Source organism: Mustelus asterias, chromosome 8 (genome assembly GCF_964213995.1).
Source record: "Mustelus asterias chromosome 8, sMusAst1.hap1.1, whole genome shotgun sequence".
NCBI classification, from domain to species: Eukaryota; Metazoa; Chordata; class Chondrichthyes; order Carcharhiniformes; family Triakidae; genus Mustelus; species Mustelus asterias.
Window position 1 is genome coordinate 107,222,554 of NC_135808.1, and position 72,089 is coordinate 107,294,642.

Genomic DNA, 72,089 nt, shown 5'->3' on the forward strand with positions numbered 1-72,089 from the left:
CGTCCTTCAGTCACTGCTCCGTCACATGCTGACTGATGATGTGGATTTGAATAATAAGGGAAGAAAGATAAATTAAGGTACTGTTTTAGAGAACGATCACTTTTGCAGCAGTAATTGAAGCAATAAACTAATTGTTTTCAATGGAGACTGGCTATGCATAAGGGCCGAGGGAAAGGAAAATTATGATACAATTATGAAAAAAGTAACGTTTATCTGCTTGTCCTTTACTAGTGGCGTGGAATTATTCTTGTTATTTTGCTGTATTGCAGGAAATAGCATTACTTGCTAGTATATCAAGAGGACAAGAAAACTAGTTGAACTTGGAGATAAAGAACAATTTGTTTCTATTTTTTTGCGCCATTCCTGACTAAAGCATTCAATAAAGCAGGTTTTCAATCTTCAATAAAGCACATAGTCACCACGATTGCGGCAGTGATACTGTGCCTATTGTCTCTAAACAAAAGAACCTTCAAAACTGACAGTAAAATCCTCGCTCAAGTTTTAGCACTGCCCTGACTAAAGAATACACAATGCAAGACTGCTTCCTGAGATGAGGGGATTGTCAGTTGTGGAAAAACTGAGTGATCCAGGCTAGGTTTATCCACTCTTTTCACTCGGGAGGCTGTATTTGCATTTTTTCCTCACAAAGGGGGCCAATGAGCAAATTTCAGAAAAACAACATTTGGCACAATAATAAACTGAATTTCAATAAAAAAAGTTGAGGTATTCAGAAAATTGCTGAACAAAAATAAAGCAATCTCATAGCATTAATTTGATAAGTTAAAATATTAATTCATAAAAATGACCAGGTGAAAGGGTTCATTGTGGCTGGGTGCGTATGTGTGTGTTGGTGTGGGGTAGCCAGAGTGAGTGAGAATTCTAAGACTGGAGTAAGGCACACTTACGCTCTCCCACACTGCCTCACTGCCACACAGTCCCTCACTGCCACACATGCACACACTCCTTCACTCAAACTCTCACTAACACACATATTCTCTATGGTTTAGATGGGTCACGCTCTCAGAATAAGAGGTCGTAGGACTAAAATGAAGAGAAATTTCTTCCCTTAAATAGTTGTGACTCTGATTTCCTTCTGGATTTTTATGAAAATTGGACAACTTCATAGTTGCATTTACTGATAGCTTCTTTTTCCAGACTTTTAAAACTAAATATACATTTTCAAAGTACCATACTGAGACTTGAACTCACCTTTTCTGGATTATTAATCCATGCTCGCTCCTTGTTTAATCCTGTAACACCAATGCCTTCTTCTTAGGCAGTCCCTTGGGGTCAAGACTGATTTGCTTTCACTCCATTTCGAGGGTTCGGAGATAGTTGATAGATTCAATGCACGATCTGCAGTTGCTGGGTTCAATTCACAATCTGAAGACTCTGCCACGTGTGCCAGGGTGAATTTGTAAGATCGAGTAGTTGAATTGTTGGGAAGTTTGTGCATCCTCTCTGATGCCTTGACTTTGCCACTGTGTGGTCTGGACAAAATCTCTCAGTGCGTTACCAAGAACCTTCCTGAATGAACCTCAGTTGCAAGCAAGGGACTCCCATGAGTCAATGCAGATGTTTGATCTCTTCAGGGATGCTTTGAGGATATCCCTAAAGCATTTCTATTGTCTTCCCGGGAGTCTCCTGCCATGACCGAGTTCCGAATAGAGCATTTGCTTTAATCTGGTGTCAGGCATATAAACAACACGTCCTGTCCACCGGAGCTGTTCAGAGTGATTAGTGCCTTGAAATCTGGGCACGCTGGCTTGGGAAAAGATGCTGCTGTTGCATTAGGTTTGGAAGATCTTGTGAAGACACCGCAGGTGGTATGGCTCCGAGTCTTTGAGATGCCTGCTGTCGGTTGTCCAAGTCTCTGAAGCATATGCAGGGTTGACTGCTGCTGGTAAATTACGACTTTAGTCTCATGTTTGGAGTCTTGGTCCTCAAATATTCAAAGCCAATTCTAGCATCATGATCACAACCCTGCCTGAGAAGAGTTAGCTCAATACAGAACCGGGATAAAATGTATACAGCTCTGTACAACATCACAAAATGTATTTTTTCACAGAGCTATTTTCAAAGTTTAGACACATGACTAGTTGTTGAATTATCACCAAGAAGTTAATTAATGTAATAAATGTCCCAAGGCACATTACAGTAGCATTATAAAACAAAATATGGATTATGTTGTCAAATTAAGCATTCAATTCGCATGTATATAGTGCCTTTGACATAGTAAACTGTCCCAAGGCACTTCAGCAAGATAGATTATCAAACAAAATTTGACATCCAAGTACAGAAGATGGCTAAAAATATGGCCAAAGAGGTAGATTTTAAGGAACATCTTAAAGGAGGAGAGATAGTTCGATGTTTAAGGGGGTATATCAAAGCTTAGGGCCTCAGCATCTGAAAGAACAGCCGATAGAACACAACTGATGGAGTGGAGGCACTTGGTTAATTGTATTCGGATGATGATTATTAAATGGGGACTCATCTGTTCTCATGGGGTTGATTTTACAGGGAGCAGGTTACCTGTGCCCTCAAACTAAAAGTTGGTCAGCACCTTGCTGATGTGAAATCTGACTTCCCTGCAGTGATAAAATGCTGGGGACAGCCTTAATTAGTGCAAAGTGGGACCTCTGCCCCTCACAGACATTAAGTCTTGCCCTAGAGATCTGTCAGCGAGTTTGATTGGTTAGCAGCTCTGTCGTGCCAGAAGCACCAGAAGATGGAAGTAGCCACTGCTGGGACTACAACCAATCCCCACAAAGAACTGAAGATGTTTTCCAATACGTCTGTGGATTTTGGGCTTCAAGGCTTGGACACTCCAATGAAATGGTTGAGGGGTAGGGGTAGTGGAGTGGTGTGAAGGGTTAGAGAATTAGGGGAAGGTCAAAGGGAGCTACTATTTTGGGGCGGTGCCTTTGATGGACCCAAAGGAGGTACTTCCTTGCTGACCAACAGCTGCTGGTGTTGTAGAAACTGGTGTACTGACTGTCTTGTTTGCACCTTCCCCTACACACCGAAAAATTGTGGTGGAGGAGGAATGAGGCCTCTAAGTGACAGCCTATTTAAAGGCCTCAATAGGTCTTAAGGGTGGGCAGACGATGATGCCTTAGCACTACCCTACCCACCTCCCATAATATGGGAGATGATTCGGGAATGGACAGCAAGGTGGTGGGCTGGCTGGCCATCCCCTGCCTTTAAATACATCATAAGAAGTTTAACAACACCAGGTTAAAGTCCAACAGGTTTTATTTGGTAGCAAAAGCCACAAGCTTTCGGAAAGCTTGTGGCTTTTGCTACCAAATAAACCTGTTGGACTTTAACCTGGTGTTATAGAAGAATCAAACTTCTTACTGTGTTTACCCCAGTCCAATGCCGGCATCTCCACATTTTAAATACATCATCAGGAGCCATAAAATTCACTAGCAGATGTATAGGAGCAGACTGATTATTAGTTGCAGGTGTATAAATGCAATGAGTGTCTCTGCGACTAAAAGATTATAAGTGCAGAAGACTAGGCTCCAATGTTTTATCTTTCATCATCTGTGTTGTAGATAGACAAGACACCAGAATTAGTGAATAGTTATAAGGCTGGCAGAGATTAATGAGCTAAAAAAAGGGCAAGGACAGGGAGAGTTCTTAAAGACCAGGATAATAATTTTTAAATTGAGGTGTTGTCAGATTAGGAACCAATGAGTGAATGGGCTTGATGTGAGTTTGGATAGGGACAAACATAGAACATAGAACATAGAACATTACAGCGCAGAACAGGCCCCTCGGCCCACGATGTTGCACCGACCAGTTAAAAAAAAAAAAAACTGTGACCCTCCAACCTAAACCAATTTCTTTTCGTCCATGAACCTATCTACGGATCTCTTAAACGCCCCCAAACTAGGCGCATTTACTACTGATGCTGGCAGGGCATTCCAATCCCTCACCACCCTCTGGGTAAAGAACCTACCCCTGACATCGGTTCTATAACTACCCCCCCTCAATTTAAAGCCATGCCCCCTCGTGCTGGATTTCTCCATCAGAGGAAAAAGGCTATCACTATCCACCCTATCTAAACCTCTAATCATCTTATATGTTTCAATAAGATCCCCTCTTAGCCGCCGCCTTTCCAGCGAAAACAATCCCAAATCCCTCAGCCTCTCCTCATAGGATCTCCCCTCCATACCAGGCAACATCCTGGTAAACCTCCTCTGCACCCTCTCCAAAGCCTCCACATCCTTCCTGTAATGTGGGGACCAGAACTGCACACAGTACTCCAAGTGCGGCCGCACCAGAGTTGTGTACAGTTGCAACATAACGCTACGACTCCTAAATTCAATCCCCCTACCAATAAACGCCAAGACACCATATGCCTTCTTAACAACCTTATCTACTTGATTCCCAACTTTCAGGGATCTATGCACACATACACCTAGATCCCTCTGCTCCTCCACACTATTCAAAGTCCTCCCGTTAGCCCTATACTCAACACATCTGTTATTCCTACCAAAGTGAATTACCTCACACTTCTCCGCATTAAACTCCATCCGCCACCTCTCGGCCCAACTTTGCAACCTGTCTAAGTCTTCCTGCAAACTACGACACCCTTCCTCACTGTCTACCACACCACCGACTTTGGTGTCATCAGCAAATTTGCTAATCCACCCAACTATACCCTCATCCAGATCATTAATAAATATTACAAACAGCAGTGGCCCCAAAACAGATCCCTGAGGTACACCACTTGTAACCGCACTCCATGATGAATATTTACTATCAACCACCACCCTCTGTTTCCTATCCGCTTTACACAATTAACCTTAAGGGACAATCATTTAAAAGTTACACAGAAATATAGAACATCGAAGCAGGAGTAGGCCATTCGACTCTTTGAGCCTGCTCTGCTGTTAATTTTGATCATGGCTGATCATCAAATTTGATATCCTGATCTCCCCTTCTCCCATATTCCTTGATCCCTTTAGCCCCAAGAGCTATATCTGTAGAATACAGTGCTGCCTGCATTATAACTGTCTGGTCCCACACATTTAGGATGAATGGGCATAAACAATAAAATATGTTGCCTCTTCTGTCGTTGGGACGGCATGGTGGCACAGGGGTTTGCACTGTTGTTTCACAGCACCAGGATTTCTGGCTTGGGTCATTGTCTGTTTGGAGTCTGCACATTCTCCCTGTGTCCACATGGGCTTCCTCCGCGTGCTCCAGTTTCTTCCCACAGTGTGCTGGTTAGGTGCATTGGCTATGCTAAATTCTCCCTTAGTGTACCTGAACAGGCGCTGGAGTGTGGCGACCAGGGGATTTTCAGAGTAACTTCATTGCAGTGTTAATGTAAGCCTACTTGTGACACTAATAAATATATATTTAGTAGGGCTATCGTCACTCCGCCTACATATTCCGTGCCTGCGCAGAACACCTGCCTCCACTTCACCTGACGAAGGAGCAGCAATCTGAAAGCTTTTGATTTCAGATAAACCTGTTGGGGACTATAACCTGGTGTTGAGTGACCTCTCATCTTATATAGTTAGAGCTGACTGGAAAATGGATGTGCAAACATATTTTGACATTTCTGGATTTGGTGTATTACTCTAACTGGGGGAGGGGAATACATTAATTCTCAACCAAAAAAAAAACACAGCAATGGTTCTTGAGCCTGTGTGACAAAAACTAGTTGACAAGAGTGGCTCTTGCATTGGAAGAGGATGTCAGGCATGCGCAGCAGACAGGGGAAGAGGCTGACGCTGTTCTCCGGCTGTGTGTGAGGGGGTCAGGCTGCTGCTGTTTGCTCACTTCCCGGAGCGCCTTTCTCTCTCCTTCGCTGTCTTCACTCCCGCACGCGGGGGCATCACCTGGCGGGACTCGCGGCGGCCAGGTGAGTGTCGGGGGGGCTTGGCGAACCTTCCCGTCCGCACAAAGATGTCCTAGTGTGGCTGGAGAACGCCTTTTGTCCTCTTACCGAGGCGTGGCGTTGCCCGTTATTGATTACATCACTTGTTGAATGTGCACAGGATGCACTTACGAAAAGTAGAATTTTCTTGGGTAATTTAAAAAAAAAGTTTTTCCCTATTGACAAAACCTTATTTTGGAGGGTTTGGAAATATGTGCATCAGGTTGTCTCCCACGCTAGTAAAACTAACTTTTAACCGGGTTACCGATGTTAACTTTATGAAACCGGCCTTTATCCCAAGTTAAGGCTTTTTAAAAAAAAGTTTTTATATTGACAAAACTTTTATCTTTGAGGATTTGGAAATACGTGCTTCAGATTGTCTCCCACGTTAATAAAACTAACTTTTAACCAGGTTGCTAACTTTATGAAATTCCAAGTTAAGTTTATTTTTGTTCGCCCTCCAACCCCCTCTGATAGCGGTCACTGCATTGAGATCGATGCGGGCCTACACTGGGACAGTTTTGGGGTCGTTTCCTGTTGAGTGGAGCACAGGTTCCATTGCAGCAGCCCTGCCCTGCAGTGCCGGGCGTGTTTCAGACCGTTCGGGCGCACGAATTAGCAGTAAAGGAAGAACTAGTCATCCCTCTTGACGCTTTTTTCACGACACCACAACTTCGGAACGCTGTCTAACTTGATGAGAGAGAGAGGGGAAGAGAGAGAGAAAAAAACGTGCACGGTTTGGAGATTACAAACGCACAGGGGAGTGGCAAGAAAGGGTACCCAAAAGCCCAGCAAGTTCACGCCGAGGAGGTCCGTACTATATTCAGCTCTCCGGGACTTTTTTTTAAAAGACGCTTGACTTATCAAAAGAGGAGTTAGAAAGAATGGAGATAATAAGATTGTTGTGAGCTGAAAGGTTTCTATGAAAAGAACATTGATGCCTGTTTTTCATGCTTTCAACCTGAAGACAATGAGTTTGTTTCAGGACAAAAAAAAACAGAAAAGTCGAACAGGGAGGGTCCAAACAGAAAAAAAATAATCAGATAGCTATTCTTCTGCCTCTGCAACCGCAGTTGCAGAGGCAGTTTAGTTTGTCCAATATCTACCTGCCAATTCTGGTTAGATGACAATCTGCTTGGTTCTGTGAGATGGACCAGTCAGGCCAGAGCAATTGTGGTTGTGCCAATGAACACTGGGTGAAGATCACACCAGAGTCCTGTTAATTCTGAATAAAAGTGACAAGCTACCAATTTACAAAGATGTATTCTTGAAGTGTTAGGTGGATTGGCCATGCTAAATTGCCCCTTAGTGTCCCAAGATGTGTAGGTGGACTAGCCATGGTAAATGTGTGGGGTGAACACGGTAAGAAGTCTCACAACACCAGGTTAAAGTCCAACAGGTTTATTTGGTAGCAAATACCATAAGCTTTCGGAGCAGTGCTACCAAATGGGGTTTTATTTGCTACCAAATAAACCTGTTGGACTTTAACCTGGTGTTGTGAGACTTCTTACCGTGTTCACCCCAGTCCAACGTCAGCATCTCCACACAAATGTGTGGGGTTACAGAGATAGGGCAGGGGGAGTGTGCCTGGGTAAGATATTCTGTCAAAGAGTTAGTAAAGACTTGATGGGCCAAATGGCACCTTCTGCACTGTCGGTATTCTATTATTCTAAGTGCAGTGAAAGATGCATTATTTATTTAAAGTAATCCCATTGATTGCCTTCTGTGAGCATAATCATAATCTCATTAGGTTATTGAAACACTGTTACGATCTCAGCTGATACTGGGCAAGTCAGTTTTTTTATTCCGTCAAGGGACATGGGCATCGTTAGCTGGCCAGCATTTATTGCCCATCCCTAGTTGCCCTTGAGAACATGGTGGTGAGCTGCCTTCTTGAAACGTTGCACTCCACGGGCTGTGGGTTGACCCACAATGCCTTTAGGGAGGGAATTCCAGGATTTTGATATGGTGACTGCAAAGGAACGATGATATATTTACAAGTCAGAATGGTGAGTGGCTTGGAGAGGAACTTGCAGGTGGTGATGCTCCCATATATCTGCTGCCCTTAAGGTGTTGTCTAAGGATCTTGGTGAATTTATGCAGTGCATCTTGTAGATAGTACACACTGCTGCTACTGAGGGTGGTGGAGGGAGTGGATATTTGTGGATGTGCCAATCAAGCAGGTTGCTTTGTCCTGGATGGTGTCAAGCTTCTTGAGTGTTGTTGGAGCTGCACCCATCCAGGCAACTGGGGTGTATTCCATCACACTCCTGACTTGTGCCTTGTAGATGGTGAACAGCCTTTGGGGAGTCAGAAGGTGAGTTACTCGCCGCAGTATTCCTAGCCTTTGACCTGCCTTTGTAGCCACTGTGTTTATGTGGCGAGTCCAATTGAGTTTCTTGTCAATGGTAACCCCAAGGATATTGACATGGAGGATTCAGTTTAAAGGGACAGTGGTTAGAGTGTCTCTTTGGTGATGGTCATTGCCTGGCATTTGGGTGGTGTGAATGTTACTTGCCACTTAACCAAGCCTGGATATTGTCCACATCTTGTTGCATTTGAACATGGACAATTTCAGTATCTGAGGAGTCGCAAATCATGCTGAACATTGGATAATCATTGGCGAACATCCCCACTTCTGACAGAGGGAAGGTCATGGATGAAACAGCTGAAGATGGTTGGACCTAGGACACTATCCTGAGGGACTCAAAGAACAATGCAGCACAGGAACAGGCCCTTCGGCCCTCCAAGCCTGTGCCGCTCATGTGCCCACTAGACCATTCTTTTGTATCCCTCTCTTCCCAGTCTGTTCATGTGGTTATCTAGATAAGTCTTAAATGATCCCAGCGTGTCTGCCTCAATCACCTTGCTTGGCAGTGCATTCCAGGCCCCCACCACCCTCTGTGTAAAATACGTCCCCCTGACATCTGTGTTGAACCTTGCCCCCCTCACCTTGAACCCGTGACCCCTTGTGGTCGTCACCTCCGACCTGGGAAAAAGCTTCCCACTGTTCACTCTATCTATGCCCTTCATAATTTTATACGCCTCTATTGGGTCGCCCCTCATCCTCCGTCTTTCCAGGGAGAACAACCCCAGTTTACCCAATCTCTCCTCATAGCTAAGACCCTCCATACCAAGCAACATCCTGGTAAACATTCTCTGTACTCTCTCCAAAGCCTCCATGTCCTTCTGGTAGTGTGGCGACCAGAACTGGATGCAGTATTCCAAATGTGGTGTAACCATCGTTCTATACAGCTGCAACATCATATGTCAACTTTTATATTCTATGTCCCGTCCAATAAAGGCAAGCATGCCATATGCCTTCTTCACCATCCTCTCCACCTGTGCTGCCACCTTTTAAGGATCTGTGGACTTGTACACCCAGGTCCCTCTGTGTGTCTATACTCCTGATGGTTCTGCCATTTATTGTATAGCTCCCCCTTACATTAGATGTACCGAAATGCATCACTTCGCATTTATCTGGATTAAATTCCATCTGCCATTTCTCCACCCAATGTTCCAGCCTATCTATATCCCGCTGTATTCTCTGACAATGTTCATCACTATCCACAACTCCAGCAATCTTCGTGTCGTCTGCAAATTTACTGATCACACCAGTTACATCTTCCTCCAAATCATTTATATATATATATATATCACAAACAGCAGAGGTCCCAGTACAGAGCCCTGCGGAACACCACTAGTCACAGACCTCCAACCGGAAAAAGACCCCTCCACTGCTACCCTCTGTCTTCTATGGCTAAACACAGTAAGAAGTTTAACAACACCAGGTTAAAGTCCAACAGGTTTATTTGGTAGCAAAAGCCACAAGGTTTCGGAGCCTTAAGCCCCTTCTTCAGGAGAGTGGGAATTCTGTTCACAAACAGGGCATATGAAGACACAAACTCAATTTACAGAATAATGGTTGGAATGCAAATACTTACAGCTAATCAAGTTATAAGACTTGATTAGCTGTAAGTATTCGCATTCCAACCATTATTCTGTAAATTGAGTTTGTGTCATCTTATGCCCTGTTTGTGAACAGAATTCCCACTCTCCTGAAGAAGGGGCTTAAGGCTCCGAAACCTTGTGGCTTTTGCTACCAAATAAACCTGTTGGACTTTAACCTGGTGTTGTTAAACTTCTTACTGTGTTTACCCTAGTCCAATGCCGGCATCTCCACATCATGACTTCTATGGCTAAGCCAGTTCTCCACCCATCTAGCTAGCTCACCTTTTATCCCCGTGAGATTTAACCTTTTGCACCAGCCTGCCATGAGGGACCTTGTCAAACGCTTTACTAAAATCCATAGAGACGACATCCACGGCCCTTCCCTTGTCAATCGTTTTTGTCACCTCAAAAAACTCAATCAAATTTGAGAGGCATGACCTCCCTCGTACAAAACCATGCTGTCTATCGCTAACGAGATTATTCAATTCTAAATGCGCATATATCCTATCTCTAAGAATCTTCTCCAACAACTTCCCTACCACGGACGTCAAGCTCACCGGCCTATAATTACCCGGGTTATCCTGGCTACCCTTCTTAAATAATGGGACCACATTTGCTATCCTCCAATCCTCTGGGACCTCTCCTGTGTCCAGTGAAGAGACAAAGATTTCTGTTAGAGGCCCAGCAATTTGATCTCTCGCCTCCCTGAGGAGTCTAGGATAGATGCCATCTGGCCCTGGGGATTTGTCTGTCTTAATGTTTCCTAAAAAACCTAACACACTCCTGCAGAGATGTCCCGGAGCTGAAATGACTGACCCTCCACAACCACAACAATCTTCCTATGTGCCAGGTATGACTCCAACCAGCAGAGAGTTTGCCCCTCTAATACCTATTGATTCCAGTTTCACTAGGGCTCCTTGATGCCACACTCGGTTGAATGCGGCCTTAATCTCAAGGGCTGTCACTCTCACCTCACCTCTCCCTCAACTCTTTTGTCCATGTTTGAACCAAAGCTGTAATGAGGTCAGGAGCTGAGTGACCCTAGTGAAACCCAAACTAGGTGTCACTGAGCAGGTTATTACTGAGCAGGTGCTGCTTGATAGCACTGTTGATGACCCGTCCCATTACTTTATTTATGATCAAGAGTAGACTGATGGGCTAGAATTTGGTTGGGTTGGATTTGTCCTGCTTTTTGTGTACAGGACATATCTGGACAATTTTCCACATTGTCGGGTAGTATTGTAACTGTACTGGAAGAGCTTGGCAAGGGGAGCAGCAAGTTCTGGAGCACAAGTCTTCAGTACTATTGCTGGAATGTTATCGGGACCCATTGCCTTTGCAGTATCCATGCCTCTAACCATTTCTTGATACCATGTGGAGTGAATTGAATTGGCTGGAGACTGGCATCTGAGATGCTGGAGACCACTGGAGGAGGCTGAGATGGATCATCTACTCAGCACTTCTGGCTGAAGATTACTGCGAATGCTTCAGCCTTTTCGTTTGCACTGATGTGCTGGGCTCCTCCATCATTGAGGGTGGGGATACTTGTGGAGCCTCTTCCTCCAGTGAGTTGTTTAATTGTCCAGCACCATTCACGACTAGATGTGGCAGGACTGCACAGCTTGGATCTGATTATGGAATCACTTAGCTCTGTCAATCACTTGCTGTTTATGCTGTTTGGCATGCAAGTAGTCCTGTTTGGTAGCTTCACCAGGTTGACACCTCATTTTTAGGTATGCCTGGTGCTGCTCCTGGCATGCTCTCCTACACCCTCCATTGAACCAGGGTTGATCCCCTGGCTTGATGGTAATGGTTGAGAGGAGGATATGCCAGGCCATGAGGTTGCAGATTGTGCTGGAGTACAGTTTTGCTGCTGTTGATGGCCCACAGCACCTCATAGATGCCCAGTCTTGAGTTGCTAGACCTGTTCGCAGTCTGTCCCATTTAGCACGTTGATAGTGCCACACAACACGATGGAGGTTATTCTCAATGTGAAGGTGGGACTTCATCTCCACAAAGACTGTGCGGCTGTCACTCTTACCGATACTGACGTGGACATCACCACGTGAAACCTGGCATGATAGATCCTCTTTTTTTTTAAACCATGGAGGAAAGTTGTTGAACAAATTCACATGAGTCTGCTGATGGACTTTTAACACATAATAAAACATAAGTAAAAGTGAACTATTATACCAGATACAGTGGCACGATGGCACAGTGCTTAGCACTGCTGCCTCACAGCGCTAGGGACCCGGGTTTAATTCCGGCCTCGGGTCACTATCTGTATGGAGTTTGCATGTTCTCCCCGTTCTGCGTGGGTTTTCTCTGGGTGCTCCCGTTTCCTCCCACAGTCCAAAGATGTGTGGATTAGGTGGATTGGCCATAATCAATTGATTCTTAGTGACAGGGGTACTGGTAGGGTAAATATGTGGGCTTATGGGGATAAGGCCTGAGTGGAATTGCTGTTGGTGCAGGCTTGATATGCCAAATGGCCTCCTTCTGGGCGACATGGCGGCACAGTGGTTAGCACTGCTGCCTCACAGCTCCAAGGACTTGAGTTCGATTCCCGGCTTGTGTCACTGTCTGTGTGGAGTTTGCACATTCTCCCCGTGTCTGCGTGGGTTTCCTCTGGGTGCTCTGTTTTCCTCCCATGGACCAAAGATTTGATTTGATTTATTATTGTCACATGTATTAGCATGCAGTAAAAAGTATTGTCTCTTGAGCGCTATACAGACAAAGCATACCATTCATAGACAAGGAAATGAGAGAGTACAGAATGTAGTGTTATCGTCGTTGTTAGGGTATAGAGAAAGATCAACTTAATGCAAGGTAGGTCCATTCAAAAGTCTGATGGCAGCAGGGAAGAAGCTGTTCTTGAGTCGGTTGGTACGTGACCTCAGACTTTTGTATCTTTTTCCAGAAGGAAGAAGATGAAAGAGAGAGTGTCCGGGGTACGTGGAGTCCTTAATTATGCTGGCTGCTTTGCTGAGGCAGCGGAAAGTGTAGATAGAGTCAATGGATGGGAGGCTGGTTTATGTATAGGTTAGGTTGATGCTAAATTGCCCCTTGGTGTCCCGGGATGCATAGGATTAGTGGGGTAAATATGTGGAGTTCTGGCGATAGGGCCTGGGTAGGATTGTTGTCGGTGTAGACTCGATGGGCCAAATGGCCTCATTCTGCACTGTAGGGTTTCTATGATTCTATGAAAAAGTTTGGAAATACCTCAGTATGAACACAAGGAGATGGTTTAAGATATTCACTATTCCTTCACCCCAGCTATATCTTTAGAGAAACATACAAATTAGAAAAGATAAAACAATTTACCATATTTATCTTGTATGTTGAAGTATGAGGTACATATTACCTAATGAGCAAACTGTGGTCAGGAACACTGTCCAGGATTTCTCAACAACCCATCCAGGCACTTATCATACTTGTTGGCCAACTGGTCTCATCGAAACTCTGTTTTATGAAACCTTTCAACTTCCACGTTTAAAGAAACTGCCTGGGAATTATCTCCAAACAGTGCTCCCATTGGAATGGCTTCATCAAGGATCCATCCCCAGGGTTTCAATCTTGTGTTCTGAGAATCCTTTACCCTAGATCTCTAAGTGTACTCAAGCTTTGCTTTCCAAGCACATTTTCAGAACTTTGGCCATGCCAAGCAGAACACCACTGTTCCAAAAGGGTACCTTTACCCTTCTGGCCTACAGCACAGAGTCACCAACTGTAGGCTGCATCTTTGGATCCTCTGTGCTTCTCTCAAGCCCACTTTGGTTGAAGTCTGCTCCTTGCTGCTCTGTCTTTAATTTGGAGCCTATTTCACTACTACTTAATCCTAATTTTACTTAAGGGACCTCTTTCCAATCCTGCTCGTAGTCCCTTACCTGAAACTTCCTTGGGGAACTCTTTCTAATCCCTGTTGTTGTTCCTGCTTGGGACTTTCTTCTGGGTCCTCTTTCTGTTCCATTCCCTATGCCCCCCCTCTCATGACTTGCTCCCTGGGAGAGACACTGCACAATGGTAGTCTGGTTCAGGTCACCTGATCTGCGGCTTTGTGCCATTTCACTTAATTTTTTTCTGCGCGGGGCCAGTTCCCAGCCTGAAGAATGTAAAAAAAACTTACTGCACATGTGGCTCCTTCTTGGTTGGTGCATGTACAGAATGCCCTAGTTCCTGACTTCGACTGCGAATTTAAATTTAAAGTAAGTATTTGCATTTCTTAATACATTGATACAAAAATATATATGGGAAAGTTGAATAAGTACTTATGGAAAGGTGATATCTTGTTGGAACTACATGTATAGCCAAACATTTGTTTTTGAAAAGCAGTTTGGCACTATTGTCATGAATATTGCTCATTTAGGGCGAGCAAAGAAACCTTGATTGTCCAGGAAGTAGAATGTCAACCTCCATTCGAGGAAGTTAAGTTGATGATTTTATTTATAAAAAGGCAGGTCATAGGTGGTTAGTTGGAAGAGGCCTAATCTCAAAGGTTGAATTGACACGAGATTATTTGGGTGTGTACCAGGGTAACAATTTTATTGGTAAATAATCTGTAACTATGAGGAAAGGCAGAAATGCTAATTGGGTTTCAGTAACCTTTCTGAGATCATTGTGGAGTGCTATGTCAATATAATTATAACATAGCTGTTAAGATGGTCTGCATAGGATTTTGTTGTCTTTTGAATCAGGTTCATCGATTTAACATCCAGATAGATAAATTTCAAAAGGGTATTTGCTATCGAAGAAATGTAGCTGAAGCCACCATTAAAATACAGTGGTAGCATAACACTTACAGAAGACAAATTGCACTCATTTTAGCCTACCGAGCCATAGTATTCCCTTGGTGCAATTTTAACCATGAATCTCGTTTGTTAATGTGAACCTACTCTGATTCCTTTTAGACTCATTATGATTTCTTGTTTAACCACAATTTATATGCAGGAACAAATATTTTCACATGTCAATTAACTGATCCAAATCAGAAATTCCACATTCTCCAGATATAACACTAAAAAGCCTCTATTTCAAACGGTGTTCTGAATACATCTGAGAATTACTATTACTCCAGATTTGAGTGTGGGGCAACCACCGAAATTGATTTATCTTCTATAGTACCTGTAAAGGAGGAAAAGCCTCAAGGTCCTTCAAAGTGAGGAAACAAAAGCGGAGCAATCCTGGAAAAGTTAGGAAATGACCAAAAGCAGGGATGAAGGCAATCTGTGTGAGTAATGTGTGTGAGTAATCTGTTCCATGTGCTATTTTAATTGAAGAAAAAGTTTCTCCAGCATTTCCGATTTAATTCATTGTCTTTCATTTGTAGATATGTTCCTTTGCACTGAAATTCTGCATTTGCCAGAAGTGCTTACTTTGGATACGATTTGTCCGAACAATTCTATCAGCTGTCTTCTCAGCCTTTTCTTTTTAAAACAGGAAATAATAGTCTATCTTTAATTTCTTTCGTGTTATTTCCCTTGCAGTCAAGGATCAAGTGTGCAGTTCTTTTCTGTAGCTTCTCCAATAATTTAATATCCTGTTTGGGACAGCGAGATCAAAATTGCCCTCTGCCTTGTTGCTCCTCCTTGCCTTTAAAAGCCGTCTCAAACCCCATCCACAGCCCTGCTTTTGGTCATTTCCTAACTTTTCCAGGATTGCTCCACTTTGAAGGACCTTGAGACTTTTCCTCCTTTACAGGTACTATAGAAGATAAGTTAATTCCGGTGGTTGCCCCACACTCAAGTCCGGAGTAATAGTAATTCTGAGATGTATTCAGAATACGGTTTGAAATTGAGGCTTTTTTGTGTTATATCTGGAAAATGTGGAATTTCTGATTTGGATCAGTTAATTGACTTGTGAAAATAGTTGCTCCTGCATATTAATTTAACACGATTCAGGAAAGGGTTTCATGAATCAACCCTCTAACAACTCTCACTAACAACGAATGCAAAAGAGGATGATAATTCTTCATGCAGTTAGCAGGGTGATTTTTTATGCGCTTGTGCAATCAAATTGTTTTTAGCAGCGAGGAAGAGAACACAAATCAACTGCTTTTTCCATTGCTGCTGTTTGATTTAACAGATATTGTAATATTGTCCGGTAATAATTTGGTTCAATAATTTCTCATCAGAGACAAATTCCTGGTTGGTTGTGTGGCATTATTAGTACAGTGTTTAGGGAATGATGATCTACTTATGATATGAAGTAGAGGACGTGGCTTTAAAAGTAAGGATTTGCCTAAAGTTTACAGTCAGACCTTATTTCTGTTGGTCTTTCAGATGCAGTGTTAAACCGAGACCATGCATGCCCTATCAAGTGGGCGTAAAAGATCCCATGACACTATTTTGAAGGAGAACAAGGGAGTCATCTGCGTTGTCATGGCCATTGTTTGTCCCTTAGTCAACATCTCAAAAAGATTATCTGGTTATTATTACATTGCTATTTGTGGGACCCCGCTGTATGGAAATTAGCTGCCATATTTCCATTTTTCTGTATTATTTATGCTTCATTCAAACTACTTCAGAATTCCTTTTTTATTAGCTGCTTGAATGAGTACTTCTTGTACCTTGAGCACTTGCCACTAGATTGATGTGGCTTAACAACTGCTAAACTTATTTCCGAGCAAAATGGAGTTTTCTTGATTCTTGATTTCTCCAAGCAAACTTTCTGCTTCGTCCTTGTCTGAAACCAACTGTGCCTTATGAGAACTACTTTGCTTCCATCCCACGATCAAGAAAGTTGTATAACTTGACCTGTCCATTGCTTCTGTGTTCTGTGTGTTTCCTCCTCTTCCCACTTATTGAAACTTAGTGCCAGTAGAAAAGGTTGTGGACAATTTAAGGTCTTTTCGTGGGGCTGTCTCCTTTTGTTAATAGTTGTGAGAGGGAAAACTTTGCTTTATTGTCAAAAAAGGTTTCATCAGGAATTGTACCATTTTGGGTTTATCAATTATAAAAACAAATGTGTGCAATTATAAAAACAAATGTGTGCGTATATTTGTGCCTTCAAAATAGAAAAATGTTCCACGGCACTTCACAGAAGGAGATTTGGACAACAATTGATACTGAGCCAAAGGTGGAGATGTTAGGTTAAGTGACTAAAAGCTCAGTATCGTTTTCTCTATCTTTTATTGAAGATTAAAAGTTAGTGCTTCATGTAATTTTATTGTTTTAGTGGCATTCTTGTTGGCTGTTTTTGAAGCGTTCGACTGTCTTAATAGCTTCCCTGAGTTATGCATACTGCATTGCTGTCTAACAGTAAGTGAGACGTAGAAGCAGCAGCCATAAATTCAGGAGTACCCATTGTTGGGCGAGCTGGTGTTGTGAAGTCTATTTCCGGTGACAGAAGGGTGATGTCCAAAGGTTTCCAGATGCAGAACATAAGTGGCCAGATTATTTTGTTTTATAACAGTTGACAGTGAGAATTGCCAATCATTGAAAATGCCGAAGATTTGCTTGCCTAGAAATTGTTCTGTGTTTCAAAGCCCCAAATATAGTGAGGAAGAAGTGTGCCTGTCAACAGGCTAATTTTATTTCTGGACTTGCCAGCAAGCTGTTGTGCCATGCTGGTTCTTTTACAATGAGATGCTGGGCCCTCCATTAAGGGATGGTTTTGTAACCTTGTCCTGAAAATACATTTTTAACGTAATGTAAATTTATTTGTGATTTACTGTTATGATTTTTGCACCATTCGATGTTTTGGGTGGGGGGGAAGGATAAGAGATCTAGTTAGGGCAAATAAGTATAAACTTTACCACCATACAAGTTCAAAAAGATAAAACAATTTACAGTATCTTATACTTATCTGAATGTTGGAGGAGAAGGTACACATGAATTCACAGGCAAACTGTGGTTGGATACACCACACTTCAGGAGAGGCAATAACGTAATGGTATCATCACGGGACAAGAACTCCAAAGGCCCAGGGTACTGCTTGGGAGACCTGGGTTCGAATCCCACCGTGGCAGATGGTGAAATTTGAATTCAATGAAAAAAATTCTGGAATTGTTGGAAAAATACATCTGCTTCACTAATGTCCTTTAGGGAAGGAAATCTGTCATCCTTACCTGGTCTGGCCTACATGTAACTGCAGATCTACAGCAATGTGGATGACTCTTAAATGCCCTCGGGGATGGGCATTTAAGAGTCAGCCAGTGACTCCCACATCCCATGAATGAATTTTTAAAAACTACACAATAGATGGCAAAAACAACCATACCCAATTCCATAGATGTCTGGACAACCCACCCAGATGTTTGTCAGATTGTGTGCCAACCAATCTCACTAAAACTTTGTCTTTTTCAATCTTCACATTTGAAAATTTTGCTTTGGAATTCTCTCCAAAAGTCACTCCCGCTCAGACATATTCAACAGTGATCTGCTTCGCTAGGTTTCAATCTTGTCTTCTGGGATTCTTTTCCTCTGGATCTCGGACTACACTCAAGCTTCACCTTCCAAGCACAATTTCAGATCTTCAAGCCATGCCAAACAGATCGCCATCGCTCCAATGGGGTACCTTTATCCTAATGGCCTGCAGCACAAAGTTACCAACCTTCAGCTGCCTTCTCAGATCTTCAGGACTCCTCTCATGCCCACTTTGTTTAAAGTCTGCTCCCTGCAGCTCTTTCTTGAATGTAGAGCCTATTACTTGGCTCCTTTCTTTAAATTCTGACCCTTATCTTCATCCCTTACCAGGGACTACCTTTTTGACTTCTCCCTGTCCCCGCCCTTGGTCTGGGATCTTCTCGCTGATTCCCCCCACCTGCCACATATCAGGTCATCTGACCTGCATTTTTCTGCAGTTCCTCTTGCTATTGCGCAGAAGTGCAGGGCCTTCTGTTTTCTGCCTGAAAATGTGGAAAAACCTGAACTGTGGCCATTTCCCAGCTGGCGCAAGCACAGGAGGCCCTAGGTTCATCGGGAACCGGAGTTCCTGACCTGCAAACTCCAAGATGGTAAGTATTTGAGTTTGTTAATGCTTAACAGTGTATGTAACAGTGTGACATTCAGAACGAGTGATTGGAACAAGTTATTGTGACCTGCATGTAACCCATGAAAGAGTGCCTGATTTAACCTATTGTGCCAAAATCAACAGTGCACATAGCAAGAGAGAAAGCTTTGGCTGCCAAGTATTTAATTTATTCGCAGTGACATGTAGACTTTCAATATTGATTTCATTTAGTAAGGAACTAAAATCAGATACTTGTAGCCTGCCTTTCTTTCTTCTCTCCCCATCAGTCTTGAACTGAATATTTAATTGGTTTTGACTTTTTCTGCTTCATAATAATGCATCCAGCCAATACTGACCGATTAGGTTTTATATTTGGAACTGAGGGCTAAAGATTAGGTGAAAAGAGTATACTCTCACGGTGGCACAGTGGTTAGCACTGCTGCCTCACAGTGCCAGGGACCCGGGTTCGATTCCAGCCTCGGGTGACTGTCAATGTGGAGTTTGCACGTGCTCCCCATGTCTGCGTGAGTTTCCTCTGGGTGCTCTGGTTTCACCCCACACTCTAAAGATGTGCGAGTTAGGTGGATTGGCCCATGCTAAATTGCCCCTTGGTGTCCCAAGATGTGTAGGTTAGGGAGATTAGTGGGGTAAATATGTGGGCTTACGGGGATTGGGCCTGGGTAAGATGCCCTTTTAATGGGCGGCACGGTAGCACAGTGGTTAGCACTGCTGCTTCACAGCTCCAGGGACCTGGGTTCGAATCCCGCCTCGGGTCGCTGTCTGTGTGGAGTTTGTACATTCTCCCTGTGTCTGCGTGGGTTTCCTCCGGGTGCTCCGGTTTCCTCCCACAGTCCAAAGATGTGCAGGTCAGGTTGATTGACCATGATAAATTGCCCCTTAGTGTCCCGGGATGCATAGGTTAGAGGGGTTAGTGGGTAAATATGTAGGGATATGTGGATAGGGCCTGGGTGGGATTGTGGTTGGTGCAGACTCGATGGGCCAAATGGCCTCTTTCTGCACTGTAGGATTCTATGATTCTAATATGAATAGAACAGAGAAAATTACAGCACAGGAACAGGCCCTTCAGCCCTCCAAGCCTGCACCGACCATGCTGCCTGAGTGAACCAAGCCCCCTACCCTTCCGGGGACCATATCCCTCTATTCCCATCCTATTCATGTATTTGTCAAAACGCCCCTTAAAAGTCACTGTCGTATTTGCTTCCACTACCTCCCCCGGCAGCAAGTTCCAGGCACCCACCACCCTCTGCGTAAAAAGAAAACTTTAAAGCTTGCCCCTCGCACCTTAAACCTATGCCCCCAGTAACTGACCCTTCCATCCTGGGAAAAAGCTTCTGACTATCCACTCTGTCCATGCTTCTCATAATCTTGTAGACTTCTATCAGGTCGCCCCTCAACCTCCGTTGTTCCAGTGAGAACAAACCAAGTTTCTCCAATCGCTCCTCATAGCTAATGCCCTCCGTGCTAGGCAACATCCTGGTAAATCTTTTCTGTACCCTCTCCAAAGCTTCCACATCCTTCTGGTGTGTGGCGACCAGAATTGAACACTATATTCCAAGGTTCTTTAAAGCTGCAACATGACTTGCCAATTTTTGAACTCAGTGCCCCAGCCAATGAAGGCAAGCATGCCGTTTGCCGCCTTGACTACCTTCTCCTCCTGTGTTGCCACTTCCAGTGACCTGTGTACCTGTACACCCAGATCCCTCTGCCTATCAATAATCTTAAGGGTTCTGCCATCTACGGTATATTTCCTATTTGTATTAGACCTTCCAGAATGCATTGCCTCACATTTGTCCAGATTAAATTCCATCTGCCATCTCTCTGTCCAAGTCTCCAACCGATCTATATGTTGCTGTATCCTCTGATGGTCTTCATCGCTATCCGCAAATCCACCAACCTTTGCGTCGTCCGCAAACTTACTAATCAAACCAGTTACATTTTCCTCCAAGTCGTTTCTATATGTTACAAACAGCAAAGGTCCCAGCACTGATCCCTGAGGAATGCCACTAGTCATAGCCCTCCATTCAGAAACGCACCCTTCCACTGCTACCCTCTGTCTTCCATGACCGAGCCAGTTCTGTATCATCTTGCCAACTCACCTCTGATCCCATGCGACTTCACCTTCTGCACCAGTCTGCCATGAGGGACCTTGTCAAAGACCATACTGAAGTCCATGTAGACAACATCCACTGCCTTACCCGCTTCAGTCATCTTTGTCACTTCCTCAGAAAAACTCGATCAAGTTAGTGAGATACGACTTCCCCTTCACAAAACCATGTTGCCTCTTTCTAATACGTCCACTTATTTCCAAGTGAGAATAAATCCTGTCTAGAAGAATCCTTTCCAATAATTTCCCTACCACTGAAGTAAGGCCCACCGGCCTGTAATTACCTGGATTATTCTTGCTACCCTTCTTAAACAAAGGAACAAATTGGCTATTCTCCAATCCTCTGGGACCTCCCCTGTAGCCAGTGAGGATACAAAGATTTCTCTCAAGGCCCCAGCAATTTCCTCCCTTGCCTGTCATATCCCATCAGGCCCTGGGGACTTGTCCGCCTTAATGTTTCTCAAGAACCCCAATACCTCTTCCTTTTTGATCTCAACATGACTCAAACTATCTACACACACTTTCCCAGACTCATCATCCGCCAAGTCCTTCTCTTTGGTGAATACTGATGCAAAGTATTCATTTACTACCTCGCTCGTTTCCTCTGGCTCCACACTAGATTCCCTCCCTTGTCCTTGAGTGGGCCAACCCTCTTCCTGGCTACCCTCTTGCTCTTTATATATGTGTAAAAAGCCTTGGGATTTTCCTTAATCCTGCTGGCCAATGATTTTTCGTGACTCCTTTTAGCCCTCCTTACTCCTTGCTTAAGTTTCTTTCTACTTTCCTGTATGCCACACTTGTTTCGTGAGTTCCTAGCCTTGACAAATGCTTCCTTTTTCTCTTTGACTAGGCTCGCAATATCTCTCGTTATCCAAGGTCCCCAAAACTTGCCCTTCATACTTATCCTTCATCCTTACAGGAATGTGCCAGCCCTGAATCCCTATCAACTTACACTTGAAAGCCTCCCACATGCCAGATGTTGATTTGCCACAAACAACTGCCCCCAATCTATATTCTTCCGTTCCTGCCTACTATTGTTGTAATTAGCCTTCCCCCAATTTAGCACCTTAACTTGGGAACTGCACTTATCTTTATCCATCAGTACCTTAAAGCTTGCTGAATTGTGGTCACTGTTCCCGAATTGCTCCCCAGTTGAAACGTCGACCACCTGGCTGGGCTCATTCCCTAATATCAGGTCCAGTATGGCCTTTTCCCTCGTTGGACTATCTACATACTGTTTCAAGAAGCCCTCCTGAATGCTCCTTACAAACTCTGCCCCATCCACACCCCTAGCACTAAGTGAGTCCCAGTCAATAGAGGGGAAGTTAACATCTCTCCCACCGCAGCAACCCTGTTACTTTTGCACCTTGCCAAAATCTGCCTACATATCTGTTCCTCTATCTCCCAATGGCAATTGCGCGGCCTATAGTAAACCCCCAACATTGTGACTACACCCTTCCTATTCCTGAGCTCTACCCATATTGCCTTGCTGCATGAGCCCTCCGAGGTGTCCTCTCGCAGTACAGCTGTGATATTCTCTTTAATGCAACTCCCCCACCCCTTTTACATCCCCTCTATCCCACCTGAATCATCAGTATCCTGGGACGTTAAGCTGCAAACCTGTTCTTCCCTTAACCAAGTCTCTGTAATAGCAACAACATCATAGTTCAAGTACTAATCCAAGCTCTAAGTTCACCTGCCTCATCTGTTAGACTTCTCGCATTGAAACAAATGTACTTCAGTCCATTTTGATTAGCAACCACACCCTGCCTGCTCTTCCTCTGAGTTTTACTGGCCCTACTCACTGGTTCCCCTTCAGTTAAATCACCTTTGCTTTGGTTCCCATCCCCCTGCCAAACTAGTTTAAATCCTCCTGTATGACACGAACAAATCTCCCGGCCAGAATATTTATGCCCTTCCAGTTTAGATGCAACCCGTCCTTGCACAGGTCCCACCTGCCCCGGAAGAGATCCCAATGGTCCAGATATCTGAAACCCTCCCTTCTACACCAGCGGTTTAGCCACGTGTTGAGCTGTACCATCTTCCTATTCCTAGCCTCACTAGCACGTGATTGAGATTACAACCCTAGAGGTCCTGCTTTTTAACTTTCTACCTAACTACCTAAACTGTTGCTGCAGGACCTCATCACTCTTTCTACCGATGTTGTTAGTACCAATATGTACCACAACCTCTGGCTGTTCACACTCTCCCTTCAGAATTCTTTCTGCCCTTTCAGAGACATCCTGGACCCTGGCACCAGGGAGGCAACATACCATCCTGGAGTCTCTTTCATGTCCACCGAAGCACTTATCTGCATCCCTAATTATAGAGTCCCCTATAACTATTATTCTAGTGCTCTTTGCCGCTCCCTGCTTAACAACAGAGCCAGCCGTGGTGCCACTGCTCTGGCGGCTACTGCTGTTATCGCCTGCTGGTTTCTGAATTAAGGTCCTGAGGCATTTCACAGAATCTGTTGTGTTAATTAGATAAAGATTGATAATGATGTAAGCCTATGGCAGCCACATTGAAGTTGGATAGGCTACAACTTAAAAAAATTGTGTCAGCTTTGGGTCACGGGCACTAGAGAAACCATCAAAATGGAAGTTGTGCGGACTGGTGCAACTCCCTGAACTTTATCGAACTGGGTCAGGTCAGGTGCGGCTATGCGTTGCACTGATAGCTGGATTTGAACTACTGTATTGGGATGGAATCCAGTTTGCACAGGTCTGGTAACTGCCTTCTCTTGAAGAGAGAGCTAACGTCAACTTGCAATTGCCCCGAGTGCAGTGCTACTCATAAACTGTCCAGATTTTACGATTATAAGACACTCCTGTCCTGAGAGAATTACATAATAAGTCCAATAAAAGAATCATTGTGTTGCTATTATGAGCCTGGTGCTTGAAAGAGCTTTGTTAGTGGATTAACTATTGTGGCCCCTTTTTGTTCTGGTGACTGATTTTGCTGGTTGTTGAATTAGCTGTTACGTAATAAAAATATTTTATATTATGTTGCACTCCTGTGTGTTTAAAATGGACTGCAGTATATTAAAAGTTTCTTTAGGTTTGCAGAGCTGACTCAAGAGGCCGAATAGCCAACTCCTCAAAATTCAGCATGGTGGCACAGTGGTTAGCACTACTGCCTCACAGCGCCAGGGACGCGGGTTCAATTCCCAGCTTGGGTCGCTATCTCATAGAATCATAGAAACCCTACAGTGCAGAAAGAGGCCATTTGGCCCATCGAGTCTGCACCGACCACAATCCCACCCAGGCCCTACCCCCATATCTCTACATATTTACCCACTAATCCCTCTAACCTGAGCATCTCAGGACACTAAGGGCAATTTTTAGCATGGCCAATCAACCTAACCCACACATCTTTGGACTGTGGGAAGAAACCGGAGCACCCGGAGGAAACGCACGCAGACACGAGGAGAATGTGCAAACTCCACACAGACAGTGACCCAAGCTGGGAATTGAACCCAGGTCCCTGGAGCTGTGAAGCAGCAGTGCTAACCACTGTGCTAGCGTGCCGACAATGTGCTATCTGTGCGGAGTCTGCACGTTCTCCCTGCATCTGCGTGAGTTTCCTCTGGGTGCTCCGGTTTCTTCCCACAGTCCAAAAGATGTTCTGGTTAGAGGCATTGGCCATGCTAAATTCTCCTTCAGTGTACCCGAACAGGCGCCAGAGTGTGGCGACCAGGGGATTTGTACAGTAACTTCATTGCAGTGTTAATGTAAGCATACTTGTGACACTAATAAATAAACTTTTGAACTAATTCATATATTAATATAAGTTACACATTTTTAAGGAGTTCTGCTTTAATTATAGAGTTCCACACAAGTAGGTATATTTGGAGTGGTACCAAATGTTTCTGCTTCTAATAAAAACATTCTACATGTGTTTTTTGACTCAGGAACTCTGGTTCGTTGATAAATACATTTGCTAATAATTGATGTATAATCGAACACACCAATGTAAGTTTACATGAATCATAAATAGAAACCTGGGGATGGGGATAAAAGTGAAGAAGGTGGCTTGGTTTGGGCCTTCCATTATGTTGGTGGAGGTTGAATACAGTTACGTATAACTGTTTCCATCTATCCACAATTGAGAGATTGAAGTAGGTTAGTGTGGAAAGTGGGGTTGGTCAGTTTCATATTGTAATCCTGAATGACCTATTGCACAACAAGTGTTTCAGTCTTTCACAATGTTGTAATTATTTAAACGCCATTTAAGTATCTTGGAGCTTCACGTAATGTCTGAATGTTTCACTCCGATGGTATGGCTGATATCTCCAGTGCACTGTGCCATAGTCTTTTAAACCCATTTCACCAACATAGTTAAGCACAGGCTTACAGGCTTTCCTCTGTTGTCATCTCATTTCGGTCCTATAGATGTCAGCCAAGCAATTTATTCACAGCGGGGTGGAGTTGCTGGGAATGGGGAAGAGGAGAATAGAAAGGGAAAAAAGAGCCCAATACATGTGCACCTTTTGTTGCCTGTTTCAAAGCAATAGGGTGATTTTTGCAACAAAAGTAAGTGTGCATCAGCTGCTTATCATTTCTGGTATAGACATTTTTTCAAGAAGACCATTGGTACAAAAATGAACAGGGAAGCAGTTTAACAATTAACGCATGACAATTAAGTTGCCATAATTGTTAATTTTTTTTCAGGACTCAGTATTGTGAATGCCATGGCTTCTACCTGGGAAAAGATTAGAGATTTTTATGACTGGGCAGTAGAAAATGGAGGTAAGAAGTGTGTTCACAAAAACCTAATCTGTTACTGCATTAAATAGATATAATTTGTAGGTTAAAAAATGAGGACAAAAATTGGTCATATATTTCCCAATTTGTAATCTCTTTGGCATCAGTAATTGTTCCAATCTTTCAATTGTCAGTGCACAGACTGACATGAGTGGAATTAATTGCTCCCTGTCTTACAATCTCGATAGTTTTTTTGTTATTAAAGACCTTCAGCCAATTTTTGGCTTTAATGCACGTGAGTTTGTTTTTTATTCAGCGCAATGGCGAGCTGAAGAGCTTTCCTTGTCATCAATAATTGTAAGAGCGGCACAGGGACCTGGGTTTGATTCCTGGCTTGGGTCACTGACTGTGTGGAGTCTCCCTGTGTCTGCATGGGTTTCCTCCCGGGTGCTCTGGTTTCCTCCCACTGTCCGAAAGACGTGCTGGTTAGGTGCATTGGTCGTGCTAAATTCTCTCTGTGTATCCGAGTAGGTGCCGAAGTGTGGTGACTGGGGGATTTTCACAGTAGCTTCATTGCAATGTTAATGCAAGCCTACTTGTGACTAATTAATAAACTTTACTTTTTTTGTCCATGAATTTCTGTAAGATATGTCTGGACTCAATCGCTGGCATCTTACTCAGTCCCTGGATCTGGCAGAAGCAGTGTAGGATTGGTGGTGGTGAGGGTTCTGTGGTGGTGCATAGGCTACATTTGTTCAAAAGTGAAACCGCTCATACCAATTCTGCTAGTGCTGAGTTTCATGTTTTAAAAATACTTCTCAGAATTGTTCGCCTATACTTCAGATCCATTTTTCAATGCGAGGTGATGTGTGATGTATGGGCGGGGGGGGGGGGAATAGGTTGCAAAAACATGTATATTTGCAAGTTAAATTATGTTTGAACTTAATTGTCACTTTTTAAATGTTTTCAGACAAGAGGACTGACCCCTGGTTCCTGGTTTACTCGCCTATTCCCGTTATTGTTACCTTCATAATCTACCTTCTAATCTGCAAATATGGGCCAAAGTACATGCTGAGTCGTGAACCTTTCAATCTGAAATATATACTCCTTGTCTACAATTTTGCCCTTGTCGCCATTTCAGCTTACATTTTTTGGGAGGTATGTGCGTTTCCTCATAATTGTTAAAATTGAAAGTATTTTTCTTATGTCAGGTATGTTTGGCAGCACCTGCTTGCATCTAAAAGCAAAACTGTGATGTGACTAAACTTGAAGGCTGGTCCATTTCACTTCAGCTTTGGCACATAATTTTTATTCTACCCAAGGCAATATGTTGAGTGTTATCTCGCTGACTATGCAAAATTATCTTACTGACTATGCAAATGACTAAACTGTTGCAGGTACATCCACAACAGAGCTATTAGGAAGAGTTCTAGGATTTAGACAGAGATAAAGGGCTGCATTTTCATGGCATCAGGAGATTCCATGGAGCAGTGGAAATGGTAGCCATAACCCGATTCTGGGATACCAGACCCCATTCCTGGGTTTCTGATTTTCATGATGTGGAGATGCCGGCGTTGGACTAGGGTGAACACAGTAAGAGTTTTAACAACACCAGGTTAAAGTCCAACAGGTTTATTTGGTAGCAAATGCCATTAGCTTTCGGAGCGCTGCTCCTTCGTCAGATGGAGTGAATATCTGAGAGCAGATATCCACTCCATCTGACGAAGGAGCAGCGCTCCGAAAGCAAATGGCATTTGCTACCAAATAAACCTGTTGGACTTTAACCTGGTGTTGTTAAAATTCTTTCTGATTTTCACTAGAGCTGATTAAGGGCATGGGCTGGTTTGGGTTGCGAACCCTGCACTCAGACCTGGCCAGCTCCATTGCAGGAAAAGGCATTATCCTAGTCCTTTGCAATTTTCATGGAATCAGGGCAGCTTTTCAAAGCGTTGTGGTTCACAGGATCTTGGTGATGTCTTGAACCATCGTCTGAATGAGGGAACCTTTTGAAAGGTTTTTTAAAATAGTCATTCATTCGTCAAAAATGTTTTTGCTTACATTTGTAATAAAAGTGTCAATTATCCTTTAAAGTATCAATATCAGAAACTGCAAGCACTTGAAACCTCTCTATCTTGTGTAAATAAGGATTGTGAAATTGCCAGAAGGGAACATTGCTGTAAAGCAATGTTTTGTCTGGGGCCCAGCTGTTTCAGCATTCTAATGGATCTCTTGACTCATGCTGAATATTAACCCCACCACAAAACCGGTCATTTCACCAAACTGAATTGATCAACAGTTTCCATTGATTAACTTTGTTAGCAGCTATTTGTGAAGGTTCTTAAAATTAAGTTGTTGTTGGCCACAGAGGCACTAATAGACCTTCTTACATTTAGATTTTTAAATATTATACATTTTATTTGGTAAGGAACTAGCATATGCCAATGAAATTAGTAAATCATGCACATACATGCTTATTTTTGTGATGAAACCAATTTTCAGTTAATGTCATTATGACACAGAGGGAGGTCATTTGACTCATTAAGTCCATGCTTGCTCTCTTTAGAACAATCTAGTCAGCTCTATTCCCACAGCTCTGCAAGTTTATTTCCCTCAAGTGCCCATCCAATTCCCTTTTGAAATCATTGTCCTGCTTATAGGCAGCATATTTTGGGTTATTACCGCTTACTGGGTAAAAAGTTATTTTCTGCACATCCTCCTGCATCTCTTGCCTAAGACCCTGTCTCCTAGTCCTTGTCTGATCAGCTCGTAGGGACTGCTTTTCATAGTCTACCTTTCCTAAATGTGTTAAAATATTATACAACCCTATCAAATCTTTCCTCAGCTGTCCCTTCTTCAAGGAGAAAAACTCCAACTTCTCTAGCCTAACTGTGTTGCTAAAATCCTGCACCTTAATGTGATGGGTGACTGCTGGAAGGCCTATTTTTTTTAAGAATGAAATTGGGACAACGTCCCAGAGAACTGAAGAGGGACCTTTCCAACAGTCTGCCTCAGCACTTGGCTGCCTGTGGCTGCCTCCAAACTGCATCCAAGGATGCCCGAAATAAAAATACTCTTGGAGCATTATTCTTTATCTCCAGGTACATGCAATGAGTGGGAAGTTACCAACTTGGGAGTGAAACTCAGGCCAGTATTGTAGCTGTGCCCTAATCAAAGCTTATCAAATTTTCAGCATCAAAGTCCTTTTGTATTCAATTATTAATGAAGACATTAATGAAACACAAGTTAGCTTTGCTAATGACTATCTCAGCATGTCCAAATTATATGCACATGAACTTTCATGCCACTCTGTCTTTACAAATTCTCTACAACAGTGCCACTAAATCTGCATTCCCTCTCCCTATCATTTCTGCCAAAATGCACCACCACCTGCCACTTGTCTGCCCATTCTCATAGAATCAAAGAATCCTACAGTGTAGAAGGGTCGGCACTGACTCACTGACAGACTATTCCACACCCACCCTATCCCTGTAACCCCTAACCTTTGCCACAATTAATCCATCTAACCTACACACCTCTGGACACAAAAGGAGTAATTTAGCATGGCCAATCCACCTAACCACCACAGTCGCCCAAGGCCGGAATTGAACTTGGGTCCCTGGAGCTCTGTGAGGCAGCGGTGCTAACCACTCTGCCACCTTGCTGCCTTTTGTCCTTTGTTGTGTTGCCATTAATTGGAATTACTTCATTGTTTGCCAAACTTCCAGGTTTGGTATCTTTGACATATTTGGAAATTTTAATCTGTGTTCCAATATCTGAGTCATTTTAATGTAGAAAAGCAGTGGTTGTAGCACTGACCCTTGGGAAACATGACTGTCCACCATCCTCCAATCTGACATTTATCATGACTTGCTGTTTTCTGTCCTTAGAAGTAGTTTTTTTACTTAAGCTGTCACTGACCCTTCTGTTCCATAAGCCTTAATTTTGCTAACCAGGTACTTTGTTCTTAAAATTCACAAAACAACATCCATTGCATTATTTTTATCGAATGTCTCTGTTATTTCTTCAAAAACATCTATTAGATTAATCAAGCACCATCTGCCTTTTACAGTTCCATGCTGGCTCTCCTTAATTAACTCAAATTTCACCACATACCTGTTTTTACAATCACTAATGTTAAAATGATCAGCTGGTATGTACTACCAATAACTTTGCACATTTTTGTTGAATTAGGGTTTGACATTTGTCACACTCTAATCCTCTGGCACCTACCCTGTATCCAAGGAAGATTGTGCCAAGCTCATCCGCAATCTTTACCCTCACTTCCTTTAATAACCTAGGATACAAGCCAACCGAACCAAGCGACTCAACCACTGTCAGCATGGTCAGCCTTCCTAGCACATCCTATGTATCACTTCCATTAGGCCTACCATATCCACTGTACTAATATTCGTCAACATCCTCTCCATTAGTGATCATTGATTTTAAAAGCTATTCATTATATGCTGCATTCTAGCTGTTTCTGCCTTATTTGTCCCTAATAGCACCCACCCTGCTTTTTACTACTTGCCTTTTACTACCTGCTTAAAATTTATTTTCTGGTTAAAATACTTTTGGTTCCCTTTTATGTTAACTGCTATTCTATTCTCATATTCTGTCTTTACCAGACTTAATTTCTTCACTTCCCCTCTCAACTTATTTTATTTGGCTTGGTTTCCCCTTGAAGAATTCAGCTGCCAGGCACCATACATCCTCTTTTTTGTTTTGTTTCATCATATTCTCTATCTTCCTCCTCATGTACGGAGTTTTGGTGTTGGTAATAAAATGGCACCAGGTTTCCTCTTTCAATTATGTCTCAAGGGGAAATGTTAGGGGGAAGTTTTTCACACAGAGGGTGGTGGGCAAGTGGAATTGGCTGCCGTCAGTGGTGGTGAAGGCAAACTCAATAGGGTCGTTTAAGAGACTCCTGGATGAGTACATGGGACTTAATAGGATGGAGGGTTATAGGTAGGCCTAAAAGGTAGGGATATGTTCGGCACAACTTGTGGGGCCGAAAGGCCTGTTTTGTGCTGTAGTTTTTCTATGTTTCTATGTAACATATTTTTTCAGGGGGTTGAAATGAATAATTATTGCACAGGTTCATTGAAGAACTCTACGGGTGATCATTCAATTTAATTTGAGTGGAAACTTGAACCATGAAATCAGTTCAGAAAATCAGGACAGCTTGAGCGTAGCTTTTACCCAAATTGCGGATTATGTCCAAAACAGAAACATTACCCCATTATCTGAATCGGTCAGTGTGGCCAAAATGCATGGGGTCTTTAGAGCTGCATTGACTGGGATTTGACTGTTAAAATTGTTAGGGTACCTGAGCAGTAACACCTAAGTATGTTACTAAACTCAAAACAGTTTTTTTTTTCATTTTGGCATTAGTGTAAGGATAAGGTGTTTTACTCCAGGTGTGATTCTATTGACACACGAGGAAGCTTTTATCCAAACAAACTTTATTTAACAATACAGTTTAACTATAACAAATGAATTAGCGTAACTTTCCAAATTGAAATACTTAACCATAACAAGATACAATTCTTAACTGCTAATCTGTCTTTATTGGCTCCAATTTGAGCAATACTTCTCATAAATTTAAACTCCTCTTCAAAATGAGTTAGCAAAAAAAACACAGGCTTACATGTTTTTACTTGTTAACAGTCCTCGAGACTTTGACCACCTCTGGAGAGAGGGAGAGAGAAAGAGAGACACTAGTTTTCTAACAACCCCAAACAGCAGCCTCCAAAGAGAGAGAAAGGCACCTCTTGCTTCTTTCAGAACCAAGCAGAAACTTCTTGCCCTTCCCTGCAAGCTTAGCTCCTCCCATTAGCACATGACTCTGACTGTTTTCAATCAACCTAATCAAACCCTATTCTGAAACCCCAGGGGAAAAAGTAAACAAAAATACATTAACTCAAATTAAAACAAACACCCCACTAGCTAAGATCATTCTCAGCATATGAACTGCCTGGTGCAGACAAATCAGCATTGTGAAAGCAGAGTTAAATTTTAAATATGCACCTTACAAGAAACATGCTTTCAAAACACTTCTTAAAGGCACAGTATCATCGCACCTCTGACCTTAACACAACAATGAACCAATAATATGGAAAGTTGGCTTCATTTTTCAAAACTTCTAGTTTCACACTATTGGTGCTTTATAATGTACATATACATTTTATTAAATCTAAGCATGCAAATATAATGGTAGTATGGTCCAGTTCAGTCTTCTCTTCCAACATTGAACATTCCTCCTCCTTTTATCAAAGTCGTGATAAAGTCAGTAATCATAGCAAATGACAGGAAGTTCTGGATCATCCTTGCAGATGGATCGAAGGTGTTCTGCAAAGCAGTCACCCAGTCTCCATTTGGTCACTCCAATATAGAGTAGACTGCATTGGGAGCAGCGAATGCAATAGAGCAGAGGAGGAGCATGTGAAGCGCTGCTTCACCTGAAAAGAGTGTCCTTGGATAGTGAGCGAGGAGGTGGTAAAAGGGCAGATATTGCACCCTTTGTGATTGCATGGGAAGGTGCAGTAGGAAGGGCTGAGGTGTTGGGTGTGATGGAGGAGTGGACCAGAGAACAGTCTCTGCGGAATGCTGAGAGGGGAATGAGGGATAGATGTGCTCGGTGGTGGCATTATGCTGGAGATGGCGGAGGATGACCCTTTGAATGTGGAAGCTGGTGGGGTGAAAAGTGAGGACAAGGCAGATCCTATCCTGGTTCTGGGAGGGAGGGGAAGGGATAAGAGCAGTGGAGCAGAAGATGGGTCAGACACAGTTGAGAGCCCTGTCAACCACAGTGGGTGGGAAACCACGATTAAGGAAGACATCCGCAGCGCCAGTCTAGAAAGTTGCATCATCAGAGCAGATACGATGGAGGCAAAAAAACTGAAAATGGGTTGGAGCCCTTCCAGGACGTGGGGTGTGAATAGCTGTAGTTGAGGTAGCTGTGGGGGTCATTGTGCTTGTAATGGATACTCATGGACGTTCTATCACCAGAAATGGAGACAGAGGTCAAGGAAGGGAAGTGTCAGTGATGGACCATGTGAAAGTGATAGAGGGATGGAAATTGGAAGTGAAATTGAAAGTTGTCATTAGGGCATCAGGGGAATCGTGAATGTAGGTGGGAAGGGGCTGGAGGAGAGAGGATGGAGTCAAGATGGGAAGAAATTAGTTCAGTGGGGCAGGAATAGGCCGACATGATGGGCCTACTGGGACACTCCTCTCTGGATTTTGGCAAGGAGATAGAAGCGGGCTGTCTGGGGTTTGGAGACTGGGTAGAAGATCTCCAGAGGAGATGAGGTCAATGACAGTCCTGGAAACAATGTCTTGATGTTCGGTGGTGGGGTCATGGTGCAGAGGGTGGTAGGAGGAAGCGTCAGAGACTTTATCGATCAGGGCTTCATTTAAAGGGTCAAGTGATTGCCTATATTCAATTAATCATGTTTTGAGAGGTTTATGATAAATTACTTTGTGAGGTTGTGGGCAACATTAGTGATGTCAACAGAATTCCTGTAATGTTTTGGTGTGACTCATCATTGAAGCTGGTGTATTTGGTAGGTTCTAAACTAATTGGGGATAGTCTTTTAACTTAGAGTTTCTACTTGGCACTTATCGCTTGACAGATGGCATTTCATATCACATATTATGAACAAGATTTAAGTTTGTTTGGTTATGAGTAACATGTTAGGAGATTGAAATAATTTTATGATTTAGGGCAAAGCTCAAGTAGCTATGAATATTTTAATCCATTAGTATTAAATATCTGAAACAAACTGAGGCTTTTTATTTATTGGTAGTGAAGGTGAGCAGTGGCAACCATTTAATATCACTTGATTCAAGCTGAAGTGGTTTTGTACCTCATAGTTGAACTGTGATATCTGGTTTTATTCTATTTCACTATTCATCATGCAGCTATTGTGCTTATTTGTATAACTAATAATCTAATTTAACTTTGCATTCTAGTTCCTGGTGACGTCAATTCGTGCAAACTACAGCTATCTTTGTGAACCTGTGGATTACAGCAACAGTGAGCTTGGACTACGGGTGAGAAACATGGATAGAAAAAGTGGCTGAAGATGTGTCACCGTGAAGTCTATTAGTAAATCGGGTGTCCAACAGTTAAGTTTGATTCTGTGAACTGGGGGAAGATTTGTAGAGTGGGCACATCTCTCTTCGCTGGTTATTCAGGAGCATAATGCAGGTTATTTCATTAAAAGAAGTGAAAACCTTTTCCTTTACAGATGTAATTTGACCACTGTAGTGTGATTCACTGTTGACTCAAAGTTAATAGGACAGCATTTCAGAATTTGGAAGGGGGCTAAAAAGTCAAGATCGAAAGTCACATAGTCTAAATGTTTGCATTTGCAAACTCTTCAAGTGTAGATGTGCTGAAGAGACTCTTTTCGATAAACTTGTAGACTTGGTCAGATGTTTGAGTCACTTTGCACAATATCTCCTATGAGTAACCAAGTTAACAGTTGATTTTTCCCAGGTCGGAAATGTCAGAAATGACAAACACAAGGGGTCACAAGTTCAAGGTAAGGGGGGGGGCAAGGTTCAATACAGGTATGCGGGGGACGTATTTTACACAGAGGGTGGTGGGGGCCTGGAATGCATTGCCAAGCAAGGTGGTTGAGGCAGACATGCTAGGGTCATTTAAGACTTATCTAGATAGCCACATGAACAGACTGGGAATAGAGGGATACAAATGGATGGTCTAGTTAGGAACAGATGATCGGTGCATGATTGGAGGGCCAAAGGGCCTGTTCCTGTGTTGTATTGTTCTTTGTTCTTTGTAGATGAGGTGAAGTTTGGTTCGCGTCGTCAGCTGCTTTACTGACACTAGTTAAAATGTACAGGGCAGTAGTATGATCAAAAGCTACTTCTATTTGTGTAATTACACAAATGAAGCATGTGTAATGCTAGTTCCACTTTAGTGGGTTGACCTACATAAACTTAGTAGCCGCTCTGCTTTCTTTACTACAGTCCAGGACCAAGTTAGGAACCTGTAGCTTTTTGTCGTTTTAAAAAAATCTTCTTGAAGGCTTATTTGACTTTGGTCCCTGTACTCTAATTTTTAAAAGCTTCTCTGTGTCAAAAAGCCTGGTAACCTGTTATTTTCCACTCACAAGGCTGAGGCATCAGAGATTTCCAACACAATGGTAAGGAGCATATTTTCGAATACCATACAAACTGCAGACCATTGATTGTTCACTCCTTGGCAGAAGCAGCTTCCAGTTACTATATTAACTACTTTTCTGCAGATCCCTTTCTTTGAAAAACAAACTAATGTCAGTGCATATTTTCTTTTTTATAAAGTCAGCATTCAAAGTAACCTTTTCTAAAGCATTTATGTGAAGAAATGCTCAGACAATTGAGAAACGTGACACTGTTTCAAAAACAAGGCTTAAAAAGTTGATGGTTCATTTTTCTATTTTTTTAAAGTTTGTTTCTGCCAGCAACTTGTGTGAATACTTTTACTGATGGGAGTTTAAAGATCCACTGAACGAGATTGCGGTCTTGTATTGCAGGTGCTTTCACAACTGCATACTGTCAGACAAACTCATGCTTCTTCTAGATGAGGATTATGATTTCCTTCTCAGCCAATTTATAAAGGGAGGATGCTCAGTAAATGAGACGAATCTCTTCACACCACTGCCCTGGCCCTGTCTACTGAAGATGTGGAGATGCTGGCGTTGGACTGGGGTAAACACAGTAAGAAGTCTAACAACACCAGGTTAAAGTCCAACAGGTTTATTTGGTAGCAAATGCCACTAGCTTTCGGAGCGCTGCCCCTTCATCAGGTGGAGTGGAGAAATGCTCACATTAGACTGCATTCCAATCATTATTCTGTAAATTGAGTTTGTGTCTCTGTATGCCCCGTTTGTGAGCATTTCTCCACTCCACCTGACGAAGGGGCAGCACTCCGAAAGCTAGTGGCATTTGCTACCAAATAAACCTGTTGGACTTTAACCTGGTGTTGTTAAACTTCTTACCCGTCTACTGAAGGCAAGGGTAAACGATTGACTAAGTCAACACAAATTGCTTTTGTGCACACTTTAGTTAGAGTTGTTTACAGAATGACAGAAGCCTCAGAAAATGTTACTTGCCTTTCTTTAGGATCAGGAAGGTTGTAATATGGTAGGTTGACCTTTAAAAGGAAAATATAAGCATTCCAAATATGAAATCCTGACTGTGTAACCTTGTGAAAAGATTGATTCATCTCACCTTTTTTAAATAGAAATGGACTGCACTATATCAAACAATTAAAGACAGGCTTGTTCTTTGTGAAGATTTAGTGACCAGTGAGCCGTTTAATATGCTTGGCATTTTCAATTCCCAAGTACAGGTGCATAGTACCATTCTGCCAGGAAGCATCATAAACTAATAATGCAAGATAGGAGATTTTTCCTTGACTGCCATCAATGTTGATTCATGAGTGGTGTAACTGAATTTTCCCTCTTGATCTCAGTGTTACTTTCCTACCAGTGCAGTTTTCAGTAGTGATGAAATAGCACCCTCTTGTGATGGTCATTACTGATTTGCTTTGGTACCAGTGAAAGCATTGAAAAGTTGGACCAATTTTTTAAGGAGGCTACCATGTTGAATAGGTTTAAAGACATAATCCTGAATCTGTTCACCGAATTCAAAATTTGACACACTATTTTTAATTTTAAAAAATGTATTTGTGCTTCTTGGAATGTGTTATATATCAAAGCAGATAACTCCTTCAAAGGTTCAGTTCGATTATTAGCTTTTATGTTATATCTTAAAAAGAACAGATGCAATCTCAGTGTAGTTGCAGGACCCTGAATTGAGGATTTCTCAGAAATTGTCAATCTTTTAGAAAATGGAAAATGGATGGATTCACACTGGTGTGGTAGGAGTGCAGCTTGGAGATGAGGTTAGGCAGGTTATTACGGGAAAGTATAACTAGTTTAATTCTGTACCTAACCTTTGTGATACATTATCTCTGAATACTTGGTGCTAACAGGAGATTCACCAGGTTGTTGCCTGGGATAGAGCCTTTCGGCTATGAAGAGAAGCTGGTTTTGTTGGGGTTGTTTTCCATAACGCAGAGGAGGCTGAGGGGGGGGAGCGACCTGATTGAGGTGCACAAAATTATGAGGGACATGGATAGGGTAGTTAGTCTCCTTAGTAGAGGGGTCAGTAACCTGGGGCCCTAGATTGAAGGTAAGGCGCAGGGGATTTGTGGAAAAACATTTTCATAGGGTGGTAAGAATCTGGAACTCGCTGCTTGAAAGGGTGTTAGAAGCAGAAACCCTCACAACATTTTAAGAAGCACTTAGATGACTGCTTGAAACACCATAGCCTACAATACTACAGACCAAGTGCTGAAAAATGGGATTAGAACAGATATGTGCTTGATGGCCAGTGCAGATACGATGGACAGAAAGGCCTCTCTCTGTGCTGTAAAACTCTATGACTCTAACACTGGCAACTCAAAATAGAGGGTCCATTTCAAATATTAAACTAAAATTCACTATAAGAGAAGGCAAGTATGCCAACCAGATGGTTCTTTGAATGCATGAGCCCTTCAATTCAGCCTCCTAGGTTGGTCACAACAAAGGTTTAAGTTTCTTTGTCACGAGAATATGCCTTTTCCCAATCAAAATGTATTTAACTATTTAAGAAGTGAGCAATAGGGAGCCAATCAAACATAGTTTTCTTGAGTTAAAGAAAATCCAAATTTATTAACCAATAAACCCAAGAGAAAAATAATAAAAACATGGGTTGGGATTTTATAGCCTTGCTCGTCCCGAAACATTAAAATCCCGCCCAAGATCAACGGTTCTTTCCATGGTCCACCCCTCACCCTCTCCAATTACCATGGCTGGCGGGGCGGTAAAATTTCAGCCATGATGTCTCGCACACACAGGCATCAGAAAAAAAGGAAGTTTGAGTCCAATTTGAAAAAAAACATTGAAAGTCAAGTGTACTTCATGCTTGAGGTGTAGACTTTTAAACACGGCAGTTGATTGGGATTAGTTGGTTTCAAGAATGCCATCCAATACAGAAGTTGTTGCAATTATTACAAGACCTTGGTTTGCAGGTAGATTTCTGGTAGTGTTGATTTCTGAACAGGGTAATTGTTTCGAAGAGAGAGAGCCCCACTTTCATATTTCTTCGAAAAACTCCCTTGACACTCCCTTGTTACCTGCAATCTTCTGTAGTGGCTGGCAGTCTTGCCCTGAAATACTTCACCCATTGTGTATTTCCAAGGGATTTTGGGTGGGTCTGTTTGTGGCAGCCATTCAATATCAAGCATTTTAATGTATTTTCCTTCGATAGTGATGGGTTACTGTGGGTCTCTGATTTGTTTGTTTTTCATTTTGGAAGGTGGCCTTGTCTTTGTAAGTAGTTTGTTCTGTCTCATTTAAAATTGCAAAATTTCCAGTCAGTTGAAACTTGAAAAGTCATATTTTCATCATTAAAGGCATCAACCCCCATCATTACAGTTCGCACAATGGCTTGGGATGTTTAGACTTGTATCACTGCAATCAATATATATTTTGCGGTTGTTGCAGAATTGTAAAACTGAAGTATTTTGCATTGATTGTTCAGCTGTCTTCTACACAAAACTTTGCCCCTTGATAGTGCAAGATTCACTCTTAAATGACATTTGGATCCACGGAACATGAGTATAATTATAGTAATGAACCCTGATGTCTAGACATGGGCAAGTTATTCCAAACCAGTGTTTGTTCTAGCTCCAGCACTGGCATAACAAAACACCTAATGTATGCATGCCAGTTCAATTTTATTTAACCTGGCTGTACTTCCGCTGATTTTCCATTTTCTTTCCCAACCAAATACTCAGCCACTGACTGGATGTCATACCTTTGCTTGTTCCTATGTTGGAGTGGCGTGTATCTAAGAACTTGATATTTTGTCAATTATTTAATTGTAAAATTACTAGCACTGGGCGCTATTGCCTCAAATTTCCGATAATGAATAATATACAATATGTGAAGTTATTTGAAAGTTTGAATCAATAGATGAAAATGCAGAAAACATACTTTGATTTAAGTGGTCTAGTTTGAACTTTGGAATATCAAGTGTACACAAGGGCCACAGGATTGGTAGCAATTCTGTAGATAATCAGCTTATTCATTGGTATCAATATTTAAGAATTAAATTCCCATAATTGCAAATCCCAAGCAAAATATGCATATTGCATATATTAATGTATAATATTTTAACGATCAGCTCCGGTTGCAATTTTTGGCTAACCATTACTGCCTGCCAATACTGTTGTGTTGTAATTTCGGAGCAGTTAATACAGAAATTAATCAGTAAGGAGAATCAAAACAAATGAATGTAGGTCGCTTGCAGTTTGAAACATGGGAATTTATAATGGGGAACAAAGAAATGGCTGAACAGCTAAATACTTTGGTTCTGTCTTCAGGAACTGAAGGAAATATTAGTAGGGAAATTGTGTTGGGGAAATTGATGGGATTGAAGTCTGATAAATCCCCAGGGCCTGATGATCTACATCAAAGAGTACTGAAGAAAGTGATCCTAGAAGTAGTGGATGCATTGGTGGTCATCTTCCAAGGTTCTATAGACTCTGGAACAGTTCCTACAGATTGAAGCGTAGCTAATGTGACCCCCTCCATTTTAAAAAGGGAGATAGAGAGAAAATAAAGAATTATAGACCAGTCAGCCTGACGTCGGTAGTGGGGAAAATGCTAGAGTCAATTATAATAGATTAAATAGCAGAGCTCTTGGAAAAGAGTTGCATGATCGGACTGAGTCAACATGGGTTTACGAAAGGGAAATCGTGCTTGACAAATCTATTGGAATTCTTTGAGGATGTAACTAGTAGAGTTGATGAGTTGGGGCCAGTGAATGTGATTTTATTTGGACTTTCAGAAGTCTTTTGACAAAGTCCTACATAAGAGATTAGCGTGTAAAATTAATGTGCATGGGAATGGGTGCAGTGTATTGAAATGGATAGAAAATTGGTTGGCAGGAAACAGAGTAGGAATAAACAGGTGGCAGGCTGTGACTAGTGGGGTACCACAGGGATCCATGCTCAGACCCAGCTATTCACAATATATATATCAATGATTTCGATGAGGGAATTAAACGTAATATCTCCAAATTTTTAGTTGACATAAAGCTGGGTGGGAGGGTGAGGTGTGAGGAGGATGCTGAGATGCATCAGTGTGATTTGAACAAGTTGAGTGAGTGACTATATGGACCTTTATAGTGAGAGGATTTGAGTACAGGAACAGGGATGTGTTGCTGCAATTATACAGGGCCTTGGTGAGACCACACTTGAAATATTGTGAGCAGTTTTGGTCTCCTTATTTAAGAAATTATGTTCTTGCTCTCGAAGGAGCGCAGTGAAGGTTTACCAGATTGATTCCTGGGATGATGGGATTGACGGATAAAGAGAGATTGAGTCGGTTAGGATAATATTTGCTGGAGTTCAGAAGAATGCGGTGGGATTTCAGAGACCTATAAAATTCTTGCAGGGCTAGACATGGTAAATACAGGAAGAATATTCCCGATGGCGAGGGAGTCCAAAACCAGGGGTCACAGTCTAAGGTAAGGATATAGGGTAAATCATTTAGGACTGAGGCAAGGAGAAATGCGTTTACCCAGAGAGTGGTGAGCCTGTGGAATTCACTACCACAGAAAGCAGTTGAGGCCATTGTATGTTTTCCAGAAGGAGTTAGACATAGCTTTTGGGTCTAAAGGTATAAAATGATATGGGGTGAAAGCAGGAACAGGTTAGTGAGTTGGAGGATCAGCCATGATCTTATTGAATGGCAGGGCAGACTTGAAGGACTGAATAGCCTAATCTTGCTTCTATTTTCTATATTTTCATGGATAGGTGGTATTTATTTCAGATAAGTAAGATTTGTCATGAGGAATTGTCTGGACCTTGAGGAGTTACCAGCAGGTTGGAAATAGCAAAGCAGATCTGGGCAGTAACAGCCACGTTAATCTTTCTTCAGTACCTTGTAAATAATGGAATCAGTTATTAGCAATAAATATGAAGATTGTACGATTAGTAGTCTGATATCAAAGTAGATACTGCCAAATGAATTCCCTTTTATGAATTTATTCAGGATATGAAAAGGCAGTTGTAGAATGCAGAGCTAGATTTACAAATTTGTGGCACGTTTGCATAAATATTTGGAGTAGATAAAGGAATGGGCGAGATTCTCTGCCTCCCAGCCACGTGATTCCTGTTGGCGGGAGGTGGCCGGCAGAGAATTCGGGACAATGTGTTTGTTACACCAATTATGTTTAGGAAGGAGTTTTTGGGGGGTGGTGAGGAGGGTTGAGTGGCGTATCCCAGGGATTGGCATTGGAGCTGCTACTGTTTCTAAATTACTTAAGTAAACTGAATTTTAAAACCTCAATAAATACTACCTGCCTACAGTAAGAAGTCTCACAACACCAGGTTAAAGTCCAACAGGTTTATTTGGAATCATGAGCTTTCAGAGCCCTGCTGCTTCATCAGGTGAGTGTTTGTGAGTGAAGGAGCAGTGCTCCAAAAACTCGTGATTCCAAATAAACCTGTTGGACTTTAACCTGGTGTTGTGAGACTTCTTACTGTGCCCTCTAAGCTGTGCAGCCTGAAAGGGTAAGGACGGCAGATTTTCCTCCCCAAAGGATATTGGTAAACCAGATGGGTTTGTACGACAATTGGCAATGGTTTCATGTTCACCATTACTGAAAGTAGCTTTCAACTCCAGATGTTAATAACTGAATTTAAATCTATGGTGGGATTTGAACCAATTGTCCCTGGATCATTGGCCTGAGTTTCGGATTACTGGTTCAGTGACGTTACCACCACATCACCATCAGCACCACCCCCCACACAAAGAAATGATTAATCTTGTTATGCAAACTGCATAAGAAACTTCAAACTTGGAAAGACTTTCTATGTAATTTATCCTTAAATTGCTAAATTTAGATGACTCAGTGAATCTCTATTGCATTGTTACAGCCTGGCTTTCAGACTTGCAGAGATGGAATTAGCGTTAGGACCTTACTGCAGTGCTAATGTGCCATTGGGCTGACAACTGTGGCTATCTTGCTGTAAACTCAAAATGCGCAGTGGGATGGGCACAGTAAGAAGCCTCACGACACCAGGTTAAAACCCAACAGGTTTATTTGGAATCACGAGCTTTCGGAGTGCTGCTCCTTCATCGAGTGAGTCGCACGATGAAGGTGCAGCGCTCCGAAAGCTCATGATTCCAAATAAACCTGTTGGACTTTAACCTGGTGTTGTGAGACTTCTTACTGTGCCCACCCCAGTCCAATGCCAGCATCTCCACATCATGGCTACTTGGCTACATTTGCAGGTGATACCAAATTAACAGTTGAAATTAAAAAAGAATGTTGGACAAAATCTACCTAAGCAGAACAGTGGAAAATGAGATTTAATCATGATACTGGGAGGCAACACCTAAGATTTGAAGTAAAAGGAAGTATTGGAAATACATACCACATCAGTCTGCATTTGAAAAGGGAAAAAGATAAATCAATATTTTGAACAGAGCCTCATCAGAAACGTTTGGTGCAAAATGGCTACTCAAAGCATCAATCTTTGTTTTTCAGATGACGATAAACGTGATTTGCATTTCTACAATTTTAGATCTTGCATTATTTTTCAGCCTTTTCTTTTTATCCTCTTTGTCTGTTTACAGATGGCAAATGTCTGCTGGTGGTTTTTCTTCTCTAAAGTCATTGAACTGATGGATACAGTAAGTGACTGTCTGTTAATTTTAAAAGTACACTTCCAGTAATATCAGTGGTTATCTCAGTAGGTCTGATAGCATCTGTGAAGAGAGAATAGAGCCAATGTTTCGAGTCTGGATAACCCTTCATCAGAGCTCTGACGAATCACAAGTGCCAAGTTACTCTGACGAAGAGTCATCCAGACTCGAAATGTTAGCTCAATTCTCCACAGATGCTGTTGGACTTGCTGAGATTTTCCAGCATTTTCTGTTTTCGTCTTGATTCCAGCATCCGCAGTATTTTGCTTTTATGTCAGTGGTTATATTTGGCTTGGCATTCAAAACCACTACTAGTTTTTAAAGGGCAGTATTACTGATTTTCTCACGATTTCCTTTTTAAAGAAGTTGTGGAATCTGAGACCGACGTACACAATTCTTTTAATTGAGTGATTAAGTTAAATTAGATAGATAGATAGAAACCCTACAGTGCAGAAGGAGGCCATTCGGCCCATCGAGTCTGCACCAACCACAATCCCACCCAGGCCCTACCCCCACATGTTTACCTGCTAAGCCCTCTAACCTACGCATCTCAGGTGCATTCTAAGGGGCAATTTTTAACCTGGCCAATCAACCTAACCCGCACATCTTTGGACTGTGGGAGGAAACCGGTGCACCCGGAGGAAACCCACAAATTGTTGGAAGATTTCTGAAAATATACTACCTTTCAATTGAAAGTAATTAGTGTCAGCACCCCGGCACAGTAGTAGAGATCCCATAGTGAGATTAAAAGCACAAGTGCCAAGTTACTTACTACCTATGAACAAATGAATGATGATGGATTTGAGTGTAATTCATTAGAACAGTTCTGCATTATCTCCAGGAGTGAAGTCCATGTCTCAGTTTCTGACAAGTCAATCTTGCAGAGAGTGCTTCATTTAAGATGACGCCACTAACTAGCACATTTTTGACTGCTGGCTTGGATCAGTTTGGTTGATTCTCACCTGAAAGTCAGAAAATTGTTGTTTCAAGCTCCACTTGAGATGAGAGTCAAGACTCCCAAGTGCCTGTTGAACTGGATGTTAAATGTGACTATTGAACGAAGAACTAAAATGATCTCCTGGCCAGAATTCTTTCCGTAATATATTCCACCAAAAATAAATGAACAGGTCGTTCAACTCTTGGCTGTTTGAGAAGCTTCTGGTATGCAAAATGACTGTCCTATTTGCCGACAGAATAGCTGCTGCAGTTCCAACTCATTCGCTTGTATTAAGTGCTGTGAGATATTTCTGAAGAAAGTTTGAGATGCTGCATAAATGCAGCTATTTCTCTTGCTTTGACCCTGAAGCTTTAGATCACTGCTAAATCTGTTTCATTCATGCTATTAAAGATATCTTTCACTTGTGTTGGGGCAAAAAGAAAACTTGAGGTTTCGTGATCAAACTCGAAATGAATATCACTTGCCGGTAATAGTGCTGTGAACGGGATGTTCACCTACTTCGGCTTGGTTTGATAAACAGGGTTAGTATCCTGTTTTTTGATGCTCGTTCAAAGCAGCCAGCCATTAATTAGCACCATCTGAAATATGGGACCTGGCTTGTGGACAATGAGATCGAGCTTCTAACTTGCTACTTTTAGCTCATTGGTGTCGCATTGCGTGCGCATGCATATGTAGCCAAGGTGATAAAGGGAACTCTGTAAATGTGTCTGATTTTTAATATCTGTTATGGTCTGGTGAAGTATGCTGTAAAGTAAAAAGCAAGCTGAATAACATCAGCTACGCCATAGAATTTTTAATGAACATTCTAAGCATATTTTTCAATTGCCAGGCTGCTAAATTATTTTGACATTCATCTCTGTGGAGTACCACGCAAGAGGAGACTGAATGCAATCCTATTAGAAATTTAATCTCCCAGTGTGAAATATGATTTTCATGGCTTCAAAATGGAATCTGAATAAAATCAATACTAATATCTCCTTAGAGATTTTACACTTTTTAAAAAAAGGGTGCTTTATCTAGACTAACATTATAAATAGCACTGGTCTAGTGATAGACGAGTCTGTCTGTATTAGGGATAATTAGAGAGTATCCTAAATAATATACACCAAATCCAATGAATCCTATATCACTGAATTTAATATTGAGGATGAAGTACAGTTAATTTTAGTTTGTTCTTTGCGCTAATAGCGACATTTTATTTCAGTTAAGAGGAAAAGCAACAATATAAGCGTTGATTATTCTTTTGCTCAGCTTCCCCTGGACACCGTTCAACATTTTTATGCATTGAACACAAGTGACAAGACTAGATTGGATGGATTTTGTATTTTATTTGTCTGTAACTTGTAGGTATCTTGCTTTATTCCTCCTGCACCCCCCCACCCCCTCCACATCCTGTTTTGTCATTTCTGTGACCCTGCTGACCCCGTTCAATTATTTTTTTGGCAGATATTTTTCATTCTGAGGAAAAAGTACAATCAGGTCACATTTCTCCATGTGTACCACCATGGCACGATGATTTTCAACTGGTGGGCTGGAGTGAAGTATGTACCAGGGGGCCAGTGTAAGTATTATTTGTATCAAAATCGTATCATGGCCAAACTCGAAATGAATATCACTTGCCGGTAATAGTGTTGTGAACGGGATGTTCACCTACTTCGGCTTGGTTTGATAAACAGGGTTAGCTTTTCAAGAAGTTTGCGTGCAGTAATCAATCGCTCACTTTTAAAACCGGATTCCACAAGAAAAAATTACAGTTAATGAATTCAAACGATTAGCAAATTAAACCACCCTATTCCATTACATCATTCAGGATGGGATATATCCATCCAGTCAGCCAATTTGTTGACAAAGTAACTGGTGTTTTAATAATTAACATATTCAGCTCTCCCAGTGCAGCAGTTATTATTGGAGCAGGTTTCTTAATCACTGCGAAGAACCTGAGGAAAATATCTGGGATCGCAGAACCTTGCAGCACAGAAGAGATCCATTTGGCCCTTTGTACCCGTGTTGGGCTCTTTTTAAAGCATTGTCCAATTTACTCCCTAGCTTTCCATAATCCCTGGAAATGTTATTTTCATATACATGTCAGGCTGCCTTTTGAAAATTCCTATTGCGTCCGATTCACCATCCTTTCAGGTCGTGTGTTCCAGATCATAACAATTTTCTGTATAAAGTAATTTTTCTTCATTTGTCTTCTAGTTCTTTTGGCAATTATTTTAAATCTATGACCTCTGGTTATTGACCCACTTGGAAATAGAGGAAACAGTTTCCCCCTAATTATCTTTCAAAATCCATCATCATTTTGAATACCTCTAATAAGCCTTTCCTTAATCTTCTTTGTTGTAAGGACACCAATCTTCGCTCTATGGATTTTGTCAATTAACTGAACGTCCTCGTCCCTGATAAACCTCCTCTGTGCCGTGTCCAGGGTCTTTACATTCTTTCTAAAGCATGGTGCTCAGAAGTTTGTAAAGGTTTAGCATCACTTGTTTTTGTATTTAGTACCCCTGTTTACAAAGCCAAGTATCCAATGTGCTTTATTAGCAGCCTTCTGAACTTGTGCTACCACCTTCAAAGATTTTGTGAATCTGCATCCCACATCCTTCTGCTCTTGTACTCCCTTCAACATGGCGGTATTTAGATTATGCTGCCTCTAAATGTTTTTTCTACAAACTTCACATTTATCCCTATTAAGTTGCATCTGCCATGTGCCTGTCCTGAAGTGTGATACTATCCTGCTCACAATTTCCTACTTTGTCAAGTATTTGCAAAACCTTGAAATTATATGCCATCTAGCGAAATCCAGGTACATGAGCAGAGCAGAAATGGTCTTAATACAACCTCTGTTTCATACTTCTGCCCAGTGGAAAAACTCCATTCACCATTAATCTCTGCCTCGCTCCCTCCCAAGCTCCCTTCCATGGTATCCACATTACCATTGTCTCTTTAATACCATTTGCTTCTGTTTTCTGTGTATGTCAGTTATATGCCTATTGTCAGTGAAATTGAAAATCAAAAACATTTTAATTTTTGCTTCAGCCACCATCCCATATGTTTTGGGTGTTTCTCATGTTTGGTGCGATTTACTCTGTATCCAACTGCTGGGAGCTGTACAAGTAGTCTTTGATCACTGGCACTGACTTTGATTTACTTTCCTGCAGTAAATACTACGTTTTTGGTACTTTGCTGAAATTGTATGTAATTGGTAAGTTGCTATTTGGGGAAGTAATCGTATTTTTACTTGCTGCTAACCTCATTCATACAGATGTTTCAGCAGCCATTCTGGTTACAGTTCAGAGACATGTGATTATTTACTGGTGTTTTCTGGCATCTATTATCCATCCATTGTACTCCCCCTTAAATATCTGGTGTGAAGCTTCTTTCTCTGTTTTCCTAAATTGTCTTCTAGCTTTTCACTTCCAATAGAAGTTTACAGCATAGGAGAGGCCATTTGGTCCATCTTCTCTGCTGGTCTTTTGCTAAAATGGAATTGGTTGGCAACGTGACAAGTGATTCTTTTAAATACAATGGAAATAAGGTTCAGTTTGACAAAATCAAACTCGTGGTTGTAAGTAAATTTTCTTTCTCTTTTTCAGCCTTCTTCATCGGCTTGTTGAATTCCTTTGTTCATATTGTGATGTACCTATACTATGGTATTGCTGCAATGGGACCACACATGCAGAAGTACTTGTGGTGGAAGCGTTATCTCACCATGCTTCAGCTGGTAGGTTTATTCCATTTTTCGTTTTAAAAGTTACCAAAGAAGATCTTGCATCTGTCCAAATAAAATCTAATAATATGATTTTTTTTGTTCTTTCATGGGATATGGGCATCACTGGTAAAGCCAGAATTTGTTGCCCATGCCTAATTGTCCTTGAACTGAGTGGCTTGCTAGGCATTTGCAGAGGGCAGTTTGGAATCACATGTAGGCCAGAAAGGGTAAGGACGGCAGATTTCCCTCCATAAAGGATATTGGTGAACTGAATGGGTTTTTACGACAATTGGCAATGGTTTCATTATCGCCATTACTGAAACTAGCTTTCAACTCCAGACGTTAATAATTGAATTTAAATTCCAAATCTATGTTGGGATTTGAACCAGTTGTCCCTGGATCATTGGCCTGAGTTTCGGATTGCTGGTCCAGTGATGTTACCACCATATCAGCAGCACCACGCTCTCTCTCTCTCTCTCTCTCTTCCCCCCCCCCGCCCCCCCCAAATTCATCTTGTTACGCAGACTGTATAAGAAACTTCAAACTTGGAAAGACTTTTTATGTAATTTATCCTTAAATTGCTAAATTTAGATGACTCGGTGAATCTCTATTGCATTGTTACAGGTCTGGCTTTCAGACTTGCAGCAGATGAAATTGGCATTAGGACCTCACTGCAGTGCTAATGTGCCATTGTGCTGACAACTGTGGCTGTCTTAGTGTAAACTCAAAATGCGCAGTGGGGTGGGCACAGTGAGAAGCAGGTTAAAATCCAACAGTTTATTTGGAATCACGAGCTTTCGGAGTGCTGCTCCTTCATCGAGTGAGTCACATGATGAAGGAGCAACGCTCCGAAAACTTGTGATTCCAAATAAACCTATTGGACTTTAACCTGGTGTTGGTGAGACTTCTTACTGTGCCCTCTAAGCTGTGCAGTCAAAAATTCTCGCGCAGACCCCTTAGGTTATCATGCATACACAATTACGTTTTTTTTAAAAATGTATTACACATAAATAAATTGTAAAACTGTAAAAATTACTGGGTACATTGCCTGGAATGTATCAAGGTTGGGAGTTGCACATGTATGATTGAAGTGAAGTAAGACCTCCACAGGCATTTCAAACATGTTGAGATAAATTAAAGTTAGAAATGGCTAGAAATATACAATAGGTTACTATTTGAAAGATGGGTTAATAATGTGGGTGGGCCCCTTGAGGGCTCTTGGGGCATGTAGGGAGCCTTATTGGATTTGGCAATGAATATACTTACATGTTCCATTTTGTTTCTTTAATTTTAGCTCCAGTTTTTGGGAATCGCTGTGCACACTTCCTATAATCTCTTCACAGACTGTGATTTCCCAGATGGGTTTAATCTTTTCGTGTTCATCTACATCATCACCATCATTATTCTGTTCAGCAACTTTTATTACAAAACCTATATACAGAGAAAGACAAAAAAAGTGTAAACTCTGAAAAGACTTGCCTTTCATTCCTTAACCTACTTGGGAGAATCTGTGTCAAAGTCCTCGCATCAAACTTTGTACATTTTATTTTGGGTGACGGAAAGGGTTTTATATCTTGGGATACATTCTTTATCATTGCAGAAAACCCCTTTTGTTAATTGCTGCTGTAGTCCTGAAGTATCATCAGTATTTGTATCTGTACTTTGAAGTTCCCTCTTGCAGCTCATAATATCACCTTATGACTTACCACCATTTAAGTATATTTTTTTAATTTAAAACTAGTGCTTCAACCAAGTTTATTGAACAGTTCTGTAATATATTGAGGCAACTAGTTCCATGGAATCCATCTGTCCCTATTCTATTGTGAATTTCACTCTAAGCTGCTGATGTTCCCCAATGCCAGGGACTGTTTTATAGAAGCTTGTGTGTGAAGACTTCCGTTGCTATTCTTGTAAAGGTAGCTGCACTGATGAGAAATGGCTGTAGTGGTACCACATTTACCTTCCAGTGGCACAGCTGTAGCTGGAGTAGTTGTGAGAAACAGCACTGTAAGATGATTGTGTTTTCTTTGGCTATGACAGAATAGTTTGGACTTTACACATATCCCCTGACAGCAGTAGCAGCAAATTGCACTGCAGTAGTCATGAATTGTTTTCTTTCTTCATGTATCAAGCCTTTGTAATCGTTGATTCCTGTAACTTTTTGAAACACGATACAAAATTATGAGTCCTGATGGTGCTCACAGGTCATTCATTATCCCAGCTAAATTTCACAGTGATGCCTATTTGCCATCCACCAGCCATCTGTGAGCACGTCACTCTCAAAATCTTTACTGTCCCTTCGCAATGCGTAATGAGGTTTAGATTTTGATGACAAAAACAGAAAACGCTGGAAAACCTGAGCGGGTCTGACAGCATCCTTGGAGAGGGAATAGAGCTAACATTTCGAGGCTGGATGACCCTTCGTCCCTCTGATGAAGGGTCATCCAGACTCATAACATTAGCTCTATTCTCTCTCTCTCTCACCATGGATGCTGTCAGGCCTACTCAGGCTTTCCAGCATTTTCTGTTTTTGTTTCATATTCTAGCATCCCCCTCCACAGTATTTTGCTTTTATCTTAGATTTTGATGAACTGTTCCCTTGCACAACTTGTCTTGTTCGCGTTCAAAGGACTTTTATGCAGAGCGCTCTCAATATAATTTGGTGAAGCAAAACTCAGCACAAACAAGTCCTTGCTGCTGCCAGAAATGATTTTCTTCTTTAGTTTTTGGTTGGATATTTTTTTGGCAGGTTGAAGTGTGATCAGAAGCCGTACTGATAAACACTACAGACCTGTTTTGTTTTAAGATGCTCTTTGTGTACCAAGTAAATGTGCCTCTTCAATGCATAGAAATTCTGCCAAAAGGTTTCTGAAATCAAAAGTGGCCCCCACTTTCCAATTCAACAAACACCTCACATGAAAGAAAAAATTGTTTTGTAAAAGGGGAAAAGTGGTGTTTTAAGGAAGCACAAAACATATTTTATTCATTAATTGGACCTACAAGATTTATTCATACAAGATATTGAAAGACAATAAATAACATGTGCCAACCTTTGTTCAATGGATTCCTACTGTAGTTAATTCTAATTTATGTCGGTGCGAGCTTTTAGGACTACCCAGCCCTCCTGCCCAGTCCAACCATCAAGGCTGAAGCACAACTGTTGCACTGTTTGCTTTTATAATAATGCTTTGTATCTTATTGCCCAAGTGTTTTGCTGTCTCTCCTCTCTGCCCATTTGGGAAGGAATGACACTCTGGGAGAGATTTACCAGATTGCTTGTAATTCCACCCACAATTTGCAGCTACATCTTGGAACTAACTATGCTGAACACAAGAGACTCACATAGTATGTGAATGTATGGGTACTGATTGAAATAAGTGGGTGTCTTCTCCGGTTAACTCCTTCTGTACTCATTATGAAGGATTATGTGAAAATCCTATACCTCCCTAAATTGCTGATTAAGAGACAAGCCCTAAAAATTCAGTGAAACTTTCATCTAAGTGGACTCCTACTTTCCAACCAAAACTATAAATGTGGTAGTTTTCCTGGTGGTTCAATTTGATTGTCAGCTTCTGCTCTGCTGGTCGTTCTCAACTTTGGTGTTAATTTTGCCTCAGTGTCCCTGAGTTAGGCTCATTATCAAAGCAAAAAATGGAAACTTGTTCTGTGCTAACATGTTCACCCCCTCTCTGACGGCTTCACAATTATTGCTGTGCCATTTGTTTACTTATTCAGGATTGAGTCCCGGATTGCCCTCAATTTTCCTTCATGTTAAATATTGCCAAGACCATTAAGCTTTGCTAGATGCTTGGTCAAACCTTGCAGTGTTCAAACTTGGAGCAATGCCAAACTGTAGGTCAAGCCCCATATCTTTCCCTCCAGGCCTTTGCCTTGCCTTATAGTTCGTACTCTTTCAGTCATGATCTGCTATTCATTTCCCTATCTATCTCCACCTACTAAAGCTTCCTAAAAATATCTTGTTCACTTACTGTCTTTAGTCACCTCACCAGTTCTACTAATTTGTGCATAGTGTCTGCATCCCGTCTTTTTTTACTGTGATGTTGTTTGAAAAAAATGGAAGAATTTGTGTTTTGCAGCAATGCTCAGTGGAGAAACATCAGGTTGAAAACAGCACTGAGCCTGACTCTGATGTTTGCTCCCTTTTCCACTTGTTAAATAGCATTTCATACCTTATATTCAATTATCAAACTTGCGTAGTGTGAAGTGCCAGAAGGCAACCCTACAACTATGGAACCAAACACTAGTAAGCAGCTCACAAAAGAACAATACAGCACAGGAATAGGCCCTTCGGCCTCCAAGCCTGCGCCGATCATGATGCCTGCCTAAACTAAAACCTTATGCACTTATGGAGTCTGTATCCTTCCATTCCCATCCTATTCATGTATTCATCTAGATGCCCCTTAAGTGCCGCCGTCACTACTTTCACTACCTCCCCGGCAGCGCATTCCAGACATTCACCACCCTCTGTGGGGGAGACAAAACTCACCTCGCACATCTCTAAACCTTTTCCCACGCACCTTAAACCTACGTCCCATAGTACTTGACTTTTCTACCCTAGAAAAGAGCATCTGAGGGGAATGATGAAAATTGTTGTAAAGATTGTAGTTTTTCTCTCATGGGTTTCTGCCGACCTCTATCTGAAGATTAATAACCAAAACAATGCTATTGACCTTCCCCACATGACGTAGCAACATGCGGACTAGTAATACAGGCAGTGTGTTTTAAAAATAAGAGGAAGTAGGGGAATTTAAGTAGGAGAGTCAATAAGAACTTTTAAATCAGCCCACTAATTTCAAACTAAAATATAAATTTTGTGGGAAAAAATTCACTGCCGTCTAATTTAGTTACAGTGCGTAGTGGAATTTACAATGGAAAAGTCCTCCTTGGCATCAGGTCATGTGGATGTGCAATTGATGCCAATCAAAGATTAGATTTAAGTATAATATTTGTGCATTGTTTATATCCAAGGTGGACAGTTGCAATTTTTCTGAATTGGCCCTAGTTTTTAAGAAAATTTACTGTTAATGGAAATAAATTGAAAAATCCACGCAAGATCCATCAGCATGCTGCAGGTGATAAGTTCAGAAATACCAACTACTGCTACCAAGAGGTTAATACTCTCAAGCTTGTGAACATATTTCAACAGAAAATCTGGAGAGAATTGTGAGTCTCCCACAAAAAAGCTGTTTAACCTATCTAACGAATGCTGACTGATCTGATTTCAATTTGCATCGTTTTCTGATTTTTATTTCACTGTCCAGCAGTTCTATTTTTAATGTTAGCTCTATTGTCAAGGTAAAAAATGTTTTCTAAATTAACTTTATGAAATAGTGGGAGTGAAGTATTTAGCTAGCAAAATATATGTAAGTGGAAAATAAATGTCTGATTTTAGATGCTGCACGATTAACTATGCACTTAAAGCAGTGACGCACAATGGGAGGCCTGCTGAATGATTTCTAACTGTTGCTTAATGCAATTTCTTTTGAGAAGATCAGCCTGATCGCGATTCCAAAAATGTGAGGCTGGTGTTTTTTATTTTTTTTAATCTATGTTGTAATGTATACTTTTATTAACCAAAGCTAGTGCCACTGGATTTTTTGCTTTCCTTTTGCCTTTCCAAAAAGACCAGGAAGAACATTCTGTCCTTTCAGCACTGCATAATCCTGAGAACTGAATTACTCGTGCTCCCGACTTAATCTAGATAAAAAGACAGCAACCAGTTAGCTTCACTGGCACTGAGAGCATGTAGACACTTGGGACCCTATACCGTTTTTAAGGTAATTCCTGCTGATTAACACATCAGATGTTTGGCCTTCTGTGGGACAGGAAAAATGCATTATAGCCCAAGTAGCCAAAGACATTGTGCAGCACTGGCTTAAGCTATTGAGATTGAATGCACATGGCTTTTGCTTAACACAATGGATTCTGAGGATAAAACTGGCAGACTGAGCTAACTACTGAGCACAATTTCAGACCATGCTCTGGAACCCTAACTAAGTTGTCATTGTGTATGTTATCAAAGAGTCTGTAGAAATCCGATTCACCTATAAGTGGGTCAGGAGTTTGAATCATGGCAGTGAGTGATTTGGCTAGTTCAGGTGTACCCAGAGTCTGCAGTGTGTTAGCAGAATTGAGCACGTTTATACCCAGGAATCTCAGGAATGCTTATTAAAATAGGAATCCTCTGGCCAAATTGTATGGAAAGGGCTAATATTGAAACCACAGTTGCTTTTAACAATTTTACCAAAGTGTAATAGTATTTTATGATTCATTAAATTTGAATCATTGTAGGGAGTATTTGTAATTTTAAAAAAAAGATTTATACTGATCATTTGCACTTGAACCTAATGAATTGCTAAAAATGTAATGTTAAAGCTGCAGGACTTGCGTGTTAAATGTCGAAGCTATCCTCAATCTAAGAATGCACAGAAAAGGGATTCTATCTCATTTGTCTCAGCTTTCCGTCATCGCGAGCAATGTACATTCGTCTCTGTTAGAGATGATTGCTGGAGACAGCAGACATCTTCGTGGGTTCTACCACTATCACTCTAACCACCTGGGTGAACCGAAGTGGAATTCCAGCTAATATTTATTATTTTCCCCTGTTGATTGGACCTCTTGATTGCAGCCCCCCATTTTGAGTGGCTAAACTCCATCAAGCCTAATGCTCATCTTTCAGGAGGTTTAGGTTGAGTTTTATCTTTTGTTACATGGTGCTGCGTGCTAATATTTTACATCTGAACTAGATGGAGATGTTTGTTTAATGGCCTGTTATATTTCTGAGTTCCTGATTAAAAGCTGATTGTTCACTCGTGTTTGGTCCTGTGATGTTTGTGTGTTTCTTAATCTGCTAAACCAATGTCATGAATTCACCTAGCTGAGCACCAGCTGCCTGATGTAAACACACAAATCCCACTAGAAAGAGTGGTACCAACATTTAGCTAATCTGTGTGGCATGAAATTAAATAGGGCACTGCAATTCATTAATGACATTTAAATTCCATATAAATGTATGCTCGTTTTGGGATGTGGTATAATGTGGCAGGACACATGTTCACATCCATTTTCTGTAACAGCAAGCCCAGCTACAGAAGGAGAGAGTAACAGGAAAGTGCTTCTCATCAGATAGAAGGTCAAGTATTTATGCAATTAAATACTATATCACGGAGTTTGTCCTTTGAACATCCAAACATTTTTTTGTCAAATTTAAGATGCGTGTTCTGCATGGTCATTTGCTTTCCCACCCCAAGCTTTGAGCACAAACTGAATTAAATATAATTTTGTGGGACTTGTAGACATACAGGTCCCACAAAATTGGTGTATCTAAAAAATGCAGGCAATAGATATTTACTACCAAGGGGTTTAGTTGTTTTAGAATAGTGGAACAATAATAAGCCTTGTAATCCAAGAGCAAAAGTGATGTCATGGTGCAAATTGCCAGAAATGGGAATGTATTCCAGCTCTAATATTTGTTAAAAGTAGGAGGTGACTTTTTAGATGATGGGATCAAAGCTCTGTTCAGCCTGCTGTTTTCTACTCTATTGTTTTGTGTCAGCTGTGGCCCAGTTGGTATGACTCTCGCCTTTGAGTCCGAAGATTGTGGGGCCTTGAGCACAACAGTCAAGGGCAACACTCCAGTGCAGTGCCGAGAGGGTGCTGCACTGTCGGAGGTGTCACCTTTTGAATGCGATGTTAAACTGAGGCCTCCACCTGCCTTCTCGAGTGGACATGTGTGTTGATCCTGGTTTACCAGCGATATTATCCCTCAATCAACATAAAAATTAGCTGGTCATTATCACGTTAGTACTCATGGGTGCTTGCTTTGCACAATTAGCTGTTACATTTCAACAGTGAATCACTCCCTCTCAACATTTCTGCACCCAGACGGTGCACAAGCTTCATCTGTTTCTGTAGTTAATTATTCCTAAAACAGTTTGCTAGTCTGTCAGGAGTTTATAGCTTGAGGGGCACCAAAGCACAGCCCCCCCCTCCCCCGCCAACACACACACATACAAACTAAGGGGCAATTTAGCATAGCCAATCCACCTAAACTTTGGACACTTCAGACTGCGAGGAAACTAGAGCACCCATGACTCACGCGGACATGGGGCAAACATGAAAACTCCACACAGACTCAGGCTGGAATCGAATCTAGGCCCCTGGCACTCTGGGGCAAACACAGTAAGAAGTTTAACAACACCAGGTTAAAGTCCAACAGGTTTATTTGGTAGCAAAAGCCACACAAGCTTTCGGAGCTCCAAGCCCCTTCTTCAGGTCTGCAGTGCTAACCACTGCTCCACCGCACCATCCGTACACTTCAAAAAAAATTCTTAATTGCCTGTAAAGCTCTTTGATCCAGGGTTGGGAAAGGTGCTAAATAAATGCAAATGCTGAATAGGTTTCTTGCGCTAAATAAACAACTTAATTAGAATTCGTCATCCAATTAGTACCTAAAGTAGCAGTGCCAGAGGCTACAATCCAAGAGGCCTCTGGCAATTGCAGCCGCTGTTAACAGATTACTGAGCCACTGAAAATTCAGATTTACCAGGTATCAATCAGTTAAATAGATATGCCTGCATCAAGCTGTAATTCTTTTATTTGACAGTAGGTGTCATTATCTGCCTTTCTATGATGCATCATCTCTTGCTCTTTTATTTAACAATACAATTTTGTGTTATAGTCAGGGACTTTGGCCCTGCCTATTTCGATAAATGAGTGCATGTATATATATATATATATACCTGTTTAAATAACTTGTGCTCTGCTCCCACACTTACTTATTAGCGTCACAAGTAGGCTCACATTAACACTGCAATGAAGTTGCTGTGAAAACTTCCTCCCAGTGAGAGAAGTATCAGTTTTGCAAGTTCTTGTGCTTCTCCTTGTGCTTATAACTCAAGACCAGCTCTCGCAAAACTTTGCAATAGATTGCCCCTGACTCAAACAGAGGAATGGAAAGTGGCACAGGAAAAAAATAAGAACAAAATGAAGTTAAAACTTGTGTAGCTCCAAAGTAGTAATGTGATTAGAACGAGTTTATTTATGCAGAGTCTTCCAGTACATCAGATGAGGTTGATGTCAATGGCTCCCAGTTGTAGATGCAATCCTGTATTGCAGCCATCAGATTTGATCTTCACACATCTTTATTTTAATTGGTGTTCTAAATTAATGCCCGTGATGTGAATCAAAATTTACTGTTGCAAATGCACAGAAGAACTTGCCTATCAATATATCTGACGTGGTAAGGTGCAGCTATATTTTAAGAATTTTCCATGAGTTCCAATCTCAGTTGGTCACAAGGGAATTAATTGGTTGGTTTCACCATGATGTCTATGTAGCAATCTGCAGAGAAGCATGCAATCCTACTTTAGGAGGAACAAAAAAAAATTCAAAGGTCACCAGGCTTCAAGTAAGTCAAAGAGCCTGGCCATCCAGGTGAAGGAAATAGGCAGGGCATGGGACTGGAAGGGTAAACTTCAAATAGGGAGTACTAAATTTAATACGACATTGAAGCTTCTGTCTTCTCGCAGTGCCACTTCATCCACCATTGCGCTGATCCATGACCTTCCATTATTAAACAGTAAAGCAGCCAAAAATCCAAATGGCAATGGACGATTTAATTACATCGATGTAATGCCGATTAATGCATTCAATTTAAATGGCCCACTTAAAGCTTCAGACTGCAAATCTAGTCAAATTATTGTGTCAGACCAAAACAGCAACTGTGTGAGATGTAACTGAAATGGTAATTGTGATAAGCCAGCCTTACCAATGATGAGGTACATTGATTTCACACTAATGACCTGCAACTACCCACTCATCGTGTGGCACAGTGGTTAGCATTGCTGCCTCGCAGCTCTACATACCTGGGTCCGATTCCCAGCTTGGGACACTGTGTGGAGTTTGCACATTTTCCCCGTGTCTGTGTGGGTTTCCTCCGGGTGCTCCAGGTTCCTCCCACAGTCCAAAAATGCGCTGGTTAGAGGGATTAGCAGGGTAAATATGTGGGGTTACGGGGGTAGGGTCTGGGTGGGATTGTTGTCGGTGCAGACTTGATGAGCCGAATGGCTTCCTTCTGCACTGTAGGATTTCTATGATGAACTGCCCATTCTTCACTGCCTTGATCTCTTTTTAAACCCATTTCTTGTACGTTGATTTTCAGCAAGTTGTTTGCTCCCCTTTTCTACACCATGTAACTGAAAAAAAACTCTTATCCCTCCTCATGACTCTTTGTTTAAGAGGGCTTAGTGTGAATAGCTTTTCAAATTCCTTGCTTGTTAGGAGTGTCTGATTCCTCAGTCAGTATTTGCCTGTGGCAGCACTGCTTACACATACTGGGTGGAATGATAGATTTAAGCCAGCACAAGGTAACCAATATCTTTATTAGCTCCATTTCGTAGACCCGAAACGCAACAGCCAGCAGGATGGAGTATAAAAGTAAGGAAATCATACTGCAACTCTACAAGGTGTTGGGCATCTTGAGTGGCGTTTTGGTCTCCTTATTCTAGGAGGGATATACTTGCATTGGTGGCTGTTCAGAAGTTGTTCACAAAGTTGATTCCTGGGAAAAAAGTGTTGTCTTATGATAAAAGGTTGAGCCGGTTAGGCATGAGAGTTGATTGTATAGAAACACACAAAATTCTGAGGGAGCTTAACAAAGTAGATGCTGTGAGAATGTTTCCTCTTGTGAGGGAATCCTGAACTGCTGGGGTGGCGGAGTAGAGGGTGCACAGTTCCAGAATAAATGGTCTCCCATTTAAGGTGGAGGTGAGGAATTTCTTCTCTGGACTTCATTAATCTTTGGAATTCACTACCCTGGAGAGTGGTGGAGGCTGTATTATGGAATATATTGAAGGCTGAGTTACAGATTTTTGATCTATAAGGGAGTCTAGGGTGATGGGGTTGCAGGCAGAAACACTGGAAATTGGAACTAGGATCATCATCAGATCATATTGAGTGACAGGGCAAGCTCAAGGGCTGAATGGCCGGCTCTTGCTTCTATTTAAGAGCCAAAATTTCCTAGTCTAGCTGGTTCAGTGGTATTATGCAGATCTACCCTTTGAATGAGGGTGGTTTTGTAATATAACAACGGTTTGCATTTTTACTACATCTCTAACCTTGTTATAGGCTTCCCAAAGTACTTTGCAAATAGGCTTAAGGAAGTTGTTGTAATATGGTTTTAAGGCTTAGCAGCATAACATCACTAGAAGGGAAGTGTGTCATGTGATCCAGTCTTAGTTTCACTTTTACCTTTGAGTGGAGCGCACACGCTCAATTCTGTGCTGATGTCTTCAATGTAGCTATGAGGAGAGCTTGGATAAACTCGGTTTGTTCCAGACTTGACTATTTCAATTCTCTCCCCCACAGCTTGCCTCCTGGACTTGCAGAATCTCACTGGCTGTCCTGTCTGGAGACAATACACATCTCTTTAACCTGTGCTCAATGCTCCCTCCACTCACATTGTCTGTATCTTTAAGACCTGGTTGGTTGTAGAGATTCGCATTCTAATCAGTATTCTGTAACTTGATTTTGTGTCTCTGTGCCCTGTTTAAGAGCAGATATCCACTCCAACTGACAAAGGAGCAGCGCTCCGAAAGCTAATGGCATTTGCTACCAAATAAACCTGTTGGACTTTAACCTGGTGTTGTTAAAACTCTTACTGTGTTTACCCCAGTCCAACGCCGGCATCTCCACACGATGTGGAGGTAGACAGGGAAAGAGTTCTAGAGAGGAGAATGGAGGAATCTGAAGACCATGAAGTGGAGACAGAATAATAAATAGGTAATATTGCTGCAAGATGCTGCAGAGGTGGGATGGGGTAAGGACATGGTGTATTGACAAATTAAAGTTTCATATACGGGGTGGATGGGCATGATCAATAAGGATGTGGGTGGACGTTTTTGGACAAATTAGAGATTGTGGAGTTTTGGTGGATGGGACAAGGAGAGAATTGAAATAGTCAAGTCTGGAAGCCACAAAGGCACATATAAGGGTCTCAGCTGCAGAAAAGCTGAGGTAATGACCCAAGGCAGAAGTGAATGGTCTGATAGAAAAGATATGGGGAGGTGAAAACCCCACCAGCAGTCTCAAAGGACGCAATGATTGAGAATCATAGAATGATATAGAAGCTATTTGCCCCATTGTGCCTGCGTGAGCTCTTTGAAAAATTATCGAATTAGTACCACTACCCTACCCCCTCTCCATAGCCTCAAAATCTTCCCCTTCAAATATAAATCCACTTTGCTTCCGCTCCCACCACCCTTCCATGCATTGCATTCAAGATTATAAAACTGCATTTTGCATTTATACAGCATATAACATAATGCTTCACAGGACTACTATTAAACAAAATGTGACACTGAGACACATGAAGTACTAAGATATTCAAAAGCTTGATCAAAGAAATAGTTTTTAAGATGCAGCTTAAAAGAGGTTAGAGAGTTAGGAGAGATTTAGGGTTTCCAAAGCATTAGGGCCTGGGCAGCTTAAGGCATGATCACCAATGGTGCATTGATTACAATTGGGAGCGTACAGGAGGCCAGGTTTGGAGGAATGTGCAGATTGTGGAGAGTTTATTGCTGGAGTAGATTATGGACATAGGGAGGGTCAAGGCCATGGAGGAATTTGATAACAAAGTTGAGATTATTAAAATTGAAGTGTTGCATAACTGAGAGACAACGGAGGTAAGCACAGGGCTGATAGATAAATGGGACATGAGTTAGGATATACACAGTAGAGTTTTGGATAAATTTAAGTTTATGGAGAGTAAAAATGGGAGGTGGGTCAGGAGTATTTTGCAACAGTTGAGTTTCAAGATAACAAACATTTATGGTGGTTTGAACAGTGGATCAGATGAGGCAATTTTAAGGAGGTGGAAATAATGAGTCTTGGTGACAGAGCATATATGTGATTAGAAGTTCATTTCGGGGTCAATAGTGTGATGGTACTTCAGACAGTTGCCAGGGAGGAGGATGGAGTCAGTGGCTATGCGACAGAGTTTGAAACAGAGACCAAAGACAACGGTTCAGATCTTACAGTCAGCAACAAAGATGTTCTTACCGTTCGTGTCACCAAGAACCGCCCACAACATTTTTGCAGGATTTAGAGTGGAGACTTGATCTATTCCAGTGTGTAATCCAGTGTGTAGAACTCTGGGCAAGAGAACAGTAAGGGTCTTTGACCAACCAGATTGAAAACCCTACACCGAAATTAAATCCATCCCAGGATGTATAAATTTGATTTAAATCATGTACAGAAAGTGAAAGAAAGATTGAGAAAGAAAGGTGGGATTAACAGAGAGAGATAAAAGGGATAGTTTTAAAAAAAATTAAAGATGAATTCTAGTTTGTTAAACCTCCAACATAAATTATCTAAGAGAATTAGACTTCCCAATTTATATTATTTCCTCAGGGTCACAGTGGTTGTTTGGTGGTAATTATAATTGATCATTTAAAAAAAATCTCACTTGTAAATATAATAACCTTTACATTTTCAATTATCTATAGTAGGGAATTGCCATATCTCAGTAACTCCAGGATCATCCCACTGACTCGGAGTCAGATTCTCCCCGCTCTGTAAGGTGGAGTGTCTATTGCATGAAGCCAGCGGTCTTTGAGACATGGTTCCTTGTCTAATAGCACTCTCATGCTGGTACCTGAATCTAATTTAAAATGTGTTAGATTAGATGTAGCAGGATGTAGCATTCCAAATGAAGAGCCACAATTTTTGACCATGCCCAAGAAGCATGGCTGTGTTTCTTCTGGGTTTTCAGTCTCCACCTCGTGGATCACCTTTGAGCTGACTGTGCAGTGCTGGGGGATCGACTTGCAGAGGTTGCCAATGTGTCCTCGCCTGTTGTAGTGGGAGTATTGGGTTGCACTTACAGAACACTGATTTCTCCTGTGAGGCCATTTTGCACTGCAATGTTGGCAAGATTGCTCTACTGGATGATTCAGGAATTGCTTTTCCTGACTTTTAAAGCATGAAACCCTACGGTGCAGAAGGAGACCATTTGGCCCATCGAGTCTGCACAGACAACAATTCCACCCCAGGTCCTATCCCCACAACCCCACACATTTATTCCGCTAATCCTTCTAACCTCCATATTCCGGGACACTAAGGGGCAATTTAGCATGGCCAATCAACCTAGCCCACTCATCTTTGGAAGAAACTGGAGCACCCACAGGAAACCCATGTAGACATGGGGAGAATGTGCAAACTCCACATAGACAGAGACCCAAGCCAGGAATCTAACCCAGGCCTCTGGAACTGTGAGGCAGCAGTGCTAACGACTGTGCCACCGTGCCGCCCTGAAATTTTATTATTCGTTCATGGGACGTGGGCGACGCTGGCTGGGCCATCATTTATTGCCCACCCCCTAGGGTGTTTAAGAGTTAACCACACCACATTGCTGTGGCTCTGGAGTCACATGTAGGCCAGACCAGGTATAATGGCTGATTTCCTTCCTTGAAGGACATTAGTGAACCAAATGGGTTTTTAACGACTTGGATTGCCCCAATGTTTTTGTGGGCTGATAAACTAGACTAAGGGTTGGCTTCTGCCCCAAGGTATTCTTTCCCCTTAGGATTAGAACATAGAACATAGAACAGTACAGCACAGAACAGGCCCTTCGGCCCACGATGTTGTGCCGACCTTCATCTGAAACCAAGATCAAGCTATCCCACTCCCTACCATCCTGGTGTGCTCCATGTGCCTATCCAATAACCGCTTAAATGTTCCTAAAGTGTCTGACTCCACTATCACTGCAGGCAGTTTTGTCCTGTGTTGTGTGTGTAGATCAGACAGCCTAACTATCTGATTGCATTGTCCAGGGTTAGATCATCTTTTGCTTTTAGGAGGTCAGAGGGTGATGTATCTGCAACACCCACCACTATTCTGTTCAAAAATCTTCATATTCACCCCCCTCTGCCATCCTGTAGAGATCATTCATGAAGGAATTGATAGGTCCTTTCCCCTAACACCCCCTTACCTCCCAACCATCCCCTCTGTCCCCCCTCCTACAGTTGGACTCTAATGAAATTTGGCTCACTCTGATATTTATTTGGATCACAAGTTGAAATAAATGTCAAAGGATTTTAAAACCTCATCATTTTGGGATGATTCATTAACATCCTGTCATGCAATGATGTCGTCCTCAATTGGCCCTATTGCGTAAAAAGATGTGTTTACTTATATGGCAGCAAATAGATCAATGAGCTGATGTACATCATCCATAACTAGCATTTCCCTCCCCTTGAGCAGGGATGCCTGTGTCACGCTGGATGTCCTGCAGATGGCAGAAGATGCCAAGACTACCACTGTCGTTAGCCAGCCAGAACAACATAGCCCTGAGTGCTCAAACACTAAAGAGCATTCAGATTCAGATTTCACTTTCGACCTCTCTTCTCTCTTTGTGGAGCAGGTTTATCCATTTTACTTCCAGACTCTGGAAAGCCCCTGTGGTCAGACTAACCTACTGCCCACAAAATTACCATGGCACTTCCGGTGGAAGTGATACCAAAGAATGAGCAATAGTCTGAGAAGCCTCTACCTCCAACCGCAACAAAGATAAAGCCAGTCGACACAGCAACCACTGTGCACACACTACAACTTCCAGCCAGCATACCATAGCCATAAAGGATGCTGGAACCTGCTACTAGTCTCTCACCATTGACAACAAAATATGGAGGTGAGCATAGCACTCAAACTTCTTGCCACAGGAATGCTCTTCCTCAGCCTCAGAGGGCTTTGAAATGGCCACATGGAGAAAGAAGAAGAAAAAGCAGCACCTAGGAGACAAATACCATGTTCGTCCACCCCACAACAAACTATCAATAACAACATCCATGGATCAACGCAACAGCCAAACCGGCCAGACATGGGGCAGCATTAGCAATAGAAGAAAAGAGTGACAGCATATGCAAATGCCAGTCCAACTTCCAAGTCGACCACAAGAACTAGAACCAACAGGACTTCTGACAGAATGGCGAAAAAGATGTGGAAGGGTAATAAGGCCACCAGATTGCCTGAATCTCTTAATTCAAGGATTTGAAAGGGGGAGACGGGGTAGTGAGAATGTTAGTAATGATGATTCTGTAATAGCAATAATGTTGGAATAGCATTAGGGTTGCAGCAATAAGGTAAATGCATAAGGCTTAGAACAATGTATGGCTTGAAGTAAACTAATATAACTCTGTCGATGGTATAAAGACTTGGGAGGGTGTAGAACAAGGGTCTGCTATATAGAGGGTTAATGTGCCAGTGAGTGAGTACAGTAGTAACCACACAGTGATGTAAGAAAGCATATGACCCAGAACAGAGATCAGTCTGGTGCTGAGCACAGATGTGTTAAGATGTAAGGATGTAGATCGCTCCTTGCCTGTACCCTTTACTGTATATAAATACATATATATACTTACAATTGTTAATAAAGACTTGCTGTTAACATACAGAAGACTACAAATACTTCCTTAACAGATGCCTTCTGTAACCAACACCATCACAGCAACAGTCACACAGGATATCATTGTGACTTTATTCAGGGTCATCTCACTTCTATGACTGCAACACGTTGCATAAAAAAAATCTCACTTTTACTTCTTTTGAAAATGATCTTAAATCTGTCTCCTCTCATTACCAGCCCTTCTGCTGCTGAAAACAGTTCACCTTTATTTATTCTATCAAAACTGTTTGCTGGTACAACCTAAGAAAGTGGTATCAGCAGCAAAAGAGCACTGTTTGTCGAAACATTATAGCTTTGTTTTATTGAGGTCACTGTTATAGTTGTGATATTACTTTTGAGAATAGATGCACCATGCATGTAAATGTCCTTCCCACTAATCACCCTATTGCCTCTGTAGGACTTTAATGATTTGTGTTCCAAAAGTAAATGACGTATTGGAAAGATTGTGTTGTTGTTAAAGGTGTGCTCAGTACCTACATAAGAGAGTATGGTTATGGTATGTAGAGTAGGGAGGATGGTATAATGTAATATAAGATTACATTGTCTCTGCATAAACACTCTGAAAACATTAGAAATGCTTTTCAATAATCCAATTAGGGAACAAAATCACAGTTAACTCTCTAATATTGTTGTATTATTCTGTGTCTGGTTGAATGGCAGAAGAGGATCAAGGAACTGAGTAGCATAATACTATTCCCATGTAGCTCATATACCATCATTACTGGGCCTAAGGTTTAGTTTGGTTTACTTCCTTAATTGATGGTTAGCAATTTTCAACACTTTGTTCATTTTCACTTCCACTTTCTAGATTATTTTTCCCCTTCATTAGGTTGCATTCTGCTTTCAGAACAAACAGGCTGTTGCCAGTAATTGCCTTGCACTCTTGAACTGGCCATTTAGGCTTTTAAATCCGAGTGCCACAGATCAACTTAAACCCTTTTTTCCCCAAGCTTAAGTAATGTACTCTGCCTTGACTCTGCATTTCTCTTTGACAGCCAGAACGAAGATGTGTTGACACATTGCGGCACTCTGTAACAAGCTCATTTTAAATGTTTGTAGGTGCAAATTACTTTGGAGGTACAGCACAGAAACAGACCATTCGATCCAACAGATCCATACAAGTGTTTATGTTGCAAAGGAACCTCCTCCCATCCCCCTCATTATCTTATCACCATGTCCTTCTATTCCTTTCTCCCTCATATGTTTATCTAAGTTCCACTTAAATGCATCTATGGTATTTGCCTCAACCACCCCATGTAGTGGTGAGTACAAGTCTAACCACTCTCTCAGTAAAAAGGTTTTTCTTGAATTCCTTGGTGGATTCATAAGAGGCTTTCTGGCTCCTAGTTTTGAACATCGCCCCAGCTTTTTCCAAGTTTACCCCTTCAAACCATTTCCTAATCCTAAAGACTCCTTTCAGGTAAATGATTAGTGAAATAATTTTAAATTAATAGCTTAATTTATTTTTATGTAAGAACAACTTTAAATTACATTGCGCTCTTAATGTAATAAAACACCTCAGGGCAGTTCACAGGAACATTATTAGGTAAAATTTGACAGCAAGCCACAATGTTAGCCAGGACATATCAAGGAAAAGAATGTTGACCCCTGGGCAAATAATTTTGGAGTGGTGAGAGGGAGAAAAAAATAATAAATACCTAACAAATAAAACTTTATTTCCAGGAAAATAATAATGACTAAGGAAATAAATTATGGAATGCTTATTACACTCAGACAATTTCTCCCAGACACTGTATAAAGAGTAAGCAACTCATCAAATTTGTCCCATCCCCAATTCTCCCCTGCCCTATTCCCAAAGAGTGATATTTCAGAACATCAATCCAGTCCTTTGATTTCCATTATTCCGCTCTAAATATTCCTTTCCACGGGATATTTCCACATCGTACAAGAAACACTGGGAGTTGAAACAATTTCATGTTCACTTCAGAAGGTGACGATAATTGTAAAAATGAGTACCTCCATGAAAATTTAAATGACACATTCCCTCAAGTAATGAGCAACGCACGTTGGCGCTCCCAGTTTGTTCTGAAATTTTCTAAAATAATCAATAATGGTGAAGCATCTTCAAACATTTATGTACTGCAACACAATTTTGCCATATTGCCAAGTGCCAGATTTTAGCCACATTACAATGGGGAACACCTAGTAGAGGCCATCTATGCCTCTGCCATTGGGATAATAGCAGTAAAGTTGTCATGTGTCTCACATGATTGTCTGAGAGTCGCATTAGCAGTAACCTTGGATCAAATTCACCAAACTGTACGTGGTGTATAACCATGGAAATAGTAGCAAGCCTTTATAAAAGCAGCTGTTGCATCGCACTAGAATCTTCATTATTCCTGTTATATATTTAAATGGTTGCATGATTGCTTTAAAAGTCTCATGATTTGATGGTGATGCCATTGGGGTGCTTCCCAGACTGCTGTTTAGTTTTAGTTTTCTACTCTGTACAGGCAACAGCCCCTCAATAAACCTTTTGTGTTACCTTGCATCTACTTGTGTAAACCACATCTTTATGTTTAAAATCCATAACCCCTAATATAGTTAGGACATTACGAAAAGAAAATTGGCGATGAGTCAGGATTTAATTTCATCAAGAACATCCAGAAAAGATCTGAAATAAGTTAAAAACAAACATTGTGGGTCCTCACACTTTGAAAATTAGAAGGGAAAATCATCAACAGGATTAAAGATTGAAGAGCTTGTGCAGGAAGACCAAGTAAGAAAAAATCTCTCTGTGTGGTTTTAGAAGAAGGGATTTTCCAATCAGAGAAGGGTGAGATCCCAGCCAGGATCTGGCATATTTGAAAAGAGCATTGCTGTATGGCTGTGGCCATTTGAAAAAGAAATACATCAAGTCAATGGTTTCCAGGGTAAAAAGGGAGTACTATGAAAATAGTAAAATAATATAGTGAACAGTATGGAGTCGCTAGTGCCTAAAAGAGAAATATGGGTCAATTAGGATCCATGGGTCCTTTCAATGAAGAAAATGAATCGTGGAAATCCTATGCCGAGCATTTTCTGTACTTTGTACAAGCGAATAAAATTTTATATGAGCTGCTCATACAGGGCGGCACAATGGTTAGCACTGCTGCCTCACAACACCGGGGACTCAGGTTCAATTCCCGGCTTGGGTAACTGTCTGTGCGAAGTATGCACATTCTCCCCGTGTCTGCATGGGTTTCCTCTGGGTGTTCCAGTTTCCTCTGAAAGACGTGCTGGTTAGGTGCATTGGCCATGCTAAATTCTCCCTCAATGTACCTGAACAGGCACTGGAGTGTGGCGACAAGGGGATTTTCACAGTAACTTCATTGCATTGTTAACGTAAGCCTACTTGTGACACTAATAAAATAATAATAATATATCAGCTTTTCTCAGTACAATAGGAAGTAAACTTTCATTTGTTCTGGTGTTTGCCTCATCCAGCAAAGCCAGAAATTAAAACTTACGAAGACTTAACAAATGTTATTGAAATGCATTACTCTCCAAAGCCATCGATCATCGCGGAATGGTTCAGCTTTCACTTCCACCAAAGGAATCAAGTGGCGGGCAAAAGCATTGCTCAGTTTGTGGCAACCTTAAAAAGGCTGGCACAACATTATGAGTTTGGTGAGACATTCGAAGATACTTTTTGAGATCATCTAGTTTGTGGTCACCTGAGGCTATCCAAAGAAGATTGCTCAATGAACATTCTTTGACATTTAAAGAAAGCAGTAGAAATAACAATGCCGATGAAACTGACTGCTAAAGAGACTTCACAATTTGCTGCAGGAATGAAGATCCACAAATTGGGAACTGCCCAGAAGAAGTCAAAACAGCAACAAGCATGTCACAGATGTGCCAAAATGAGCCATTCAGTGAGTGAATGCTGCAGCAAGGATAGTCAATGCAAGAATTGTGGCAAAATGGGTCACATTGCAAAAGCTTGTTGGGCTAGACCAGCTTTCCCTGAGAAGAATATTCAGAAGAAGAATCTGGGTACTGCCAAGAAGAAGAATGAGTTGCATTCTACAAAAAAGAATTTATAACATCGAAGAAAAGAATTACGACTGTGAAGAAGAGAATGTCCAGAAATATGAAGAACTCCAACTGAATGCCTTATCTATACAGAGTGAATCACATAGATTCTGGGTGATTCTGAAGTTAAGTGGATAATCTATTATGATGGAGGTTGATACCTATGCTGCTGTGTCTTAAATTCCTGAGACTACATACCAACAAAAACTGAAGCATCTTCCTCTAAAACCAGCTGATGTGATTTTAAGAACATACATGGAAGAGATTGCACCATTAAAAGGTTACATCATGGTCAAAATCAAGTAGCCTGGGCAAATAGCAGAGTTGCCTCTCCATGTGGTCCATGGTAATTTTTCAGCTCTATGTTGGAGATCATGGTTGGAGAAGATAAAGCATAACTGGCATGCTGTCAGCAGGTTGATTGAAGCCAAAACAGACCTATATCTGGATAAAATACAACAGTGTATTCAAAAAGACACTTAGCTCAATGAAGGGATTTGAAGCGAAACTCAAGGTAAAGCCAAATAGTCAACCGAAAAGTAATTAAAGCAAGAGTGGTGCCATATACAATTCATCCCAAGGTCAAAGAAGAATTAGTATGACTTGTTAACTTGACCAACTTGACTTGGTGTGTTAGAGCCAGTTACAAAGAGTGACTGGGCTACCCTTATCATACCTGTCATGAAACTAGATGGTTCAGTTCGTATTTGTGGTGGTTTCAAAAACAACCATAAATCCAGTGTTAAGTGCTGATCAATATCTGCTTCCTTTAATTGAAGAATTGAAGATTTGTTTGCTGGATTATCAGGTGGGCAAAAATTCAGCAAGGTTGATCTTTGACAAGCATACTTACAGTTGGTTGTAGCTGCGAAATCTCAATCATTGCTTACCATCATTACTCATAAAGGTCTTTTTTATTATAGAAGATTGCCTTTTGGAATAACATCTGCACCAGCCCTAGTCCAAATATCAATGGATCAGCTTTTAAGTGGTTCTCCGGTGTACAATGTTACTTCTGGATGATATTCTAATTAGGGTGCAGTGAACAAGAGCTTGTGAATAATTTAGAAGAAACATGTGGAAGTCTTCAACCATATGGTCTGCATATCAAGAAAATAAAGTGTGAATTTTTCCAGACATCAGTCCAGTATTTGAGTTACGTTATTGATAGTAAAAGTCTACATAAAACATTGAACAAGATGGACACTATTTCAGAAGTACCACATACAATGAATGTGACAAAATTGCAGTCCTTTCTGTGATGAGTAAATTATTGTGGTGAATGTGTTCCTAACTTAGCTACATTATTGGAACCGTTGCATAATTTACTATGTGTGAACAGTTGTGGGCAACAGACTGTGAAAAAGCATACAAAAGTTTATTTATTGGTCACAAGTAGGCTGAAATGAAGTTACTGTGAAAATCCCCAGCGCCTGTTTGGTACACTGAGGGAGAATTTAGCATGGCCAATGCATCTAACCAGCACGTCTTTGGACTGTGGGAGGAAACTGGAGCACCCCCACGCAGACATGGGGAGAATGTGCATACTCCACACAGCCAGTGACTCAAGCCGGGAATCAAACCCAGGTCCCTGGTGCTGTGGGGCATCAGTGCTACCCACTGTGCCACCATGCCGCCCGACAAGGATGCTTTGCAGAAATTTGAATTATTGGTTCATTTTAATCCGAAGCCACCATACTGCTTGCTTGCAATTCTTCAGCTAATGGAGAAGGGGCAGTAGTTTCACATATTATGCCTTTGGGAGAAGAATGACCAATAGCTTTTACATTGCACACTCTGACTTGTGCTGAATCTAACAATGCTCAGCTAGAAAAAGAAGCATTGGGTATAATTTTTGGCATAAGAAGGTTTCATCATTATATGGTTGTCATTTCACATTATTGACTGATCAATAATGACTAAAGGCATACCGTCATTAGCTGCTAGTTGATTGCAAAGATGGTCACTAATCTTTTCTGCACATTCCTATGATATGAAGTATTGTTAATCAGAATACCGTGCTAATGCTGATGCATTGTCATGCTTACCGTTACCTATTGAGCAGATCCACCAACTAGTTTTAATACTCTTTATTAAAGAGAAGTCTCACAACACCAAGTTCAAGTCCAACAGGTTTATTTGGAATCACGAGCTTTCAGAGCGCTGCTCCTTCATCAGGTGAGTGGTAGATCACTGGTAGATCATTTACCAGTAACAGCTTCTCAAGTTCAGAGACATACCAAAAATGATCCTGTGATGGGGAAGGTGTTGGATATGATATTGAAAGGAACGGTAGCTGAAGTGCATTGTACATATCCTGATTTGTAATCATATCTGTCAAGAGACTTAAAGTTGACTATCCAAGGTGGGTGTCCATTGTGGGGAATCCGAGTGATCATTCCTCCTAGTCTGCGTGGAAGAGTTTTTGAACAAATACACGAAGGACATCCAGGCATAGTCCAGATGAAAGAATTGGCACATTAGTTGTTTTGGTGGCTGGGTCTGAATGCTTAGATTGAAGAAAAATTCAGGTAGTGTCAACCCTGTGCATAAATAAGAAATACATCACCTTTGTCTTCTTTACACCATTGGGAGTGGCCTAAAATGCCATGGCAATGATTGCATGTAGATTTCGCTGGTTCGTTTGAGGCTTACATGTTCTTAGTCATAATCGATGCACACTCAAAGTGGCCAGAAGTTATTATCATGACATCTACTACATCTGAACAAACCATTGAAAAACTTGACACCAACCATTTTGCAAGATTTGGTAGAATGGAACAGATCATTAGCGATAATGACTCATAATTTACTTCTTAAGAGTTTGAGGATTAGAACATAGAACATTACAGCGCAGTACAGGCCCTTCAGCCCTCGATGTTGCACCGATCAGTGAAACCAATCTAAAGCCCCTCTAATCTACACTATTCCAATATCATCCATATGTTTATCCAATAACCATTTGAATGCTCTTAATGTTGACGAGTCCACTACTGCTGCAGGCAGGGCATTCCACGCCCTTACTACTCTCTGAGTAAAGAACCTACCTCTGACATCTGTCCTATATCTATCACCCCTCAATTTAAAGCTATGTCCCCTCGTGTTAGCCATCACCATTCGAGGAAAAAGGCTCTCACTATCCACTCTATCTAATCCTCTGATCATCTTGTATGCCTCTATTAAGTCACCTCTTAACCTTCTTCTCTCTAATGAAAACAACCTCAAGTCCCTCAGCCTTTCCTCATACGATCTTCCCACCTTACCAGGCAACATCCTGGTAAATCTCCTCTGCACCCTTTCCAATGCTTCCACATCTTTCCTATAATGCGGCGACCAGAACTGTACGCAATACTCCAAATGCGGCCGCACCAGAGTTTTGCACAGTTGCAGCATGACCTCATGGCTCCGAAACTCAATCCCTCTACCAATAAAAGCTAACACACCATATGCCTTCTTAACAATCCTATCAACCTGGGTGCCAACTTTCAGGGATCTATGCACATGGACACCCAGATCCCTCTGTTCATCCACACAACCAAGTACCTTACCATTAGCCCAGTACTCTGTATTCCTGTTACTCCTTCCAAAGTGAATCACCTCACACTTTTCCGCATTAAACTCCATTTGCCACCTCTCAGCCCAGCTCTGCAGCTTATCTATGTCCCTCTGTAACCTGCCATTTCCCTCCGCACTGTCTACAACTCCACCGACTTTAGTGTCATCTGCAAATTTACTAATCCATCCTTCTACGCCCTCATCCAGGTCATTAATAAAAATGACAAACAGCAGTGGCCCCAAAACAGATCCTTGCGGTACACCACTAGTAACTGAACTCCAGGATGAACATTTCCCATCAACCACCACCCTTTGTTTTCTTACAGCTGGCCAATTCCTGATCCAAACCATTAAATCACCCTCAATCCCATGTGTCCGTGTTTTCTGCAATAGCTTACCATGGGGAACCTTATCAAACGCTTTGCTGAAATCTATATACACCATATCAACAGCTTTACCCTCATCCACCTCTTTGGTCACCTTCTCAAAGAACTCAATAAGGTTTGTGAGGCACGACCGACCTTTCACAAAACCGTGCTGACTATCCCTAATCAAATTATTCCTTTCTAGATGATTATAAATCCTATCTCTTATAATCCTTTCCAAAACTTTGCCCACAACAGAAGTAAGGCTCACCGGTCGATAATTACCAGGGCTGTCCCTACTCCCCTTCTTGAACAAGGGGACAACATTTGCTATCCTCCAGTCTTCTGGCACTGTTCCTGTAGACAATGACGACACAATGATTATCTCAAAATAAATAGCATTCAGCGTATAAAATCCACACCCTATCATCAATCAACCAATGGATTAGCTGAAAGATTCAAACAATCCTTGAAACATTCTTTAAAAGCTTAAAAATAGCAAGATTCATTATCACATTGTGTGAATAGCTTTTTGTCATCTTCAAGAAAACGACTCATGTGACTATTCAAAGT

At 41.6% G+C, this 72,089-nt stretch overlaps 1 protein-coding gene across 3 annotated transcripts; it reads left to right on the forward strand.

Annotated features, from left to right (window-relative positions):
• Positions 1-5,464: 5,464 nt before the first annotated feature.
• On the forward strand, positions 5,465-50,457 carry LOC144497424 (very long chain fatty acid elongase 4-like). 3 transcript variants are annotated; one of them, XM_078218682.1, is made up of 8 exons: positions 5,465-5,884; positions 25,598-25,675; positions 26,601-26,788; positions 33,605-33,685; positions 42,337-42,393; positions 44,810-44,924; positions 46,960-47,087; positions 48,370-50,457. In XM_078218682.1, exons 2-8 carry the CDS (start codon positions 25,618-25,620, stop codon positions 48,535-48,537), a joined length of 795 nt encoding a protein of 264 aa, XP_078074808.1. In that variant the 5' UTR covers positions 5,465-5,884; positions 25,598-25,617; the 3' UTR covers positions 48,538-50,457. The 3 variants fall into 3 exon arrangements, with proteins under 3 accessions (XP_078074808.1, XP_078074810.1, XP_078074809.1); XM_078218684.1 differs by lacking the exon at positions 5,465-5,884 and adding an exon at positions 6,390-6,694; XM_078218683.1 differs by lacking the exon at positions 5,465-5,884 and adding an exon at positions 25,240-25,459.
• The last annotated feature ends 21,632 nt before the right edge of the window (positions 50,458-72,089 follow it).

Coding starts and splice junctions, on each gene's coding strand:
- LOC144497424 (XM_078218682.1), top strand. CDS start 25,618: ATGGCTTCTACCTGGGAAAAGATTAGAGATTTTTATGACTGGGCAGTA. Junction 42,394..44,809: donor TCATTGAACTGATGGATACA/GTAAGTGACTGT, acceptor TTTTTTTGGCAG/ATATTTTTCATTCTGAGGAA. Junction 47,088..48,369: donor ATCTCACCATGCTTCAGCTG/GTAGGTTTATTC, acceptor CTTTAATTTTAG/CTCCAGTTTTTGGGAATCGC.